The sequence below is a fragment of the Rattus rattus genome, chromosome X (assembly GCF_011064425.1).
Source record: "Rattus rattus isolate New Zealand chromosome X, Rrattus_CSIRO_v1, whole genome shotgun sequence".
Lineage (NCBI taxonomy): Eukaryota > Metazoa > Chordata > Mammalia > Rodentia > Muridae > Rattus > Rattus rattus.
This window is the reverse complement of record NC_046172.1, coordinates 54,627,417-54,699,505: the sequence shown is the minus strand read 5'-3', so window position 1 is coordinate 54,699,505 and position 72,089 is coordinate 54,627,417. Positions and strand designations below refer to the sequence as shown.

The 72,089-nt window shown below is 39.2% G+C and overlaps 3 pseudogenes; 1 reads left to right on the top strand and 2 right to left on the bottom strand.

The window, feature by feature from the left end:
• Positions 1 to 6,136: 6,136 nt before the first annotated feature.
• LOC116889249 lies at positions 6,137 to 7,568 on the bottom strand (annotated as a pseudogene).
• A 6,020-nt stretch (positions 7,569 to 13,588) lies between these two features.
• Positions 13,589 to 13,851, bottom strand: LOC116889347 (annotated as a pseudogene).
• A 23,399-nt stretch (positions 13,852 to 37,250) lies between these two features.
• On the top strand, positions 37,251 to 38,481 carry LOC116887912 (annotated as a pseudogene).
• Positions 38,482 to 72,089: the final 33,608 nt, after the last annotated feature.

Sequence of the window (72,089 nt, the reverse complement as noted above, 5' to 3'; positions counted from 1 at the left end):
GCTGTTTTCTCCAGGAGTTTGCAGAGCACATCCCATGGGAACAAACTTGTCTAGGGGAGCGAAAACATGTGACATTTTTATTTCCTAAGAACCACACCCCTCAATCTCAGAAGTTATCTGTCTTTGGGCAAGTGGGATTTACATGTTAACTGGTTTTTACAACATGGCTTGGAATGGCCTCTTAGTCATGGAGAGCCAGGTCAGATAAACTGGGGACAGGTACTGACTAAGTTAGGGTTTCTATTGCTGTGATGAACACCATGACCAAAGCAACTTGGTGGGGGACGGGGCGGGGGAGGGTGGTATTTGGATTACATTTCCACAACCTCCCCTATTGAAGGTAATCAGTATAGGAACTCAAACATGGCAGGAATCTGGAGGCAGGAGCCGATGCAGAGGCCATAGAGGGAGTGCTGCTTACTGGCTTGCTTTCTTACAGAATTCATTACTACCACCTACAAAGAGCTGGGCACTCACACATCAACTGCCAATTTAAAAATTACCCTACAGCAGTGGTTCTCAACCTGTGAATCCAACCCCTTTGGGGGTTGCATTTCAGATATCCTGCATACCAAATATTTGCATTAAGATTTATAACAATGAAGCCCTTGGTCCTGCTAAGACTGAACCCCCAGTGAAGGTGATTGTTGGGGGGAGGGCGGTAATGGGGGGAGGATGGGGAGGGGAACATCCATAAAGAAGGGGACGGGGAGGGGTTAGGGGGATGTTGGCCTGGAAACTGGGAAAGGGAATAACATTCGAAATGTAAATAAGAAATACTCAAGTTAATAAAAAAATAATAAAAAATATTTATAATAATAACAGTTATGAAACAAAAATTATAATAACGATTATAATAACATTATATTATAATAACAATCATAATAACAATTATGAAGTTGCAACAAATAACTTTGTGATGGGGGTTTACTACAACATGAGAAACTATATTAAAGGGTCACAGCATAAGGAAGTTTGAGCACCAGTGCCTCACAGGCTTGCCTACAGCTGGATTTTATGGAAACATTTTTCTCAATTGTGGCTTCCTCTGCTCTGTAACTCTGGACTGTGTCAAGTTGACATAAAATTAGCCAGCACAGGTACTCTCCAAAACCTCTTCCATCGGATACTCACAGTGGTGTTAGGTGAATGCTGAGGGAAGCATTGGGGCCCAGGAGCACGGCTATATTAATGTACATTCAAGATAGAGTCCATAGAGGTAGTTAAAACAGGAATGAATCTGATGGGTGTTTTAACAGGAGATAGTGAGTAATGGAGGTTCTAAGAGAGTTCATGTTTGGCAAGGTGCAACAAGTTGCACTGAGAAAAGGTCTCCCTTTACCAGGTTTAAATAGTTTTTAAGAGAAAAGCAATGGAGAAAGGGAGACAGATTATTTGAGTGTGAATGAAAACAAAACAAAAACTGAGGACATGACTGCACTTAGTATGGTGGAAGAGAAGGTTTACTGTAGATATGAGGGAGAAGACAGCTGGAGGCATCTGGAAGGGTCCACACTAAACACAGCCAGCAGACTGAACCAGGTCATGAATAAGGAGAAGTGAAGGAAGAAGAGAGAAGGTAGCAACAGGAACCAAGAACTAAGAGACCAAGAGTGCAAGTGGCACATGCTTTTAATCCTAGCAGAGGCAGGTAGATCTCTGAGTTTGAGGCTAGTTCTACAGAGAAAGTTCCTGGACAGCCAATACTAAACAGAGAAACCTTTGTCTTACATAAACAAAACAAATAAAACAAAAGGCAGGGTGTCAAGGAAGTGAAGCCTAACATTTCACCCCCACTTTCACCCCACCCACCCCCCACCCCACCCCCCACCCCCACCCCCCACCCCCGAGAGGGGAGGTTTAAATGTAACGGGCAGGATAAGAAGTGCTGAAGGGAGCCACAGGTTCCTAGAGTTGGTGGGAGAGAAGGGCAGCTTTGGCTTTGATGTGTTAATAGGTTCCTAAGTTAGCCAGTTGCCTGGGGTTTGAAAAGCTGCCAAGACTGAACCCCCAGTGAACCTGATTGTTGGGGGGGAGGGTGGTAATGGGGCGAGGATGGGGAGGGGAAGCCCATAGAGAAGGGGAGGGGGAGGGGTTAGGGGGATGTTGGCCGGGAATAACAATGGAAATGTAAATAAGAAATACTCAAGTTAATAAAGATTAAAAAAAGAAAAAGAAAAAGAAAAGCTGGTCTCTGTTTTACAGAGTCTGGCAACCTTACCAAGGAATCAAAGCATGAGGAATCTATTAATCAGAGCTGAGAAAAATCTCAATCCTTTCAAAATCGATATACAGGCTGCATGAAAATAATAGAAAACCTCAGAAGTATTTTGATCGATAAAAATAAGATAATTCTAAAATGTATTTAGAAAAGGAATGGGAAAATATCTAAAAATATTTCAAAAGGATAAAAAGGAGAAAAATGACTGATTTCAATACACATTAGGTAGTTACAATAAGCAAGACTATATGGCAGTGGAAAAATTCTAAACATAAAGATCAATGGAACAGAATAGAGAGATCAGACAGACACAAAATATGCTTGAGTGGTTTTTGACCAAAGTACAAAAACAATTAAATGACAGAACACTGATCTTTCAACAAATAATGCTGAAACCAGTAAATGTTCATTGGTAAACTTAGAATTTCATCTCTTTGGGCTGAAATTTAGACTACACTCAGAAGACTAGGGTCATCAATAAATGAGAGGCCTGCTACCATACCTTTCTTTGAGAAATGGTGAAGAAAATTAAAATGAATCAGCATGACATTTGCTGTTCTTGTTACTGTTTTAAGAGTCACTTCTGCAAACACAGTCAAGTGTATTAAGCAGAGAAAAAAAGAATTTAAAGACTGATAAGAGCCCTACTATTTTAGTCATCCTTAGCCAGTAATAATTACATGGGTTCATTTGTGTAAAAAAGCCAATATTTCCATAAATGTATGCAAATTTTTCTCAAAATGGACATTGGACCTAATAAGGAAATTACAAAACTGTTATATTAGGAAAGAAAATATACAGGGTATAAAGCTAGTCAAACAACTTTCAATTTGATTACCAAAGCATAAACAAGAAAACCTCATTAAATTTGATTTTTTTTTGTGAGAGATGAAACAATAACCTGTAGAATAGAAGAAAACATTTATATTCAACAAGAATTAAAATCTAGAAGGTACGAAGGACCCTTGAACTTCATGTGTAAAAAAATTTCAAGCAAAAATGAAAAAATAATATGAAAAGACATTTCACTGGTAGGGATACATAGATAATAACTAAGCACATAAAAAAAACCAATATTCTTATCCACCTAGAAAACGCAAATTAATACCACAATGGTATATTTCTACATATCCATCAGTAAAGCTAAAATAAAAACTTAAAGTGATACCAAGGACACAGAGAACTCATGCATTGCTGTTTTTCTCTCTTGAAAGCTTTTGCAGTTCCTTCCTGTAGTGGGAGAGCTAATAGTCCTCAGAGGACACCACATACTTCAGATACAGGACTTTGAGAAATTGATCTGCTTTTGATCTGAAAGGACTAGTTCTTATAATATGCAAAGGAACCATGCAAGCTGCCAAGGGAAAAGAACAATAAATAATCCTAGCCAGCTGTAAGGACCATCATGTTACAAAATTCTGAATGGTACAGTAGAGGCACTTTACCTTACAGCCATCTAATTGAACGTAAGACCTGCTTAATAGTAGGAAATGCATGCCTGGCACTGTAGACTTGTATGCATTGTATATTTGTAGTTGATAGGCCCCATGGAACCTACAGAACCTATTACTGCCTCTCTAAAGGAGCGTAGTTCTTACACATTTTCTAAATTCTTATCTTTATATCCATGGATAAGTGGCACTCTCATATTACCAAAGAAGCTTCTTTCATGCAGTAGATTGGAATTATCACAGAATTCCACAATTGGTCAAACGCAGAGACTACAGAGTCTTCGGCCCCATTGGATACATCAACAACAGAACTTCTGCACATAAGGCTCAGGGAACATTGGAGAAGATGGAGTGGAACGATTGTAAGGATAAGAGGAGGAGGACATCAGCTGTACGATATTGTCTTCTGGGGCTGGAGAGATGGCTCAGTGGTTAAGAGCACAGACTGCTCTTCTAGAGGTCCTGAGTTCAAATCCCAGCAACCACATGGTGGCTCACAACCATCTGTAATGGGATCTGATGCCCTCTTCCGGTGTGTGTGAAGACAGCTGCAGTGTACTTATATATAATAAATCTTTTTTTTTTAAAAAAAGGTATTGTCTTCTAAAATAGCAAAAGGGATGGGGCACAAAGTGGAGGGAAGGGAGCTGAGGAAGAGTGGATATGAGAGAGAAATTTTGGGAAGGAATAAGGGTGAATATGATCAAAAAACATTGTTCAATGTACTCAAAGAATTAAAATATTAATAAAAACTATTGATGCAAACAAAAGGGGAAATATTCTAATGATAGAGTTCCAATTTTGCCATTTTTTAAATTTAATTTTACACTCCAGATTTTATTCCCTTCCCCACTCCCCCGACTGTTCCAATTCCTATACGCACCCCCATCCCCTGTCTCCACAAGGATGTCCCAACCCCACCCACCCCACCAGACCTCTAAACTTCCTGGGGTCTCTTGAGGGTTAGGTGTATCTTCTCTGACTGAACCCAGACCCAGGAGTCCTCTACTGTATGCGTGTTGGAGGCCTCATCTCAGCTGGTGTATGCTGCCTGGTTGGTGATCCAGTGTCTGAGAGAGCTCAGGGGTCCAGGTTAATGGAGACTGCGGGTCCTCCTACAGGGTCGCCCTCCTCCTCAGCTTCCTCCAGCTTTTCCCTAATTCAACCACAGGGGTCAGCAGCTTCTGTCCATTGGTTGGGTGTAAATATCTGCATCTCTTTCAGCTGCTTGTTGGGTCTTTTGAGGGGCAGTCATGATAGGTCCCTTTTTGTGAATGTGCCATAGCTTCTGTTGGTATTCGGTCTAAGCTCCACCCCCACAGTTACTTGGCAATAGCCAGGTTGGCCTGACACTATATAAGGGACTGATTGGCCCCCTCTCTCCCTCTCCTCTCTCTCCCCCCCCTCCTCTCCTCCCCTCCCCCTCTTCCCCCCCTCCCCCCCCTCCCCTCCTCTCCCCTCCCCTCTCCTCCCCTCCCCTCCCCTCCCTCCCCTCCCCCCCCCTCCCCTCCTCTCCTCTCCTCTCCCCTCCCCTCCTCCCCCCCCCCCCCCCCCCCCCCCCCTCCCCTCCCCCCCCCCCCTCCCCCCCCCCCCCCCCCTCCCCTCCCCTCCCTCCCCCCTCCCCTCCCCTCCCCTCCCCTCCCCTCCCCTCTCCCCCCCTCCCCTCCTCTCCCCTCCTCTCCCCCTCTTTCTCCCCCTCCCCCTCCCTCCCTCCCCTCCCCTCTCCCTCTCTCCTCTCCTCTTCTCTCTTGCCCTCTCCCCCCTCTGTCCCTTCTCTCCCCATTACCCTCTCCACTTCCCTCCACATGCCTCTATTCCTCTCCTCTTTTGCTCTTCTTCTCTCATTAAACCTCTCCTTATGGAACCATGTTGACTTGGTGTGGTCTGTCTGGACGCAAGCCGAGATTTAAACCCCAACAGCTTCAGTAATGGTGTCAGACCTTGGGGTCTCCCTTGAGCTGGACCCCACTTTAGGTCTGTGGGAGAGCAACCCCGTCCCTCACTTGATGCCCTGTCTTTCTGCTGAAGGTGGGTTCAATAAGTTTCCTCTCCCCTCTGTAGAGTGTTTCATCTAGGGTTCCCCCTTTGAGTCCTGAGGGTCTCTCACCTCCCAGATCTCTGGTACATTCTAGAGCCTCCTCCCAACCTCCTTCCTCCCGAGGTTGCCTGTTTCCATTCTTTCTGCTGGCCCTCAGGGCTGCAGTCCTTTTCCCTGACCCAATACCAGATCTTGTTTCCCCTTTCCCCACACCCCCCATCCCCTCAATTTTGCCATTTTTAAGAACTTATACTGACTGTAAATCATTTTGATTTTTTATCTCACTCTTTCTTCCATTACATGATATGTTCCTTCTAAATTCTATTCTCTCTCTCTCTCTCTCTCTCTCTCTCTCTCTCTCTCTCTCTCTTCTCAAGAATATAATTAGAAAACTCTCAACAATTTTTTCCTTAATTTTATTCTGCTCTACAGACATAGCTCTCCTTTCACCTCCATTACACTTTCATAGAGTTTTAGCATGGGATGCACCTTCTCTTTGAGGAATCTGGTATGGCACTCCACAAGTGAAAGAAGAGGGATCCAACAAATGCTCTGACTGAGTGAATAGGGTTGAAGAAGGCACCTGCCTGAATGTGCTCTGTGAGGCTCCTTCTTGCTTAGCCATGGTAGCTGCTTGCTGGGAAAGCACTCTAATTTTCTTAAAAGAGTCCTGTCAGCTGCCCTCAGCTTTGGCCATAACCATGATGTTCTTTGTGGTCATGAAAGGCAGATCTTGCTGAATGCACCTTTCAGTTACTTACTTTGAGGTATTCATTAATCCTTCAGAAATGTTCTATATGGTATTTAGTATAGCAGCATATTCAGTGAGAAATGCTTCCTCCAAACAGATCTGTGGGTTGTGCTATTACACAGTGTGTGTTCGAACCGTGACACAGAAGCTAACTGTAGTGGGAGTAAGATAGAGGCCATCAGGTGAATAGTCAAGGTGTGGCAAAGTTCTGAGTACATGGGGTTCTGCTTGTATAACATTGCATTTGAGCAACTCTACTGTTTCACAAACAGCTTCTCCATCTCCTTCAGGCTCAGTAGGAGGCTTATGTCAATGCAAAACTTGTGCACTGATGCTGCTAAGAGAACCAACACAGATAGTACTTCTATGCTCACTTTCATGTATAGGTCTGTCCTGTGATGATGAACACACTCTTAAATCTTGCCCTTTCTGTCACCAACTTGTCCCGCTGCTCCACCTCCTGGTGATCTCCCTCAAATAAGTACTGAAAGTGGGCCTGAGTGCTAGTGGTGACTTTCATTCCCCTGGAGTGCAACTCATCACAGATACACTTCAAGTTCTGGAGATTCATACAGAGATCTTGAATCCAAAGGCAGCATTGTTTCCTAATAGTGGTCAGCTGAGCAGGCTGAAAATATGTGAAACCTATGGTGGGCAGATCAGTGCATTCCTCAGCAAAGTGTACAAGCCTCAAGATGACTCTTGCAAGCTTTGGCAAAAGCTGACCAAATTCATTTCTCAGAATAATCAGGCTGTATTGTCTCCAAAACAATAGGAGGTGGCGCCACGCTGAATAATGCCCACAACTTGCAGACAGCAGTGTCTGAACGTGGACAGGGAGCCATCCCATCTTGGAACGGTAGCATCCCTTCTTCAGTTGCCACCTACGAGTCGATATTGTTCAGGTTTGATGTCATCTCCCAGATTTATTTACCTGTGAAAGGTACATCAGTGTCTGCTAGACCTCCACCAGCCACAACCACAGTTGCCACCACATCTGGAATGTGTACCTGTTGCTGAACAAGAAGCATATCTTGAGGCTAGTGTAGCAGAGCCTGTTGGAGAATGGTAGCTTTCAGGACTGCCAGGGTTGCTGGCGGCAGCCATTTTGAACATTTGACCCAGTCACAGCTTACAATTCTGTTTCTTAATACTTCTTTCTCTTTTTGGTAAGACAAGCTGACCTCCTCAAAAACCACAATCCTCATTCTTCAGCCCCCCAAATTTTGGATTACAGGACATACCATGACCTCTTATAAATCCTTTGCTTATTTATCAGAGTGTGACTAGATAATCATGGCTATTACAGAATAGAATCTATATGATACAGTCACAGTGGAAAAATCACTATATGGATTCATCAGGAAAATTAAAAATAGAATACATTATAGTCTAATCATAACATTTCTGTGTATATACTTGAATGAATCTAAGTTGGTATAACACTGAGATGCTTGCTTATACGTGAATATGAAATAAGCCTATATGTACATCAATACAATAGACTGAAAAATATGGTATATACACTTAATGGTATTTTATTCAGCCATAAATAAGAATGAAATTGTCATTTGTCATAAAATAGATCATCATGTTAAGTGAAACGGGCCAGAATCAGTAAGATAATATGTTTTACATATTTTTATATGAGTGTGTGTATGTATAATATTAAAGTAGAAGGAAAACTATGTGGGAGTATAAAGGATGTTAAAGACAGAAAAGAACAAGGGGAATATGGCTATGAACAATAAAGACAACCAATTGTAGGTTTTTGCTCACATATGAATCTATATATATATATGAATACATGTATGTTTATGCATGAAAGTAGAAAGAGGACTATTTAGGGGATGCTTAGGTCATAATGAAACCCATTATTTTATCTACCTCATAAAGGATATTAATGAAAATAAAATGGAGGATTTATCTGTTTGTATTGAAGACTACCCAGAAGCCATATTTTCAACAGCAGCAAACAAGAAAACCAAGAAAATGGAGCCTTCTTGTTTTATTGTTGCTAAAATAAGTCATAGTAGAATCAGATGCAGTAACATTACCCACATGTTTACAGTGTGGCTGTTTCAACTCTAACCATAAAAGCCACAGTTATGGCAGAAAACTAAAGCATTCTCAGAAATGCCTTTTTGATTTTTTGCATTTAATGACAAGAACTGGTCTTATGGCTACCCTGAGCTTCAAAGGGAGCAAAGACACTCAGCAAGTTGTATCACTGCCTTGAATACAATCAAATGCTTGCTAGTAAGGAAAACTAAGAAGACAGATTCTATGTTAGAAGCTAAAAATGTCTGCCATGTCTCATCTTAGGCTACCACGTGTAATTTAGTATTTGGACAGTTTAATACAAGGCATTGAAAGCCTATCTCTTTGAAGATACACCAGGTATAACTTCAAGAAGTATTAAAGGATCTAGGTCAGTAGGTAGACTAACCTGCTTGCTAGTGTTCACTTCTTTGTGTAATCACATCCAATTGAATCTGGATTAGATTTAATAACTTGCTTCTACAAAGGTGGCGGAAAGAAATGGGAATGCATAACTAAGATTAGGTTACCAAAGATCACAACTTCCTTTTGCTACTAGAATCTCTCTGATCACTTTCAGGCTTAGATGAAATTCATTTCAATTTGGGTTTATTAGGCAAAGAACAGAGGACAAAGGACATCCTTTGCTGAACAACATGCAGAGATCTGTGGCAGCCTGTCCAAACAGTCTGTGAGTGCTTGAATCATGTTAACAACAATATGGACTTGGAAGCAGAATTCTGCAAAAATTGAGCCTCAAAATGTGTATAGCGTGACCAATACAAAAAGACAGGCAAATGTCTCTGCCTGAGAGAGTTAGAGTAACAGAGGACCTAAGCTGTATCTAGATTTCTGACCTAGATAAATTGTAAGATAACAATGTGAGCTGTTTGCAGTTGTTAGATTTCAAGGATAATTTGCTACGCACTAAAAATAACATTCCTGAAGTAAATGATGGACATGCTCAAACAATCGTGTAAACTTTTGGCAATTTGAACTGACAAGCTGCAATTTAGGTATTTTTGCATCTATGCTCCCTTCCTCCAACTCTAGAGGAAGAGTTTTCTAATATTCAGGTTAAAGCAGTCTAAAAATAAAACTCAATCCTTCACAGGTGAATGAACTCCCCATCTCTTGAGGCATTAAAGCAGAAACAATGTAAACATCTGTTAGATAGTTTTTTGTGGTAAAACTTCAGACATCGAATGACCAGATTAACTAGATCAGTTCTCTTCACTCATGAAATAACATTCGTATAATAGAATGGAAGTGAATAACAAGGATATTACGAACCAAAATGACCAGTTTATATAGGTTTTACCCAACCATTATTAGGTCACTGAGTATCTATAATTAATCTTTGGCACAACATTGAGCCTTGTTCCCCTATTTAGAATGCTCAACACGGAGTGGTTTAAAATTCTTTTTCATACTTAGATTTCTGGAAGCAATGGTTTTGGCAATATGATTGCTAGAGCAGCAATGTCAGCATAATCTAACACTGGTAAAATACAAACTCTCAACTCCATTCTATACATATTGTGTTAGAATCTCTGAAAGAATATGGAAATCTTTTGTTCCACCAAATAAAATTGAACCTAAATATTTACATTTGTATTTTATGCTTAGAATGTTGGAATGGTATGCACTCACTGACAAGTGGATATTAGCACAAAAGCTCGAATTACCCAAGATACAATCTACAGACCACATGAAGCTCAAGAAGAAGGACGACTAATGGGCAGATACTTCAGTCCTTCTTAAAAGGGGGAACAAAAGTATCCAGAGGAGAGGATACGGAGACAAAGTTTGGAGCAGAGACTGAAAGAATGGCCATTCCGTGCCTGTCCCACCTGGGGATCCAGTCCATATACATACAGCCACCAAACCTAGACAATATTGATGAAGCCAAAAAGTGCATGCTGACAGGAGCCTGATATAGCTGTCTTCTGAGAGGCTCTGCCAGAGCATGACAAATACAGAGGTGAATGCTCGCAGCCAACCATTGAACTGAGAATGGGGTTCCCATTGGAGGTGTTAGAGAAAGGATTGAAGGAGCTGAAGGGGCTTGCAACCCCATAAGAACAACAATACCAACCAACCAGAACTCCAAAGGACTAAACCACCATCCAAAGAGTACACATGGACAGACCCACGGCTCCAGCCGCATATATAGCAGAGGATGGCCTTGTTGGGCACCAATGGGAGGAGAAGCCCTTGGTCCTGGCAAGACTGGATCCCCCAATGTAGGGGAATGTCAGGGTGAGGAGGTGGGAAGGGGTGGGGGAACACCCTCATAGAAGAAGGGGAGGGATTATGGGGTAGGGTGTTTATGGAAGAGAAACCCAGAAAGGGGATAACATTTGAAATGTAAATAAAAAATATCCAATAATAAAACGAAAGAATGTAGGGAAAATAATTCTTTCTCTCTATAGTTTGGCTCCATAATCTATAAAAGTAACAGCTAAGAGCTCTCCAGGGTGAAATGAGATATTAATACAGTCTTCGTGGTACATAACACATAGTAGACAATCTTATCAATTCTATCAGTTCTATTCCTATCAATAAAAGTGAACTGAATATACAATAAAGAAATTACAGCTTTCAAGTTGGATAAAATTAAAGAGTAAATACTAGGACTTCACTTCATAAAGATTCTTGATGTATTACATTGTTTATGATTTTAATCTGTTTTTATGCTTGATAAAATAATGAATAAATGATGACTTAAACAGCATCTAATTGTGAATAATGGTTATATATTGCCAACTAGTGATTATATGCTTGAGTATCTACTTTATGAATAACTGTCAGTGAATTAGTATCTCCATATAGTTTCTCTCTGTCACATATGTCTGTGCTGCCTTCCCCTGCTATCAATTAACCTTTTAGTGGGAATGAAAATTCATTTTCATACTGTCCCAAAGGAGAAAATGCCAAGAATTCAGTTTTACATTCTAGAAAACACTAAAAATAGGACTCCAGATTATCTAGGGGTTTATCTCATTTCATTAAGACAGGGATGAGAAAAGTGAACCTGTGTTTAAAGGCATTATTTGAGAAAAAGGTGAATCACATGCACCCTTACAAGGAAGAACAATTTACAAAGGGATTTAATGTATGTATACTGAAGATTACAGAACAAGTCAGGTCAGTTTGACTCGTTTTAACAAGTTACTATATAAATTCAAGACATTTGAAAGTGTTGGAATGCAATAATTAATAAGACGCTGGCCTAATATCCAGTGAGTTTGAACTTCTGAATAAGATGGCAGACTCAGGACTGACCTCTTGTGAGCTGGTAAGGACAAACCAGATTAAGAAAAATAACACACACACACACACACACACACACACACACACACACACACACACACACACACTATATCCCAAAAGAGAGAAATAGCAAAATAGCTTCAGATCTCCATGGAAGAAGTGAAGAAGTATTGCAAATAAGGAAAAAAAGAGAAAGCTGCAGAGAAGTAAGGTGAACACAGGCATAGCTGAACAATTCGCTGACATAGGGAGGGGAAGCAGAAGGCACCTCCAAGAGATAAGCCAGAAAACAGATGGGTAGGTCTAGATCTGGATAAGCCCACAACCCTATCAATCCTCAAATTCAGCTGTGGGTTTTGATGGAGCAGTGGTCCAGAAGACAGGTCACCATTAGCTTGAGGTGCATCATTTTGCCACATGTCTGGTGGGAGAACCTAATTGTTCAAAATTGAGATACCTCAGAGGCCTGAAATCAGGAAATATCTGCAGGTGAAGAAGCCACAGCCCTTGAGTGAGCAGTGGCCCAGAGAGGAAGCCACAATTTGGCATGCCACAGTCTTCAGGTGAGTGATGTGTCAGAGATGTAGCTGTGCACAGCAAGAGCAACAAATGCAGATTAGCCAAAGGGTCTAGATGAGAGGTTGTATTCACCTAAGAAGTGTTAGGCAGAGGGAGCCCAGCTCTCCATTGGAGTTTGAAAGCTCTGAGCCTCAAGCCAATGGATGGATCAAATTCTGGAACTGTCTATCTTCTTTCACTGCTATAGAGCTCAAAGACTTTGAAGTTCCAGAAATGTACACGGCATGCGTGGCTGCCTCCCCCAACAAGGTAATTAATGCTCAGGATGTATTAAAAGTATGAAGACAGGTTCTCTGTCTGTACCCATATGATTGCTATGGTTCCTTACTATATGTTCAATATATCTGAGAGACATCATTCAGCTAAAACAGGAGTATCATCTATAAAGTCATGGAAGTTGGAGGAAGAACACAATGCAAATATTAAGTGTGGCCAGTAGAGGCCCCTGGTATACAAAGGAAAACAACTACAGTGAAAACAATTGACAGAAAAGAGATACTTGTCAAATGTAGACTGCAATGCAAGAGTCCGTAAATTCAATTCATCCAACCCTCACAAAGAGAATGGGCCATCTTCATTAGTTTTATAATATTTAAGTGTATAAGTGTTTTGCCTGTATGCATGTCTGTTCACCATGGGATCTTAGAGTAACAATGACTGTGAGGTGACATATGGGGGTTGTGAATTGAACCTGAGTCCTTGGAAAGCAAGGCCTGTGCTCTTAACTGTCAAATCATCTCTCCAGGCTCCACCTTCAATTCTGAAGAAACTGTTCCAATACATTATTTATTTAATGTTCTTGTAATTCCCGCTCCTTTACATGTTTAGCAGGATTTTTATTGCATTGTATTTTTTTTTATTTTGACAGTCACTGACTTTATTAATCTAAAAATCTTTATAAGGACAGTGACTGCCCTGCCCCCCAAGATGGAGCCAAATGGAATCCAACAGATCTTGAAATGAGGGAGAAGGGGGCCAAAAATCCATTCATGAGAACTGATGATTATTGCCATGGAACTGCAGGGGCCAATGAAGGGCAAGGCATGCAAAGGCGAGAATTTCAAAAAGGTTGAAATACTGAGGGGAGAAAACTCCCAAACACCCTGGAGTACATAGGAGGTGAGTGTGAATATTTTCCTTCATGGAGTATATAGGCAGGAGCCCTACTTGTCTGTAGACGCTGGAGACTAGATGCTTTGGCTAGGGACCTGAAAGGGCGTCCTCAGAGAACATTACAAGAAGGCATCACAGCATTGTTGAAGGCATCTAAAGCAGTCAAGGGACTGCTTAGCATTGGCACCACATGTGTCTTTTAGCCATTCTCAGTTGAGGTCTTCATCTTTCTTTAGCACCAGATACTGACCAAGGACTACATAGCATGTTGAAGTTCTTTTTGTTCAGCTTCTTGCCCAGGGCTTCACCAATCTTGACCAGGCTCTCCACTGACTCCCATCAGCTCTGCCATGAAGTATTAGTGCTTTGGGGAGGTTGTCATCTTGATAAGGCTTAACCAGCAGTTGTGGCTCTGGTTATACTCCCAGGGCTACTTAGTTTCTCCTACCCATGCCTCAAGCTGCTAGAATGTTCTTCGACTTCCTAATATTTTTTTTTTTTCTGAAACAAATACAGAGACACCCAACCAAACACTGGACGGAGCTCAGGGTCTTTTATGGAAGTGTTGAGGGAAGGATTGGGGGATTTAAAGGGAATAGGAACTCCACAGATTGACCAACAGATTCAACTAAACTGGACCCTTGGAGGCTTTCAGAGACTGAGTCACCAACCAAGGTGCATACATGGGCTGTACCTAGCTCTGGCATACACACACACACACACACACACACACACACACACACACATATATATATATATATGATGCGCAGTTCAGTCGCCGTGTGGGTCCTGACAACTGGAGCAGGGTTTGTCGCTAAAACTGTTGCCTGTCCGTGGGATCCATTCCCCAGCTGGGCTGCCTTGTCTGGCCTTAGTGGGAGAGAATGCACCTAATGCGGCAGAGAATTGATGTACCAGGGTGGGGGTGGGGATACTTAGGGAGGCACCCATCCTCTCAGAGAAGAAGAGAAGCAGGATGAAAGGAGGGATTGTGTGAAGGGGGGGCACTGGGGGAACAGCGATTGGGATGTAAAATGAATAAATAATTTAAATGTCATTTAAATTATTAAATGTTATTTTATTATTACATAATTCTTTCATTATTAAGGTATTTTTCTTACATTTATCTAATTGTCTTTTAGACATTTTGCACTATTTACAAACCTTTTTTTCCATTTTATCCTTTGATCCTAATGTCTCACTGTCTTCTCCTCTCTACTCTTATCTTTCCTTTTTGTTTATTTGTGTATATGTGTATATCCTCTATTCTTTCCCTTTTCCCATCTCCTTCTATTGTTATCTCATTCATTTACTCTTTCTACATCCTAAATAATTTTAACTTTACACAGTATCTTGCCATCTTCAGTTTTATGACCACTAGAGTCGAAAAAGTAAAAAACAAAACAAAACAAAACTAAAAACATAAAAATAAAAAGGATAAACTATGCTCCAGCATTGAAGAAAAATATCAACACAAAAATTGAGGTGCTTAATTTAAAAACTACAGAATTGAAAATCTTAAAGAATCCAATAAAATACAGAGTAATAAATGTCAATAGGAGAATAAAGAGATGAGAGAATAGCACTGATGGAGGACGAGCTGATGAAACATTCCATTCCAATATAAATATGGGAGATATATGAGATGACCACAATGCTCATGAACTGTGGGAGATGATTAAGAGATTAGAGATGCTGAAATAAGAGACTTAAACCTTTATCATCCTATGGTATTTGAAATCTTTCATCTACACATGTTGTCTACATTTTATTCTAAGGAATCTATTTGCAACAATCCTTGCAGACATTCTAAATTTTATTAAAAATTTTGGAGCAACAGAGAAAGCTCAGCATGAAACATATGATTTCTCATCATGTTCCTTCTGCTCCTGTGTCTTTTCCTAGTTCTCTTCTGCCTAGATTGCCCTATGATTACAAACATTATCCCTGTGAAATATGCAGAAAATTTTTTAACTCTTTCTTCTATCTTGTTTATTCCTAATGTCTCAAGGTATTCAGGCATGTGTAGACCTTACTCTTTTTAATGTTTTTAATTAATTATTTATTTACATCCCAAATGCCCCTCTCCTGATCCCCCCTTCCAGTGTTCTTCTCCCCTTCACCTCTGAGAGGGTGCTCCCTCCTACCCACCCCTTCCCTGGGGCATGAAGTTTCTATAAAATTAGGCACATCCTCTCCCACAGAGGCTAAACAAGACAGTCCTCTGCTACACATATGCCAGGGGCCTTGGACCAGCCCATGTATGCTGTTTGATTGGTAGCTTAATCACTGGGAGTGAACTCAGGGGTTCGGGTTAGTTGAGACTCTTGGTCTTCCTATGGGGTCACCATCCTCTTCAGCTCCTTCATTCCTTCCCCTAACTCTTCCTTTGGGTCCCCAACCTCAGCCCAATGGTTGGGTGTAACTCTCTCCTTCTGTCTCAGTCAGCTGCTGGTAGAGTCTCAGAGGACAGCCATGCCAGAATCCTGTCTGCAAGCACAGCATGCCATCAGTAATAGTATCAGGGTTTGGTGCCTGGCCATGGTATAAATCCCAAATTGGGCCATTCATTGGGCAGCCTTTATTTCAGTCTCTTTTCTATTTTTGACCCTGCATTTCTTTTAGATAGGAACAATTCTAGGTCAAAAATTTGGAAGATATGTGGGAGCCCCCATCCTTCTGCTGGGGGACCTGTTTATCTACTGGAGGTGATCTCTTCAGGTTCCATATCCCCACTGTTGGGCACTTTGACTAATGTCACCCCCCATGGAGTCGTGGGAGCCTCTCACATCCCAGATCTCTGGAACTTTCTAGAGGTTCCCCACCCTTTAACCCGGGCAGCTGCATATTTCCATTTATTCTCCTGGCCCTCTGGGCTTCTCTCCTGTCCCCCCGCCATGCCTGATCCTGCCCTTCTTTTCCAATCCCCTCCCTTCTCCCACCCAGGTCCACCCCTCCCTTTGCTTCCTATGATTATTTTGTTCCCCCATCTAAGTGGGATTGAAGCATCCTCACTTGGCCCTTCCTTCTTGTTAAACTTCTTAGAGTCTGTGGGTTGTATCATGGGTATTCTGTACTTTTTTGGCTAATATCCACTTACCAGTGAGTATATACCATGCATGTCCTTTTGGGTCTGGGTTACCTCCCTCAAGATGATATTTTCTAGTTCCATCCACTTACCTGCAAAATTCATGATAACCTCATTTTTAATAGCTGAATAGTACTCCATTATGTAAATGTATCACATTTTCTGTATCCATTCTTCAGTTGGAGGGACATCTGCGTTGTTTCCAGATTCTGGATGTTATGAATAAGGCTGCTATGAACATAGTGCAGCCCATGTCCTTGTGGTATGTTGAGACAGGTTCTTGCTATATTGCTCAGGCTGGATTTGAATTCACTGCATATCTCAGAGTGTCCCTGAATTCATGGTGTGTGGATATCTTTTTCAGCCTACTTTTCATGTTGGGTTCATTTATATAAAATGGTCATAACTTTGTTTCTTCTGTGTAAAGGTGAAATAATTATTTGGTGATACTGGGGTTTCCTTTTGGGGAACAGTTTTGGGAACTTGTCATAAGAAAGAAAAAGGGCACATGAAGAGCATGAAGAGACGCAAAGTTCAGGTCAAATGTGACCCCCATTAATTTGAATGACTGTATACAGGAAGGTGAGGATCTCTAACAGGTACATGAATCTAGGTAGAACTACTCTGAAATAGATCTTAGAAGAATGTCTGAGCCAACAGCAAAGTTCAGAGAGTATGCCAGGCAGGGTGATGCACACTGGTCATATAAGCATTCGGGAGGCAAAACAGGAAAGTAGCCTGGGCTATATATAAAATTTTGTGTGAAAACAACAACAAAGTTCAGAAAGCAAAACAAATAAAAAGAAGTCAAATGCAAAGTTGTTGGAAGAGTGAATAGGAGTCCATGAAAGCCATGCAGATGAAAAAATAAGTGGATAAGAGAATTGAAAGGAGAATGTATGTCGGGAAGCCAAGTGAATAAAGAATTCAGTCAACCCAAAATCGTCAGTACCATCATTAAAATCCTAGAAGAAAGCAGCTGAGAAGTGCCTGTTACAGAATTAAATTAGTAATTGGTGTTCTTAAAACACATATTTTTGCTAGAGAGTTGGGAAGCAAAATCCTTAAACAACATTTGAAAGGTGACTGGCAAGTGAAGGATTGGAGGCAGTGAATGTAGAGCTACATTTGTAATCCCTAGGTAAGGAGAAAGGTTGCCAGGGTAAGAGAGAACACTTCTAGGAGGCTAGAGCAATCTCCAGGATGAAGGTGAGTATTTCTTTTGGTTTTTTTTTTAAGATTTACTTTATTTATATGAGTGCACTGTAGCTATCTTCAGACACACCAGAAGAGGGCATCCAATCCCATTACAGATGGTTGTGATCCACCATGTAGTTTGCTGGGAATTGAACTCAGGACCTCTGGAAGAGCAGTCAGTGCTCTTAACCGTTGAGCCATCTCTCCAGCCCGAGTATTTCTTTCCACTAGAAATTACCGACTCCAGGGAAGCAAGGGACTCCTGAGACCCAATGGGATGGCATTAGCCAAAATATCCAACAGACGGGAGATAGAACCTGAAAAAATCACTTCCAGGAGATAGGCATGGCCCGCAGTAGAGGGGCTGGGCCATTCATCCATCTCAAAATCTTTAACCCAGAATTGCTTCTGCCTAAAGGAAATACAGGGACAAAGAGTGGAGGAGAGACTGAAGGAAAAGCCATCCAGCACCTGCTCCACCTTGGAATCCACACCATACCACCAACAGTCACCAAACACTGACACTATTGCTGATGCCAAGAAATGCTTGCAGAAAAGAGCCTAGTATGGCTGTCCTCTGAGAGGCTCCACCAGTATCTGTCTCTCTCACAGCCAACCATCAGACTCTGGGGACCACAAAGGAAGAGTTAGGGGGAGGACTAAAGGAGCTGAAGACGATTGCAACCTCATAGGAAAAACAACAATATCAACTAACCCCCCAGGGATTAAACCACCAACCAGAGAGTACACATGGAATGACCCGTGGCTCCAGCTACTTATGTAGTAGAGGATGGCCTTGTCTGGCATCAATGGGAGAGGAGGCCCTTGGTCCTGTGGACGTTTGTTGCCCCATAGTAGGGAGATGCCAGAGGAGTGAGGCAGGAGTGGGTGGGTGGGGGAGTACTCTCTTAGAGACAAAAGGGAGGGGGATGGGATGGAGGGTTGGAGGGGAAACAGGGTAGGGGGACAACATTTGAAATGTGAATAAATAAAATAATCAATTCATAAAAAAGAATTTATTTGTATTGAGCATGTTTATAAGCTTGGAGAATGGTTGGGCTGAAATAGAGAAGCGTGAAGTATTGTGAAAAAAAGGTGCATGGATTATTCACATTAGTGATTAACTCCAAGTCACCAATTATACATGTTTTTCACATTAAGGAAAGAAATAAAAGCACTTCTCTTGGAATTGTTTAACCAAGAGCAAGTCTAAATTAGAATTCTCTACTTCATGCTTCCTGTATTTTTTTGTCCACTGTTGTGTGTTGCATGCCTATGAATCTGTGCCTACCTGAAGGCTATATTGTGAATCTGTTCATCCCTGTGTCCCTGTCACTTTGTGTCTGTCTACATAAGGCAGCTCTGTGTTTATTTATGAACTGTATGTGTCACTGTGTGTGAGTGGTGTCTGTCTTAATGAACAGCATGGGTAGTATCACATGGAGAAAGAATGGGATATATTACCAAAATCTTGAATAGAATTTTACAAGTGATTAAGTCCCTGGATCTGACTGATTCCAACTAACCCAGACAACAATCATTTTTAAAATCAACCAATATCTATAAATTGTTGCTTTCAACTGTTATGGTAGATATAGGGCTTTGCTTTCAATCTGCATTTGCTGCTTTCAGTAAACAATACACAAACATCAATTACTCTGGGTCAGGAGAATAGAAGAGTACATAAATTAAGATTGCAGTTATACATTATCTTAGGTTGTAAATCTAGATTACATGGGCAATACAGGGCAAGTAAGGTCAGCTGTTACATTGTTCTCTTAAAGGCAGGCTAAACAGTTGAGTACACAGTAGACTAACACTCTTAAATCTTAAGTAACTTTAAGGAGTATAATTAACTTTGACTGTAAGGTCCCTCAAAATTTCCAGTCTATATAGTGTAAGCACAGTATATCACATCCCTACAGAAAGGAGAATGAATAAATGAAGAGTTTCGAGTGGCTGGGAGAGGCAACGATCAGGAATTTGGATGGGAGATGTAGCTATATATGTAGAAAACTAAAAGTGTAACATGGGAATGTCCAAACGATACAAAGAATTCTAAAAGTTAGACTCCAAAAAAACCAAATAACACAATTCAAAATGGGGTACAGTGCTAAACAGAGAATTCTCAATAGAGAAATATCAAATGACTGAGAAGCACTTAAAGAAATGTTCAACATCCTTAGTCATCAGGGAAATGCAAATCAAAACAACCCTGAGATTTCACCTCACACCAATCAGAAGGGCTAAGATCAAATTCTCAGGTGACAGCCCATGTTGTCTAGGATATGGAGAAGGAGGAACACTCCTACATTGTTGGTGGGATTGCAAGCTGGTACAATTACTCTGGAAATGAGCCTGGCAGTTCCTCAGAAAAGTGGAAATTGTTTTACCATAAGACCCAACTATACCACTCTTGGGCATACACCCAAAAGATGCTCCACCACACTACAAGGGCATGTGCATGACTATGTTTATAGCAGCCTTATTTGTAATAGCCAGAAGCTGGAAACAACACAGTTGTCCCTCAACAGAGGAATGGACACAGAAATTGTGGTTCATTTACACAATGGAATAACGTTCAGCTATTAAAAATGAGAACATGAATTTTGCAAATGGATGGAACTAGAAAATATCATCCCGAGTGAGATAAGCCAGACCCAAAATGACATGCATGGTATGTAGTCACTGATAAGTGGATATTAGCCCAAAAGTTCAGAATTCCCATAATATAACTCATAGTCTGTAGGAAGCTTAACGAGAAAGAAGGCTCAAGTGTGGATGCTTCAAAATAATTATGAGAGGTAGAGGGAGAGAGGTACCTGGGTGGAAGAGGTGAGAGGGAGGAGGGAAGGAGGGAAGATCAGGTATGGGGGGATACAGGAGAGAAGCCCAGAGGACCAAGAGAATGAATGGAAATATACAGCTGTCTGGGGAGAGGGTAGTGAAGGGAACCTCTAGAAAGTTCCAGAGACCTGAGATGTGAGAGGCTTTCAGGATTCAGTGGGGATGACATTAGCTGAAATGTCCAACTGGGGAGATGGAGCCTGAAGAGGCCAATTCCTGTAGATAGACATGACCTCCAGTTGAGGGATGGGGCCACCTACCCATCTTCAAAATTTTTGAACCAGAATTGTTCCTGTCTAAAGCAAATGCAGGACAAAAATGGAACAGAAACAGAAAGAAAGGTCACCCAATGACCCACCCTACTAAGATCCATCCCATGTGCACACACCAAACACTGACAATATTACTCCTGCCTCATACCATGTCCTGCTTGCAGACAGCAGCGTGGAATGACTGTCTTCTAAGAGGCTCTGCCAGCAGCTGACTGAGCCAGATGCAGATACTTACAGCCAAGCATTGGATTAAGGTCGGGGACCTTTAGGGAAAAGTTAGGAGCAGGACTGAAGGAGCCGGAGGGGATTTCAACCTCATAGGAAGAACAAGAGTGTCAACTAACCTAACTGGTTTCCCTCAGAATTCCCAGAGATTGAGCCACCGACCAAGGAACATACATGGCCTGGGGCACATGTGTAGCTCAGGGCTGCCTTGTCTGTCCTCAATGGGAGAGTGTGAGCTGCTTAACCCTGTGGAAACTTGTTGCCCCAGGGAAGAAGGATGCTGGTGGAGGTGAGGGGAGGATGGGTGGACATGTGGGGGAGTACCCTCTCAGAGAAAGGGCAGGAGAGATGGGGTGAAGACCTAGGGAAGGGAGGACCAAGAAAGGGAAGACATTTAGAATGTAAATAAATAAAATAATTCAATTAAAAATAAGAACAAAATAAGGAAAAAATTCCTGTTAGTTTCATTGTTTTTTAAAGCTAAAGAATAATATTTGATGGTGGGTTTGAAAGGAAGCTAATAAAGTCCCACATTTACAGTGAAGAATGGTTAAGGTTTAGAAAGATAGCTATGGAAAATTTCTTGAGCAGGGACTTCCAAGGAAAATGTTAAAGGATTAGAAAGTGACACTGTGGAAGGGGAAGCCCTTGGTCCTGCCAAGACTGAACCCCCAGTGAATGTGATTGTTGGGGGGGTGGTAATGGGGGGAGGATGGGGGGGGGAAGCCCATATGGAAGGGGGGGGGGAGGGGTTAGGGGATGTTGGCCCGGAAACCGGGAAGGGGAATAACAATCAAAATGTAAATAAGAAATATTGAAGTTAATGAAGATAAAAAAAATCTGAAAAAAAAGAAAGTGACACTGTAAAAGGAAACTAAATATTTGGGGACATAATTTTGGATCCAAAGGTCAAAGTGAGTTTCCTCTAAAGAGCTGAAATAAAACAATCAACAGATATGATGAACTATTGCAAACACAGGGCTTCAATGATTGTGATTCCAGGAATTTCCCCAATTTTGGAGACCCTTCACCTCATGGATCAGAATGAAGTCATGTACACAACTAGGATGACCCTGAATATCTGGTAAGATTTGCCTTTGATATCTTATTATTCTGGTCTTCTTCAAAAGCTCTGTTGAGTTAGCTATAACGAGAGTCCTCACAGTTTTGATGTTTTATCTTAGTCATTTTCCATCCACCCACCTCCATCTTGCTTCTTGGTTGTTTATCCTCATTTGGTCATGTCAGAATTGAGCCAATATCTCTGCCCTACTGTAATCTTCTACTGCAGTAGTCGTTCTTCAATAAATTTTCTTTTGTTGTTGAATTTTACCATTTTGAAATGAATAGCATGATTTTTTTCTTTAAAACTATAATTATCCCTCAGATAGAGATTTTTTTCCCAAAATCTTTAATATGGCACACAGACATTGCACAATCTGTTTCAAAACTAGCTTGTCTGTACTCAACTCTATTACACAATTATTCTGTTCTGATCATAATATAGAAAGAATATATTTATGTCAAAACCTCTCTGGTGGTTTGAGTGAGAATGTTCCTGTATGGTGATGTTGTTTGGGGACATTTAGGAGATGCAGTCTTTGTGGAGGAAATTTGTCACTGGAGGCGAGCATTGGGAAATTAAAAGACTCTTTGGCACTTACTGTTTCTCTGCTTCAGGATTGTGGTCTAACATGTGAACTCTTCGATTGCTCCTCCAGCAGCCACGCCTGCAGTTTGTTGTCATGCTTCCCCACCATCAAAGATTCTAAATCCCTGGAACTGAATGCCCAAAATAAACTCCCTTCCTCCCATAAATTGTCTTGGTGTTTTATCACACCAATAGAAAAGCAATTAAAGCCCTTTCCTACTTTTCACTGTCCACATCGTTTAGTTTCAGCTTCACATACATTTTAGTTTGCATGGAAGTATCTGTTTTGACAATCTCCTACTCATCTAGGACAACGTTACCTCTAGCATGAATTTATATGTTTATGAAGAATTTCTTCTTAGTCTATTTTGTATATCTACTGTGTCAACACAGGGTTTGTAAATGAAAGGGGGTTATTGATTTGCGATTATAAAGGTGAATAAAAGAGAAAGGTGATTGCTTAGCTTTGTAGACTCTCTCATTGATGGACATAATGGTCCTTTATACTTTCTCTAACTTTTAAATTGTGGATAAATGGCTTGGGGTATTACAAACTCCCATCTTTAGCATATTTACTCTTGAAATGTAAACACATATCTTCAAAGTTACTATAGGACATCATCTTAACTTTCAACCATTCAGGAATATGTGTGGTTTCATTCTGGAGATGTTTTACCATTCTTTTATAATAAGCCAATTAATTAAGCAAACATCTACCTCAAATCTCATCTTAAATTTGCAGTGCCTTGAAGGCCACCTATCCACATGTACTTGTATGTGTTTACTCAATATATCAGCCTTCTTTCTTTACAAATTTGTATAGACATGTCTGTTTGTTGATAGGAGTCACTTCTTTACCAATAAATGTAGAGGAAGTTATATCATGTGACCAAAGGAATAAAATTTAGTGCTTAAACACCACTGAAAATACAGTTTGTTTAATACTTATTGGCTATCTGGTTACCATAAAATTTCATTTTAAATTTGTAGTCCATTTGAAATTTATATTTTATTAACACTTTTAGAGCTTTGCAAAGTTTTTACATGGCATAGGTTTTTAAATAGTATCTAAAATGTGTCTTTCATTGGATTATCACTCAGCAGAGTATATTCTGTAAATATGCACATATCATTTATACATTGTATGTGTTCAGAATTAATTACATGTTTTTGACTTTATCATTACAGAAAAGTTAAGCTTGATTTTAATAAGATCAATAGCCAGAAGAAATGACACAAAATGTTTTATGTATAATCACTGTTTACATGTCAGTTTTTAGTATTAGTATTTTAACACTAATGACTGGTTTGGGAATGATCACTGGATGTTCCTTAGTTGGTGGGTTCACACAGATTTCTTTTCCAGATGAAAATAGAAAATGTATGTAGGCATTTTATACATTTCAATCTGAGAAAGTGCAAAACCTGTGTACAGTTGGGTGACTAATGGCTGAAATCAGAATGAGATCAGACTAATTTTGGAGGACTTTATTAAGCTAGAATGTTCAATTAGGGAGCCTGTCCTTTGTCTTGTACACAATGATGAATCATTGACAAATAGCTCTATTTTATTGAGTGCTTACTCTGTGCTACAGTAGGTCATGTATGTTAAGTGCTTTACATACTTTCTCTCTTCATCCCAACAAGTATTCAGAGTACCGTGTTTCTCATTTATAGTTGGAGAAACAGATTTAGAGAGGTTAGAAAATGAACAGAAATACAAACTTGGCTGTAATTCCATTCTCTTGACCAGAGGCAAGTGAGAGTTGAGAGTTTTATAAAGATCACTCTGGTAAAGTATGAGAAAAGACTGCAGGAAAACAAATCGAAAACCATCCATACATAGTTCACATGCCTATCCTGTAGTGGATCTCATCCTAAGTCTCCAGGCCTCTCCACTTCAGAACATCTTAGACCTCTCCTCACGATTCTTTTTACCCTGACATTAGGGCCTGCCTAGGAAATGGGATTTTGTTCACTTTTTCTGGGTCGCAAACCAACTGGTCGGAGATCAGACCGCGGCTCCAGTGGTCCCTGGCGGGGGTGGGGCGCATGCGCGCGGTTGCTAAGAAACGGCGATCCAGGCACCGCGGTGGTAACTGCGCCGGGGCTGTGTGTGTGTAGGCAGCAGCGCCAGAGGAAGAAGGAGCACGAGGATGCAGCTGCGACCGCGGCCCCAAGAGGGAGCAGCCACTGTTCTGTGGTCGCGGGGCCGAAGAAATTGGAATTAAGCCTGGGGGGTCCTGTTGCTGAGAGGACCGGGACAGACGGTCCTGGCAGAAGCTCAGGCCTAGTATCCCGGGAGAGTTCAGTCTGCTGGGCGAAGGCCTGCCGCCTTTGCTTCCTCCTGGCTCTCCAAGTCGATGGTGGTGAAGTTGGTGGCCGCCAGGGGCACAAGCACCAAGCTGGTGCTCTTGCACCCAGCGCCTTTCTGGCCCTGCTTGAACAGCTGCGACGCCGCCTCCTCTCGTCCGCGGATCCCACCCTCAGCGGCGGGGGAGGGGGAAAGTTTTCCCCTTTGCAGGGGCTGTGTGGTGCGAGGCGACAACAAGACCTTAGGAGAGTCCGGGTGAGTAGTGGCACCGCAGTCTCCTGGTGCTCAAGCTGTTTTTCGGTCTCCGGGTCTCTGGGGCCCCAGCAGGCCAATGAAGCTCTGCGCTCTCATTCAGAAGCTTCTGACACCCTTCCTGCATCTGCTCGCCGGTAATTTCTTCCAGTTAGTTTTCCTTCTGCAAGCCATCACTTTGTGATCTCAACCGTGGCTTCCAGAAACAGTGTCAGTGATTAAGGCCTGGGGTTGCTTCTTAGGTGCTGATGATTCTAAGTACAGTCATTCACCTTAGTCCTTGATCTGGAAACAGATTCTCCTAGTGCCTTGTTCACATATTTCTCCTCGTTCTAACTGTGGCTCTGACTCTTGGTCTCAGGAGACAGCCCGACCTGACCTCAGGCTTGTCTAGAGCCCATCCTCCGCATTGCTGTTGCTTCATGACTAAAGAATTGACCAGATAGCTTGAGTGGTGCCTTACTTTGCAGTATTCTTTATACTTATGTGCAGGGTTTCTGCAAACCATATGCCTAGCCCCTGATTCTTACTTAGCATGTAAAACCAGGCAGTTACTAGTTATGTTAAATAATAGTGATAATAAGACAAAACTAGTGACATGTCCTATTTGACAATCAAAGTACCACCAAACTTGAGGAGTGGACAAAGTAAAATATTGACAACAGGGGAAACTATTTTACAAAGTATGCTTCATCAGGAATGACTCACGTCTTCATTTAAAAATGTGTTGATGAAACTTAAGATGCTCTTAATAAAAATAAGGATGGTTGTGATCTATTTGTTCTTCAAATAGGGTATAGTTGAAAATAGTCAACTTCTCCCCCCCGAAAAAAAATTTGGCACGAGACACCCGAAGTGAGACTTTGGATACCATGATGAGATAAGGTTCTAAAGTTGCAAGGTGTTTTTGACAATTATTTTGAGGTGTGAGACTGTTTCGTTAAAAGGAGATGACTGTGAAAATTTACAATTCCCAGTTGACCCTTTTCAAAAGTGAACTCAATTCGAATTGATGTATAATTTTAATTGCAAGGCACTCCTGTGGGCTGACAACAAAAGATGGGTTCTTTTATTTCACTCTCTTCCATCCTGACAGTTTTAAGCCATTTCAGGTCTCTTATCTAAAAAGAAGTGGTGAAAAAGAAGCACAATGGTGGGAAAGCTAAATTTAGTTTTCGGTAAGCCCTTTTAAGCTAAAGAACTTTAAAAAGTATATAGATGCTGTGTGCAATTAGGGAACTTTGGCTAGTGAATTTGTTAACACTGCCAGTTCCTGATAGTTTTAGGAAAAATGCCTCATATTGCTTGCTTTTGTGTTTGAGATGTTCTTGTGTTTAAAGTACAATACCAAGGGGAAAATAGCTTTGTATCTCAGTGTGAATTACCTGTTGTGCACTGGCAAACAGGTATGCTTCAAGAGCCTCGATTTCAAACTTAGAGATGGTTTGTTTGGAAAGGGTCTTGATGAATTCTACTCTTAATTATTTGAAATACTCTGAAATCTAAAGGAAAAGAATTCGACAGTAATGAATATGGCCAAGTAGGTACCACATATCCCAGAGCACTCACACAGACTGCAATAATCGTATGAGAAAATGCTATTTTATTTGCAAGTGCTGTTAAGGAACTTGTTCATTGAATTCTGGAATAAAATTTGTTTTTTGCTTGTTTTTATTTATTTTATTTTCGGAGATTTTTAATAAGCTTTCATTTTCTAGATTTTACTCAGTGACCATCACTGTGGTGGGCAAGGAGAAGAGTAGATTACAAACAGGTTCCAGGCTTTGTTGGTGTTGCTCAAGGCAGAATATTTATCTAGAATGCTCTAGAAGCATAAAACCCTGGATCTGATTGTCAATAACCAGTATTAGAAAAATTTTAAAAAGCCAACTGAAACAGTTCTGAGGAATTCAGTTGGGAGAGAAGTATACAGATAGGCTATATTAATCAGAACATAAAAAAGTACAGAATAAAAGCTAAGAAAAATTAAGAGTACAGGGGGATTACTGCAGTCCAGGGATTCCCTGAGAAGGCTTCATAGAAAAGTCACACTTTTTCTTGAAATTATGGGCTTGGTTGGAAAGAGGAGACATTTATCACAAATCTATTAGATTAACTAAAGGAGAAAAGGATTATTTATAGCAGTTAACTTTCTTGATAGGAACAAACTTTTCTATGTAATATTATAATTTAATAGCAAATTAAATACTAATAACTTTATAATGTACATGTTATAGAAGTTAGTTTTAAAATAATCATTTTATCCTGGGGCACATAAGAATGTTTTCTAAGAACATACAAATAATGAATTAAGTTCCCATAAATGTATATTTTTTACTGAATAGTAAATCATAGCTATAGTCAAAGTGTTTTATACAAACTAGTACTATAAACACAATCTTATATTGTTAATATTCTCCAAAGGTTCTTTCCTGATACATTCTATGAGCAACATGAATTTTGATTGATTAACTGATATAACGTGGTTTATCATATACTACTGTGTACAATAAAGGAAAGAGCTGCATTAGAGTCTTGAAATTAATACTGGTTAAAGTTCTAATATGTTCATGTGTATGTTAATATTTAGCAAGTAACATATGTTTAAACTTCAATTATAAATCTTTGTAAAACGCATTTTAGTGCATTCCAAATTTTTTTGCTATGTTAAAAATTGGTTAACATATTAATGGTCTCTAGGTTTCGGTCAGCCATTTGTCAATTAATATTTTCATTGCAGAAAAATAACAGACCACACTGCTATTAGAGAATGTCACTGATTTACTATGATTTCTTTTACAAATTCTATTGCATTTGTAAAAATGCGATATGAATTCAGTATAAACTGTATTTTCTTTATTAAAATACTATTTATTTTATCTTTTGTCTTTTATGTTTTAGTCAGACCATCACCATTACTATATCCTATCATAATAGACCACACATACTTAAAACCAAGTAAAGGGTATAATTCCATCTTTATTCATTAGACAGCCATTTTGGACAACACATACTTAGTGATGGAACCTGAGTAACATTTATCAAATGCGATAGGTAAAGTTTTCACTTTGTATTATAAAACAAATAGGCCAGATAGCTACTGCTACATAAATGAGGTAAAATGGAACATTTCAAGTTCTTTAAACTGTTTTCTTACAGAGACCTTCTCCAATGGCAGATCTTGGACAACCTGGGCAGTCATCTGGAAACAATTCTTCACAAAATTCATAAACTTGCCTTCTACTTTAGAAAGAGAACCACCTTTTCCTATACATGCTTGCAAACTTACTTTAATGTTTACTGTAGAACTAAGCCCCTTTGGTATTTTAGGAAGAATTTTCTCTTCCTCCTCCCTGTCTCCCTCATCTACCTCTCCCTCCGCCTCTTTATCTTGGTGTTGATAGTTTTAAGTCTTTTCCATGCTGATTTGAATTTTCTGAATTTTAAATGGTTGCATCTTTTGGGGGAAGTGTTTTGAGACAGCGTCTGTGCAACCCTGACTGTCCTGGAACTCACTCTGTAGAGCAGGCTGGCCTGGAACTTGGAGATCCACATGCCTCTGCCTCTCAAGTGCTGGGCTTCAAGACTTGCACCCCCAATGACAGGCTACTTGTAGAATCTTGTACAGTTTTCTTCTCAGGAACTTTGACTTTCCTCTTTGTACTAGTTGGGTTGTCAACTTGACACAATCCAGAATTTTTTTAAAGAGGGAACCTCAATTGAGAAAATGTCCCCACTAGATGAGCCTATGAAGAGGCCTGTGGTGCATTTTCCTGATTGAAGATTGATATGGGAGGGGCCAGCCCATTGTGGGTGGTACCATCCCTGGACTGGTAGCTCTGAGTGCTATAAGAAAGCAGGCTGACCAAGACATGTGGAGCAAGTCAGTAGGCAGCATTCCTTTATAACTTCTCTGCATCAGTTCCTGCCTCCAAGTTCTGCCTATGTATCTTCCTCAACTTCACTGCACGATAGACTACAGGCTGTTAGATGAAAGATACCCTTCTTTCAAAACTTGTTTTTGGTCATGGTGTTTTGTCACGGTACTAGAAAATCTAACTAAGACACTCATCATTGTCGTCTCATTTATCACCAACTTTCTTTATTCCTCCTGTGGAATCTTTCTACCCTACCGGGGGCAAGTCACTTTCCAGTTATACTTAAGAATTTTCCATACTCTTCATCTTCATCTTCTGACTCTGCATCCTCTTCTACAGTTGCTGTGTGTGTTGTGCACTAGTATGCACCGGTTCTGACCCATTCTTCAACATGAAGAGCAAGGTAGTGTGATTTCAAAGTCCCTAAGGGAAACTGTCAGTTTTAAAGACATTTTTTTATTGGATTTTTTTATTTACATTTCAAATGTTATTCCCTTTCCCGGTTTCCCGTCCATAAGCCCTCATCTCACCCCCTCCCCTTCTTCTATAAGGGTATTCCAAAGTTGATACTGTTACTCTGATGTGACTGCCTTCATAATATACAGTTCTGTATTCTCTAGCAATGCTGGACAGGTGCAATAATCTGTAGATGTCAGTCATCTATGTGATCTTGAGAAAAAACAATACTCTGCATTGAACTCTGTTGCTACATTGTGATGTTAGTAGGTTATGTGCGTTCAGTTTTTATTCATGAGTTTTTAACTTTTGATTGAGTTATTGGGGTGTACTAAAATAAAGTTGAGGATCATCTGTATCATAAAAAAGTTGTATGTCCCCCCAACATAAACTCATATTTTAGGACTACAAAGAATGTGCACATTTATTCCAAGAAGCAAAATATCCAAACTTCAAATTTGTGAGACCTCTGTAGTTTTCATCTGTTATCTTGCTGCCCACAGAAGTCTTACTTACTAAATATGTTACTAACAAACAATAATTCACTGTTTCTAGGCTCAGCAAATAATTGCTGTTTCATAAAATTACCATTTCATTGTTATTGACGGTTGGGGTTTGGGCAGAGTGTTTCCAGTTTTTCATTCTCTTATTCAAAGATTTGAAGTACACTGATTGCAACGTAGCAGGGGATGTATCTATTCAAAGCGAAGTCAAGTGACAGCAGGTCAGATGAGTGAGTGGAAAGGAACTCTAGAGTTCTGATTATGGTTTGATGTGTCCTTTTGTATGCAGATTTAACATGATACTACTCTAAAAAGTATAATTTTCATTATATCAGTGGACTGAAATTTTTCTACTTGAGCATCTCTAACATTTTGTGATGGGAGCTTATTGGAATCATGACTTTTAACCAAAAATTTTATTTGGATTAAATTGTCCTAGAACATAAACTTTTTCACTAAGCAAAAGATGATGAAAGCCATTTCAGTATGGGGAAGCAAAGCAAAGAGTGGAATTCATTCTTCAAGTATTTTAGCAAAAAATACTTTCACATATAAATTGCAAATTGATCTTTATAAGGAACTGTTACACAAAGTTCTCATTATCTTAATCTTGTATCTTATATTATGACCTGTATTAGTGATCATTGAACTGTTGTCATCCAAAACGTAGCGATTCATATGAATTTCCTAGTTACAAGTGCATCACCGAAGTTAATTTTATTATGTGATAGAATTTTGTAACTTTGTAAAACGCCCTAAATATTATTCAAAACATGAAACTGAATTTCACAGATTAATAATGAAAACATGAACATTTTAATAGTAATCTTTGTTAAAAACTACTATATAGAAGTGTTAGTGTCTTTATATCCTTTTATAACCCTGAATTATTGAACTAATAATTAAACTCACTTAATTACTGAAGATATTATTTGTATTCACTTCTGAGCTGAGCAAATTTTATTTAAAAAATGCATATATATATATATACACACACATATACAATATAGACTATATTAGTTATTTAGAATAGGTTCCTGATAGTCTGAAAAGCTATGTGTATGTAAAATAAACTACTTTCACAACTAAGTAGCTTGACTGAAAGTTGTGTGGAGAAACATTATTAGCTATGCATGATTCAAAAAAATACTATGTCTAACTCAAGAGACTGAATCCCTAGGTTGGTCATTTATTTATTTGTTTTCCAAGACAGGTTTTCTCTGTGTAATAGCCCTGGCTGTCTTTGAACTCACTTTGTAGACCAGGCTGGCTTTGAACTCAGAAATTCACCTGCCTCTGCTTCTTGAATGCTGAGATTAAAGGCATAGGCTACCACCACCTGAATAATTATGTTTTTATTTTAAAAGCAAAATATTTTCTTTGTTGAATAAAGAAAATTGTAGAAGTTCAAAACTTCTGAAATGACATATTCCTTCTTTCATCCACATCAATTCAAAGTTCATTATAAACTTCAGATGCTCATATAGTTACACTTCAGAATTTGAAATATTTTATAATAAAAGGATACTGTTTTCTGTTTTCCATTCTGCCTATTGTCACTATTTTACATTATATATTTTCTTAAGAATTTTTCCACTCTATGGCATTTCTTGATATCCACCTGAAACTAATTTAATACATATTAAATATGTGTAACTTAATATGCAGTAATATAATACAAATATTTTACACATACATCCCCCACACACACACACACAGAGAGAGAGAGAGAGAGAGAGAGAGAGAGAGAGAGAGAGAGAGAGAGAGAGACTTTTTAAAAATACTGGTCTTCACATGGCTTTTTCAAACATCCTTAGTGTTCTTTATGTCTTTGCCTACCCCTCTTTTGCCCTATATTCCAATACCCCTCTTCACTTTAACACTCACTTTATTCCACTTTCTCAAACTGGAAACTAGTTCATATATGAACTCTGATAGAAGATATGTAATTCACCAGACCATATATAATTACATATTTAGAATTTTGTTTGTTTCTTTTGTGTTTCTTTTTGTTTGAGACAAAGTCTTATGTCTACTAAGCTACTAGATAAGGATGACCTTGAACTCTAGACCCTTCAGCCTACAGTTTCCAAGGGCAGAGGCAGGTGTGCACTATCATACCTGGCTGCATGCATTGTATAGCAATATATTTAATGGTTGTTGCTGAGTTTATTAGACCAATGTCTGCTTATAGACATTTAAGGCTAAGATTATTATATTATCTTATTTCAATTTACATGATTTTAAAGTATTGTGCTATTTTTGCTGCCAATTAGTCTGAATATCTGAGATTCCATAGAAAAATAAAAATTGAGGCATAAAAATAGGTATTAGGTTTTATACTTCAGTTTTTCTTGATTTGCAATAATTTTCTGGAGAAAAAGTCTAAAGTGGTTGAAAATTTGAATTTTTCTTTTTTTTTGAACTAGTGTGTCTTATGATTTCTTTATACTTGGAGCAATCAGAACTGGATTAATCTTTAGGGATATTATTTTAATGTATAGATAAAAATGATTTTTAGTTAATACATCAGTAGGTAATATGTGAAGATTTCTAAAGCCCTTAAAGACATCTATAAGAAATTTAAATATCTCTTCTCCTATCTTGTTTATTGATTTATTTAGCAAATCTTTATATAACAAATTGCAAAGTTAATTTAATTTCAATAATTTTTGGAATTATATATTTTAACATTAATGTGTTCCAATTGCAAGACAAAATTTGCACTCACAGAAATTCACTTGCCTCTGCCTCCCAAATGCTGAGATTTCATTAATTTGCCCTCTACTAATCAAGAATTTGTTAAGGTTTGGGTAGATGTAGCGGTCACACTGTATTTTTTTCTAGATTCACTGTCCTATGTTAGTTATGGATTATGCTAGACAGAAAAAATAGCCATAGCCGTATTAGAGGTTAGGAAAATTTGAAGTTCCTTGCTGGTATCAGAAACTTGATATTGAATTCAAGTAAGTGATAAGAATTAAAGTAGGGACACTTGGGTTCAATGTACTTTAAAACATTTTCTGAGTATTCTATCACTGATTAGGATACTATACTGGGAACGGGATTAGAACAGTAGTTAAATTTGAGATTCCCTTATTAGAAATGCTTGGGGCAAAAGTGTTTCAGATTTTGGAATTTTTCAGAAATTGGAATATTTGTATACAATTATGAGTCAATTATCTCTATTCTGAAGATCAGAAATCTGATGTTATCATATATCTAAGATCAAGCATTACTGTCATGATATGAAACTATTTGAATTTTGAAGCATTTCAGGTTTTTAACTTTCAAGTTGGTGTTAATCAATGGTGAAAGAAAATCTAAAGCTATATTTATTGGAAATAGTTTCATATATAGAAAGTGCAGTGGAAATACAACTGGAATGTAAACTCTTATACATTTGTAAACACATACATTTTCATTGATACATCAGAAGGAGAAAATAAAATATCCATTAAACATTGCAACCTATAATCTTAATATACCAATGGTAGTGTCAAACATCTGAAAATAACAAAATTCTAGGACTTTCTTCCTCAGTTCTGAAGTAACAAATTGAAGGAATCAATCAAGTATGGTGGTATATACTTGTAATCTTTACACTCAGAAAGTTGAGGCAAGTTCAAGGCAATCTTGCCCTATATAATAAATTATAGGCTAGCCTGGGCTACAAAGTAAGCCCTACCTCAAAAGATAAACATATGTATACTAGTAGTGATTTCTTCTACTTGTGTTATCATGCAATAAGAGCTAAAACTCGACATTTCTGATGTTCTTGGATTACATACCACTGACAAGAAAGGTAAGTTATACACTAGTTAACTTTGACAAGTTAGGGTAAACACAGCACAGCTAGGTGCATATATGATAATAGTAGTTGAGGGATTATCATTTATCAATGATACCTTTTCAAGAGGGGATAAGAGCTAATTCTTTATTTTTCTGACTTCTATAGTAATACTTTGTTACTCAGTGTTCTTATTTTACAAGTTTTAGATCTTATGTCTAACAGTAGGACAAACAACAACATGGGCTAATTTCTATTAAATAGAATGTTAGCTCATTTTTTTTCTTTTTCTTTTTTTTTTTTCAGAGCTGGGTACTGAACCCAGGGTCTTGCGCTTGCTAGGCAAGTGCTCTACCACTGAGCTAAATCCCCAATCCCGTTAGCTCATTTTTTAATAATTATAAATCTTTCTGTTTCACTTAAGCTTTGCCATTCCTGTGACATGTTTGATGAAACTTTGCCTTATGGTTACTTGTGGAAGAGAGGCTGGAAATGTTTTACAGAGCTAACAATCCAATGCACAGTAGGAACTCTATTTAATTCTTAGTAGTCTTCATCATCAGACAGGAGTAGAAAACTAGAAAAAATATTTGGAAGATAAATTTGTGTTTAAATTGAATATGGGGGCTGGTTAGATGGCTCAGTGGTTAAGTGCACCAGCTACCCTTCCAGAGGACCCAGGTTCAATTCCCAGCACCCACATGGTAGCCCTCAAGCATGTATAACTCCAGTTCCAGGGGATCTGATGCCCTCTTATGATCTCTTCAGATACCAGGCAAACGTGCAGTACACAGAAAAATATAAACAATCATACACATAAAATAAAATAAAATAAAATAAAAGGAATTTTAAAAATTCCTTTTAAATGTTATTTTATTTTTTATTTTTTTTTTATTTATTTTTTCTTTTTTTCCGGAGCTGGGGACCGAACCCAGGGCCTTGAGCTTGCTAGGCAAGCGCTCTACCACTGAGCTAAATCCCCAACCCCTATTTTTTATTTTTTACATTGTTTTCTTTTTTATTGGATATTTTATATATTTACATTTCAAATGTTATCCCATTTCCCAGTTTACCCCCTTCTCTCCCCCTGCTTTTATATGCTCCCATTCCCACCTCACTGCCCTGGCATTCCCCTATACTGGGGAATCGAGCCTTCACAAGAGCAAGGGCTTCTCCTCCTTTTGATGCCAGACAATGCCATCCTTTGCTACATATGCGGCTGGAGCCATGGGTTGCTCCATGTGTACTCTTTGGTTGGTGGTTTAGTCCCTGGGAGCTCTCGGGGAGGGGGGTGTGGTTAGTTGATTGATAATGTTGTTCTTCCTATGGGGTTGCAAATCCCTTCAGCTCCTTCAGTCCTTTCTCTAAGTCCTCCAGTGGGAACCCCGTTCTCAGTCCAATGGTTGGCTGTAAACATCCTCATCTGTATTTGTCCGTTTATGGCAGAGCCTCTCAGGTGACATCCATATCAGGCTGTCAGCAAGCACTTCTTGACATCAGCAAAAGTGTCTGGGTTTGGTGTCTACAGATTGGATGGATCCCCAGGTGGGGAAGCCTCTGAATGACCTTTTCTTCAGTTTCTTTCTCCCTGTATTTAATTTAGACAGGAGCAATTCTGGGTTAAAATTTTGAGAAGGGTGGGTGGTCCCATCCCCAAATTGGAGGGCTTGCCTAACCTCTGGATATGGTCTCTACAGGTTCTCCCTACCCTTTGTTGAGCTTTTCAGCTAATCTCATTCCTGTTGGTCCTGGGAGCCTCTTGCTTTCCTGGCATCTGGGATTGCTGGTGTTATCCCCAGTTCTCCGTATCCCACTGCTACATACCTCTGTTCAAATTACTGACCCTCTGTATATTATCCCTGTCTCCTCTCATAGCTGATCCTGCCCCTCTTTATCCTCTTCCTTTCCTCTCTTCCTCCCAAGTCCCTCAGATAGGTATTTTGTTCCCCTTTCTAAGAAGGACTGAAGTATCCACATTTTGGTCTTCCTTCTTGAGTCTGTGAATTGTATCTGGGGTATTCCCAGCTCTTGAGCTAATATCCACTTATCAGTGAGTGCATACCATGTGTGTTCTTTTGTGACTGGGTTACCTCACTCAGGATGCTATTTTCTAGTTCCATTCATTTGCCTATGAATTTCCTGAAGTAATTGTTTTTAATAGCTCCATTGTGTAAATGTACCACATTTTCTATATCCCCTTCTCTGTTGAAGGACATCTGGGTTCTTTTCAGCTTCTGGTTATTATAAATAAGGCTGCTATGAATATAGTGGAGCCTGTGTTCTTGTTGTATGTTGGAGCATCATTTTGATATATGCCCAGGAGTGATATAGCTGGGTCCTCAGGTAGTGCAATGTCCAAATTTCTGAGGAACCTTCAGACTGATTTCCAGAGTGGTTGTATCAGCTTGCAATCCCACCATCAGTGGAGGAGTGTTCCTCTTTTTCCACATCCTTGCCGGCATCTGCTGTCACCTGAGATTTTAATCTTATCCCTTCTGACTGGTGTGAGGTGGAATCTAAGAGTTGTTTTGATTTGCATTTCTGTGGAGACTAAGGATGTTTCTTTAGGTGCTTTATGGCCATTTGATATTCCTTGGTTGAAAATTCTTTGTTTCGTTCTGTACCCCATTTTTAAATAAGGTTATTTGATTCTTTGGAGTCTAACTTCTTGAGTTCTTTGTATACATTGGATATTAGCCCTCTATAGGATATAGGATTGGTAAGATCTTTCCCCCATCTGTTGGTTGCTGTTTTGTCCTAATTACAGTGTCCTTTGCCTTACAGAAGCTTTTCAATTCTATGAGGTCCCATCTATCAATTCTTTTTTTTAAAAAGATTTATTTATTGTATATGAGTACCTCTAGCTGTCTTCAGACACACAGAAGAGGTCATCAGATTCCTTTACAGATGGTTGTGAGCCACCATGTGGTTGCTGGGAATTGAACTCAGGACCTCAGGAAGAGCAGTAGGTGCTCTTAACCACTGAGCGATCTCTCCAGCCCCATATGTCGATTCTTGATCTTAGAGTATAAGCCATTGGTGTTTTCTTTAGGAAATTTCCCCCTGTGCCCATGTGTTTGTGGCTCTTCCCCACTTTTTCTTGTTTGAGTGTATCTGGTTTTATGTGGAGGTCCTTGATCCACTTGGACTTGAGGTTTGTACAGGACAATGAGAATGAATCAATTTGCACTCTTTTACACACTTACCACCAGTCGAACCAGCACCATTTGTTGAAAATGCTGTGATTTATACTTGAGTATAAGTACATCTTATCTTAGTAGACCTAGAGAATTAGTTAACTAAAGAATATGGAATCGGCACAGAACCATTCTGCAGCTGTGACGGCTGTTTGTGTCCCCTGTGAGCTGGTCACCAGCTGCTCCGCCACCTTCACCGGGGACTGGCTGGTGCAACATATCCTTGGAACAGAAGATGCTGTTGTGGAAGGGGCTTCCAGCGATGCTGTGAGGTTTTACCCCTGGACCATCAATAACAAGTACTATTCCGCAGAGGTCAACCTGTGTGTGGTGCCAGGCAAGTGAGTGGTCACTGCCAAGATCTCAGAGTCAGTCCAGGCATTTGTTTTTTACTTTGACAGCACATAGAAATCACCATCTCCTCATGGATTCCTCTGGCAGAAACATGGCTGCCTGAGGTGATGATCCTGGTCTGTGATAGAGTGTATGGAGATGGAATAAACCGGCAACAGGCTCATCATCAAACGTGGTGCATCAAACGTGGCTTTGAGCTGGTGGAGCTCAACCCAGAGGAGCTGCCCAAGGAGGACGATGACTTCCCTGAATCTACAGGCATAAAGTGGATTGTACAAGCATAGAATGCCAATGTCTGATCTAATGTCGTGATGAAGAATGACAGGAGCCAGGACTTCAGCCTTCTCAACTCACTGGCTGGAGCAAGCCACAGAGTTGGATCAGCAGAGAATTGTCACTGTGAGCAGCCAACAGCTGAGAGGACAGAGTCCCTCCTGGAGCATCGCATGGTGCGTGTGGCTCAGCAGGTACACAGGTTGGCAGCACTGTCAATCCCATGTTAGACCTGGGTATTCGAGAATTAGCCAGTCTGCGGTGGGAACTGGAGAACTTTGAGAGACTCTTTTCAAAGTTAAAAGAAATGAAAGACAAGGCTGCAACACTTCCTCACGAAAGCAAAGAAAGTTGCATGCAGAAAAGGTTGCCAAAGCCTTCTGGATGGCAATAGGGGAAGACCGAGATGAGATTGAGGACCTTTCTTATGATGAGCACTAAGATCTGCCTGCTAGGTTTGACTAACACCGATGCCAGCCCTGTGCATTCCAAGTGCTTCCCTTCTCAACCGGGTTCTCTTCTGCCAAGACTGCCATTGGCACACTGGCCACCTGACTGGTTTTTGGGGTTCCCTTACCTGAGCATAGGTGCTGGGGAGAAATCTTTGCTCCTGCCACATAAGTGACAGAAGAGTGAGATGACAGTGTGGAATCCCTTCAGATCTATATTCTTCATCTTAAGAAACAGGGTAAAACGAGTCTCGAAGATCTGTAATACAGGAGAGCCAAGTGTCAGAAAGCACACTGATCTCAGGTGATCCCAGCACCTGAGGGGCTGAGGCTGGCCTGGGCTCCATAGAAAGGCCTGCCTGCTTCTGCACTGGATTACCAGTGTCCACACTGGCTGGCAGGTTGGGAGCTTGTACTATGTAAGTACTGTCACTGGTGCTGGCCGAGAGCACAGCTCTGACATAAGGTGGATGTGGACAAGAAGCGGGGCAGCTGTAGATCTAGTATGTGCCCAGGGGTTAGGGGACAGGTGGCTCATGGGTTTGTCTCTTACCAAGTCCTTATGGACAATTTTAAGTTCAGTGTGTGAGTTCCTGCCACAAAGAAGTAAATGTCAGGTGTATATGTATAAGAAACAGAGGCAAAGGTTTCCTCCTCTGGGGAGCATAAACTACCCCTCTCCCCAGCTGCTGGGCAAGGGCCCTCAGGGCAGTCATGTGTGGACCAGAGGAGCAGCAGTGTTGGTTCCAGCACTGCTGACACTGGCAACAGTGCTCTTTAACCGAGTGCTCTCCCTGGCTGCTTGAGGTTTCAGAGCAAGTGCCCCTTCTTTCTGCTTGGGAGCCAGAGATCACTGTCAAAGCACCAGAACCAAGCAGTGGGGGATAGGCGAGCCTTCCAACAACCAGGTCCTGAGCAACCACCATGGGTTACTTCCTGGGCTGTTGGCTCCTCTACACTCCAGGACCCAGTCCCAAGGAAACCCTGCCCTTCCTCCTGCGTTGTGTTTGAGTGGGTGAACCCCAGGGGAGCACAAAGCAAAGTTTTACAGGAAGAGAGCAAAGTACAGCAAACAGGTTAAAGGTCCGTATTCTGTCATCACAGATAGCTCTGTGAGGCAGGCGTGAGTCTCCTTCGTGCTCGTCAGTTTCTAAGCAGGTGCAGCCATGTTAAATGGTATTCATTGTGGGCTGAGAGCCGATCCTGCCCTAGTGTCATCCATGAGTTAGGCCATGATCAGAAACAAGGTGGACCTCCTTAGGTACCACGGACAGGGCCTGAAACATGCTTAGCCAGGTCAGAACCACACAGGGTGAGACATGATCCTGGTGCTGGTCGGATTCTAGAACAATGGGTGCTGGTTTGCCCCTGTGCTCCCACCCCACACTCTGATCTTGCAGTCTTTGAGCTTGGGTTTACCACTACCCTTTGAGGGGCACTAATACTTTAAGGTGAGTGCATTAGCCACTGGCTAAGAAGGAAAATAAGGGAAGTTGATCGTGGGTTGCCAGAAAGGTAAAATATGTTTTTCTTTAAATGTGAAAGATTTTAGAAAATATATTAGGTCACATGGTTAGGAAACAAATAGACTAGAAAAGGCTGTGGACTAAACAAAATCAGGTAATTAAAAGATGATTTATTTATAAAAAAAAGAATATGGAATTGATAATGAATTTTCTCATTAAGGAATAAATTAAGCAGATGATGAAGATATTGTCAGAATGCTTTATATAAAATATTGGAGCTTTATGTTGTGAATAATTTGTTTATCCTCCTGTAATTAAAGTGTTTTATAAAGTCAGGTGTAGTTGTATGTTTGTAATCCCAGATACTCAGTAGACTGAGCAAGGAAATACTGTTCAATACTACAATACTACAAGTTTGATACCAGCCTTGGTAAAAGAGGTAGAACTCATCTAAATAAAAATACCTGGTTTTAAATGAAACTCAAGACGGATGATCAAAGTGTGAATGCTTCACTCCTTCTTTAAAAGGGGAACAAGAATACCCTGGGCAGGGAAGAGAGAGGCAAAGATTAAAACAGAGACTGAAGGAACACCCATTCAGAGCCTGCCCCACATGTGGCCCATACATATACAGCCACCCAATTAGACAAGATGGATGAAGCAAAGAAGTGCAGGCCGACAGGAGGCGGATGTAGGTCTCTCCTGAGAGACACAGCCAGAATACAGCAAATACAGAGGCGAATGCCAGCAGCAAACCACTGAATTGAGAATAGGAACCCCGTTGAAGGAATCAGAGAAAGAACTGAAGAGCTTGAAGGGGCTCCGAGACCTATATGTACAACAATGCCAAAAACCAGAGCTTCCAGGACTAAGCCACACCTAAAGACTATACATGGATGGACCTTGGACTCTGACCCCTCATAGGTAGCAATGAATATCCTAGTAAGAGCACCAGTGGAAGGGGAAGCCCTGGGTCCCATAAGACTGAACCCCAGTGAACTAGACTGTTGGGGGAGGGCGGCAAAAAAGAAGGAGGGGGGAAGGGATGTTTGCCCGGAAACCGAAAGGGAATAACACTCGAAATGTATATAAGAAATACTCAAGTTAATAAAAAAACTGGTTTTGGTAATTAATAAAGATGGACTTAAACCAGCGTAAGCAAAATGAAATGTATGTATTTGTGTATATGTTTTTTTTTAAGAATGTGAAAGATTCTGAAGGAAACAAAGAAAAGAAAGTGTGGCGTAGGCATATGTGGAACTTAAACTAGGAAGAAAAGTAATCTCTAAGGAAATTTGTTTGAGATCATATACACACAAGTTACAGTATATGTAATGACCAGGTTATATTTATGAATATTCATATAAGTATTAACAAAGAAAAAGAGGCCAGTAGTTTGAGGGAGAGGAAAGGAGTTGCATAGGAGGGGTTAGAGAGAAGAAAGGGAAGGGGCAAATTATGTATTTATATTATCATTTCAAAAATTAAAAAAAATACTAAAAAGACACTTGTCTCTCTCAATTTATCAGACTATTGGTACAACAAACCCCAAATAAATAGGAATTTCCTAAGGAAATTCTCATGCTGAGAGAAGAAAAAGACTGAAAACTTGTCTCCTGCAAAGAGATTTCATAGAGTTCTAAAAACTGATCAGAATATGATGAAATTGAATTCCAGATAATGATTGGTCAACAGTGGGTAGAATCACACCTTGACCAGTACTGTTTAGATATTTATATCCTTGGCCCTCTATTTAAACTTTAATTCCATGTCAGGACCCTGAAGACAAACTTGATCCTTCTTCCTAGTGTGGCCATGTTGAGTAAATCTCCTTTATCTGATTTCCACTATCATTTTTATTGGTTTATTGAGAATAAGTGGCCTGACTGAGTTGGCACATAGGTTGTGACCCCCTAAGTTTGATCACATGTACATAAAATTTATGAACATTAAATACTGTATTGCTATATTTTCAATGAAAAATCACAGGAACTTGAAAAATATGAAGAAGCAGCTATATTGATGATAAATGCCTGAGTGTAGCTTCTCTGACATTTCTAGATGATACTTCACAGCCAACTTCCTGTACTATATTCCTCTGGTTCTTATAAATTTTCTACCTTCTCTCTTGCTATAATTCCTGAACCTTAGGCCATGAATTTGAAAGAGGGCGACAGGGTGATGTGTGGGAAGAGTTGGAGGAAGGAAAGGGAGGGGGGAAACAGTGTAATTATATTTTAATTTCAGAAAAATTTTAAAAAAATTAGAGAAGACTTGTTTAAACTTCAAATAGCCTCTTTCAGTGTTATCTTGTACAAACATGCAATATCATCAACTTTGATGTTGATCTTATCTAAATTTCCCATTTCTATAAGCAATTGTTGGTGGTTCTATGTATTTTCCACATGTGTAGCTTACTCTAATCAGAACAATAGTTATTTTCTGTTTGTTCTTTTGTCTTTTTATAAAAATCATGTTAAAAGCATGAAATGATAACACTTGATTTCTCTGGTGACTAGGAAAGTTGGGAACTTTTCATATACCCAGTAACTCTTTGTTCTTGGAAGAATTGTCCATGTCACTTATCTGTACTATAGTGGGTTTGTTTTTCTATTCATTTCAATGAGTTTTTATTTTGAATACACCTCTCTTATATGCAATATAGGTTTTACATTTTTCTCCCCGTCTGTAGAATGCCTCCTAATTATATTGATAGATTTGTGCCTCCCCTTCCCCCACCGCAAAACAGGGTCTCTACACAGCCCTGGCTTTCCTGAAATTCACTCTTTAGATCAGGCTTGAAGTCAGAGAGATTCGCTTGTCTCTCTTTCCCAAGTGCTGGGATTAAAGGTGTGCACCACCACACCAGAAATGTTGATAGATTGGCTACATAGAAGCCTTTTACTTGAATAGAGTCCACATGTTTACCTTTTACTTTTGTGCTTTTGGTATCATAGCCAAAATTTATTGCCAAGAAAAATGTAAAGTTTTGCTCCTGTATTTCATTTATAGGAAATTTTACAGTATCGGGTCTTAAATTTAGGTCTTTAATCTATTTAATCTATGTTAATAGATTTAGAGTTTAGTTTTATGTATGATGAGGGTTGAGTGTACAATTTAGTTCTTCTGTGTATATACCCATGTCTTTAGAACCAAATGTTGAAGATACTATCTCTATTTTGCAGCTTTGGCCTTGCTATGAGAGATAATTTGACTACCTGGGTGTCCTTTTATTCCTAGATTCACTATTGTTCTCCAAATTACTGTGTGAGTCTGCCTTTATATGTCAGTTTCACATTGTTTTATTTGTATCTATTTTTGATATATTCTGAGAGCAGGGAGTGTGAGGTCTCTAGTTTCATTATACTTTTCTCAGTATTGTTTCAGCAATTAGGTATTGGTAGATGTGCTATATAAATTTTTGAATTCTTCTTTCTTTTTTTTGTAGAAAAATGTTGATTTTCAAATGAAAATTTCACCAAAGCTGTATATTGCTTTAGGTAACAGGAAATTTTAACACTATTAAGTCTTTCAGTTTTGTAATACACTATGTCTTTTAATCCGTTTCTTCATTAATTGATCTCATCTGTGCTTTGTTGTTTTCAGTGTACAAATCTCTTATCTCTTTTGTTGCTGTTTCTACATATTCTAAAATTTTGAAGCTATTGAAAGCAATTATATTGATTCTCATTTTAGATTGCTTATTTCTAGTGTATGAAAACACAGTTTTTGCATGTTTGCTAAGTACCCTGCTATTTTGCTAAATCCATTTGTTAGTTTTTAGACTATCATGAAGTTTTCAGGAATTTCTATATATAAGATCACTTCACCTGTAAACAGATTTTTACTCTCCCCTTTCTAATTTACATATCATTAATACTTTTTCTTGCCTGATATCTTTGGATAACATTTTAATGCTATATTAAGTAGATGTGTTAATAATGAGCATTCTTGCTTTCAGCTTATTTTAAATGAAAACCTTTAACTTTTCATTGTGGAATATATTAGCTATGACCTCTTCATATGTGGCCTTTTATTTTGTTGATGTATTTGCTTTCTGTTCCTACTTTGCTGAATGTTTTTATAAGGAAAGCTTTGAATTTTGGCAAATGAGTTTTCAGTAATATTGAGATGGTCATTTGGATTTTATTTTATTTGTTCCTGATGTGGCATATCATATTAACTATTTCGCATATTCACTTACTGTAGGGACAAATTTAATCTCATCATGTTATAACCACTTTAATATGAAGGTCAGCTTGGCTTACTAGTTTTTATTGAGAATTCCTGCCTCTAACTCTGTTGGATGGCTTTGGACTACTAATCCAGTCTCTTTACCAGTCATAAATTTGTATAGACTTTTATATTTTTTGCATTGTTCTGTGTTGTTATGTTGAGAATTTCTAGATATTTATTCATATTTTATGCCAACCAACTTGTTGACATATAATTGTTTAAGTTTCTTATAATCCTGTTATTTCTATGGCATAAGTAGTGATAGATTTTTACCAAATATATGCTTTTTAGAGTATAATTAGATCATTCCACCTTCCTTTTCCTTCCTGTAGCCTTTCTCATATGCAACCCATGCTCTTTCTCAAATTCATGGCAACATTTTTAAAACTTTTGTTACATGTAAGTGTGTATATTCCTAAATATATGAATAGAGCCTGCTCAGTCCATATATTGTTGCTTATATGTATATGCTTTCAGAGCTGACCATTGGGTACTGGATAACCAATTGGTGTGTTCAGGGGATGAATGATTTTCCACTCTCAGCATTACTTAGTCACTTGTAGTTCTTTGTTTAAGGTTAATACCTCCTGAGCTTTGTCCCTTTCATATAAGCATGTCAATTGGTGTCATCCTTGTTCAGGTCATGTTTAGGAAGCCATGTTCTTGCTTCTGAGTTTCTTATAATACACAGCCTTGTAGCAAGCTTCCTATTCTTCTGTCTTTTAAAATCTCTTTGCCCTCCTCTTCTGCAATGATCCCTGAGCGTTAGGTGCAGAGGTTGTGTTATAGGTGTATCAGTTGGTACTGAGCCCTACAATTCTGCATTTTGATTGGTTATGGTTTTTCGTAATAGTCTCCACCTGTTGCAAAGGGAAGGGTCCTTGATGAGATGTGAGAATGACAATTTTCTGTGGGTATGAGGACAAATATTTAGAATGTAGCTAGATTTACACTGTGAAGTGTAAAGTGGCACATGTGAGTTTTCTTCCAATATCAGTGACTTCACTAGCCGTTATAGTTGGCTATGTTTCAAATACCTGGCAGGATTTACCTCTTGTTGAATGAGCCTTAAGCCCAATTCAAAACTGTTGGCTATCACCAAGGTATGCATGTCACTATTGTATCCTTAGAGTTAATACCGTACTTATTATTGTTGTGATTAATAGGCACATCATACCTGGCTACTTCCCTCCTTTGGAAACTTGCATGAACCTTTCTTGTACCACAAATGCTAACCTTGGGGAGGAGGCTTTCAGGTTCCAGCTCAGGGGCTATTTCAGCTCTGTGTCTGAAGTACAAGGTGTCTTCAGCACTAGGCATTTGCCTTCCACCTCTTGAAGAGCAGCCAAGGGCAATACCAACAGCCTATAATGTTTTGGGAGTCTCTTGGCCATCTCTGACCAACAACTCAAAAGAGGGCTTCTCATGCCCAGGTGTGGCTCTTGTAGGAAGCATTATCTGTCAGATGGGAAAATTTTCATTTCAATACACACACACACACACACACACACACACACACACACACACACACAGACTGTGTTATAGGTTTACTTAGGTAATTACTGTTATTTTATTCCCTTCTTCAGTACTTATCTCCCCCCACAATGAAAGCCCTTCCATTTTTCCAAGTTCTCCCTTAAAGATCACTTGTACCCTGGTATTTTCCTTTCTGTTGCTCCGCCGTGCTCTGCAGTGAACCGTCCATTTTACATTTTTGCTTTCTGAAGTTACTCCAGGTTGTGTACACATACATCTGAAGACTTGGAGCTAGTAACTGCAATGGGAGTGAACATCTGACATGTGCCTTTTTAATTCTAGATTACCTCACTCTTTACCAGGAAACTTTATGATTGTTTTTCTTTACAGATGAATAGTATTCTATACTGTTTATGGTCTGCATTGTCATTATGTGTTAGTCAAATGAAGGACATTTAAGTTGTTCCACTTAGCTTTTGTGACTGGAGCACTAGTGAACATGGCTGAGCACGTTCCATGGAAGTAGGCTGTCCATTCTTTTGGCTATATGCCGAAGTGACACAGCTGAGTCATATGGTACATTTTTTGGTAACTGTTGAGGATTCTCCATGTTCATCTCCAGAGTGCCTGCATCAGTTTGCAATTCCACTATAAGGTGACTGATGGCTCGCTTTCTCCAGCTCCTTTTCAGTATTTCTTGTTAATCCTTCAAGAACCCACCTCTTTCTTTTGACGATGTTGTCTAGTCTTTATTTTACTTCCTTCTTGCTGCTTTCAGTTCTTCTTTTATCCAGTTCCTCGAGGCTTTAAAGTTTGATTGTTAAGGAAACTCTTTTGTTTTAAAACTAATTAGCTATTTATTACTACAAACTTCCTTCTTGGTTCTCATTTTCCTGAAAAACCTAATTTTGGCATGATGTATTTTGCTTTCCCCAAGATATTTTTTTGGTTGACTTATTCTTTGACCTTTTGTTTGTTCAAAAGCATGTTGTGCAGTTCTATACTCCCATCACTCAGGAAGCTGGAAGAAAAATTGCTTTGAGTATGATGTTAGCTTGGGTTATAGAATTAAACCCTGGACGAAACAAAACAAAAGCAAAACAAAACACATTGTACAATTGTATAAAATATATTGTATAATGTATTTTGAATTTCCTAATTTTTCTTCAGCAGCTGATTTCTAATGTTATTGTGTTACTGTTGGAAGCTTGATGTGATAGAACATACCTGTAAATCTCTGCAGTTTGGAGAATCACGCACAAACTTGAGGCAAGCCTGAGCTATGCAATGAGTATGAAGCCAGCATAAGACACATAACAAGATTTTGTCTCAAAACAAAACAAACAAATGAACAACAAAAACTCTCTGAAGTATTATAACTTGATATGATTTCATTCTCTTTGCATTTTCTTCTTGCTTGTTATCTAGAGGTTGTTCTAAGTATATTTGAGAAGAAGGTGTATTATGATGTTGGGTGACATATTGCATACATATTTATTAGACTCAATTAGTTTATGCTATTATTCGGGGGCTCTATCTGTGTTTGTTTTTGAGGAGAATAAATATCTTACTACTGGGGGTATATGTATACATCTTTTAGTTTCAGCTAGTTCAAAGTGCTGTTCAAACCCTCTGTTCCCTTTTTAATTTACTATTAGTTTATATGTTCCCTTTCTGATATAGTGTATTTTTCCATTAATTCTTTCATTTGGTTTATATATTTTATACTCCATTCTCAGGTGCTTATATATTTATCATTATTATTTATTCCTTTAGAACTGACCTAGTTTTTATTAGAATGTTCTTTTCTCTTCTGACATTTTTGGCCTTAATGACTATTTTATATGAAGTGTAACCACTCCTATTCATCTTTGATAACTATTCAGTGAGTATATTTTAATTAACACATTGTTAAACCTTATTTTGTCATTGATTATCTGTTCAGTCAGTCACTATATACATTTTGATTAAGGATCTTATTCCATTTTCATTTAATGAAATTATTGAAAAGGTAAGACTATCACTATTTTGTTGTTTTCTTCCATCTTATAGACAGTCCCTTGCTATTTTCTTTCATACTTCATTCTCATTTTTTGGCAGAGATATTTTGATTTCTTTTTCATTTTCTTTGGTGTGCCTTTCAATATATACATATATATGCATATATATACATATACATATACATATACATATATATATACAACACACACAATTTTTTGGTTAGTATAGGGCTTACATAGAACGTCTTGTAATTATAGAAGTATATTTTAAGATTGCATTAACTTACTTTCAGATGCATACAAATTCTCTATACTTTGATTTCTCATAATTTATATTACATCATTGGTAACACAAGTTACATAATTTACATTATGTTTGTAATGATATATTTTTTAAGATTTATTTATTTGATATATATGAGCACACTGGAGCTGTCTTCAGACACACCAGAAGAGGGCATCAGATCTCATTACAGATGGTTGTGAGCCACCATGCAGTTGCTGGGACTTGAACTCAGGACCCTTGGAAAGCAGCCAGTGCTCTTAACTGCTGAGGCATCTCTCTAGCCTGACATATTTTATAGTTATAATTATTTTATACTTTTGTTTAAGGCATTCTAGAATGAAAAAATGAATTAAAAGTGATTGATATATCACCTTTTCAGCATTAAAATATCATTCCAATTTTGCTTTGCTTTTCTGTTGCTTTCAGTTATCACTTTGTTTCCAATGAAGACATCTTTTAACATTAATTTTTTGTAATGTATGTCTAACTGTGCTAGCCTTCCTTTATTTTGTGAAGAATAAAAGGATCTCTTTTTTGGAGGCTGGTTTTTCTGGATATTATATCCTTGGTTAACAATTTCCTTTCTTTTAACCCTTTGAAGTTTTCATTTCATCAACTGAAAAGTTACTCCTGATAATCAAATGGGACTCCCTTATACATGATTAGACATCTCTCTCTTTCTTTGATTTTATTCCCCCTCTCTTTTATTGAAATGGATTTTTCTCATATAGTATATCTTGATTATATTTCCCTTCTCTCTAAGTTTCTCAGTTGCCCCTACCTTTCCTCCCATCTGGATCCAGATCCATTCCCTTTTTGTATCTCACTAGACAAGGAAAGACTTTTAAGAGATAAAAACAAAACATAAAAAATAAACTATAATAAGATAAAACAAAAACTATCACATCGAAATTGGACAAGGTAAACAACAAAAGAAAAGAACCTCAAGAAAACATACATGAATCGACGACATGCTCATTCACACACTCGGGATTCCCATAAAAACATTGTCTTAGGGTTTTACTGCTGTGAACAGACACCATGACCAAGGCAACTCTTACAAGAACAACATTTATTTGGGGCTGACTTATAGGTTCAGAGGCTCAGTTCTTTATCATCAAGGTGGGAGCATGGTAGCATTCAGGCAGGCATGATGCAGGAGGAGCTGAGAGATCTACACCTTCATCTGAAGGCTGCTAGGAGAAGACTGGATTCCAGGCAGCTAGGACCATGGCTGCAGTGATACACCTACTCCAACAAGGCCACACTTAACTCCAATAAGGCAACACCTCCAATAGTGCCGCACCTTGGGCCAAACATACTCAAATCACCATAGTCAGGTATTGGCTATGTCTAGTAGAGTGGGCCTTAAGTCAAACCAGACATTGATTGGTTACTCCCATAGCTACCATTGTCCTAGCATATTTTGCAGGCAGGACAGCATTATAGATCTAAGGTTTTATAGGTGGGTTGGTATTTATGTTTCTCTTTGGTAACCTTCAGAGTACCTCAGCACACCAAAGACACTAGAATGTAGGAATGCAGATTCTATGTAGGCCCTAGCTCAACCTTTCCATGTTCAACGAGTTGTATAGGTGTTGTCTTCAGCACTTGATCAATTTTTAGAGATAATTTTCTTGGCAACAGCCTGGGTTTTTGGGGGATTTCCATGGGACCTCTTTGGCCAACAACTCAAGTGGATGTAACCCAGTCCAGTACTGGGAGCTTGGGGCTGGATGGCTAATTAGAGCTCTGTCTCCTTCGTCATTTGGAGACTGCGTTAAGATCTTCATATGTTTTAGGAAGTTTCCACACCACTCCTCAAAAGCCCCTCAATTCTAGCTTTATCTCACGGCATTCCTCCCTCAATCCTGTTTCCCATCCCCCTCCCACCTGATCCCACCCCAAGCCCTAGTCCACCCATAATATCTATTCTACATCTTCCTCCTAGGGAGATCCATGTGTTTTCCCTAGTCCCCTACTCTAAAGTCTCCTTAATCTCTCTAGGTCTATGGATTATAGTTTGGTTAACATTTATTTAATGGCCTATAGCCACATATAAGCTGATGCATACCATATTTATGTTTCTGGGCCTAGGTTACCTCACTCAGGATGACTTTTTTCTAGTTACATCAATTTGCTGGAAAATTTCATGATGTGGTGGTGGTGGTGGTGGTGGTGGTGGTGGTGGTGGTGGTGGTGGTGGTGGTGGTGGTGGTGTAGTATGTGTGTAGTATGGGTCATATGTTTTTGTTTCATTTCATACCTCCCTGTTTGAGAAGGTATTTTCTTCTATACATTTTTACTGATTGACTTTTTTACTGGTGGGAAGAAGACTTTCACAAGTTTTCCAGAGGTTAGAGATTATAAAGGCTTCTGGGGGGCTCTTAGACTTTTGGATTGGGTATGTGGAAGATTTGCTAATTTTCCCCTGATTTTTACAATGTCTTGCTCCCTCTGGTGTCTCTTTGTGGTATTGTACTTTTGAAACTGCTGGGTTTTTTTTTTTTTACAGTAAATTTTAATTAATTTTTTTACTTATTCACTTTACATCCCACTCAGTGCCCCATCCATGTCAATCTCTCCCACAATCTTCACCCCATTCCCTCCCCCCTTTTCCCCTGAGTGGGCAGGGTCCCCCTGTTTTTCTCCCCTACCCTGGCACATCAAGTCTCAGAGAAGCTAGGCCCCTCATCTACTGCTGAGGCCAGATAAGGCAGCCCAGATAGAAGAACATATCCCATAAACAGGTTTTTGGGATAGATCCTGTTCCAGTTGTTAGGGACCCACATGAAAACCAAGCTGTATATCTGCTACATATCAATAGGGAGGCCTAGGTCCAGGTCTAGGTCCAGCCCATGTATGCTCTTTGGCTAGTGGTTCAGACTCTGAGAACCCCAAGAGTCCAGGATGGTTGACTCTGCTGGTCTTCCTGTGGTGTTCCTATCCCCTCAGGGGTCCTAAGTCCCTCTCCCAACTTTTCCATAAGAGTCTCCAAGTTCCATCCACTGTTTGGCTGTGGGTGTCTGCATCTATCTGAGTCCTCAGAGGACAGCCATGCTAGACTTCTGTCTGCAAGTATAGTGTATTATTAATAGTGTCAGGGATTGGTGTTTAATTAATGGGATGGGTCTCAAGTAGGACCAGTTATTGGTTGACCATTTCCTCAGTCTCTGCTCCATCCCCCATCCCTGCATTTCTTATAGACTGAATAAATTTTGAGTCAAAAGTTTTGTGAATGGGTTGGTGTCCTTATTACTCTACTGTGGTTCCTTTCTGGCTACAGGAGGTGGCTTCTTCAGGTTCCATATTCTCAATGCTGTGAGTCACAGCTAAGGTCATCCCCACTGATTCTTGGGTGCCTCCCTTATCCAAGGTCTCTGTCATGTCCTGGTGATGCCCCCCTACCTCCTCCCCCTGTCCAGTTGCAGATTTCCATTCATTCTCATGGCCATCTGGCCATCTCTCTTATCCCTCCTCTCATTAGATCCTGAACTCACCCCCTCCACTATTCCCATCCCCATCCCCTCTCCCTCCCAGTTCCCTCCCTCTATCTCCCTCCTGTGACTATTTTATTCCCTCTTTTAAGTGAGATTCAAGCATCCTCACTTGGGCCTTCCTTCTTGTTTAGCTTCTTTGGGTCTGTGGAATGTATCATGGTATCTGGATTTTATGGCTAATATCAACTTATTAGTAAGTACATACCATGAATGTCCTTTTAGCTCTGGGTGACCTCACTCAGGATGATATTCTCAAGCCCCATCCATTTGCCTCCAAAATTCATGATATCTTTGTTTTTAATAGCTGAATAATATTCCATTGTGTAGACATTTTCTTTACCCATTCTTCAATTGAGGGGCATCTAGTTTGTTTCCAGTTTCTAGCTATTACGAATAAAGCTGCTATGATTCTCAGACTTTTGGGTTGGGTATGTGGGTTCCTCATCCAATTATTTACTCATTTCTCACCTGCTTTTTACAATGATTTGCTCTCTCTGGTGTCTCTCTGTGGTATTGCACTTTTGATGCTGCTGGGGTTTTTAAAACTTTTTTTTTAATTTAATTTTTTCTTATTCATTTTACATCCTGCCCCCTCCCGGTTACCTCCTCCCATGATTCTTCACCCTCCTTCCTCCCCTCTCCCCTCTCCCCCTCCCTTTTCCTCTGAGTGAGTGGGGCTCCCTGGCTATCACTCTGACCCTTGCACTTCAAGTCTCTGCAAGGTGCTTTCTCTCCTACTGAGGCCAGACAAGGCAGCTCAGCTAGAAGAACATATCCCATGGACAGTGCTCTATGTCTTAATCTCAAATTATACTCGTATATATATTCATATTTATTCCTGGAAATGGATATTGAAAATATTCTACATATATACACAATGTATACACTATTCAATTGCACAGAAAAATGAAGCCAGTATTTCTATCTACACACACATGTATACATACATATATATGCATAGATAGATAGATAGATAGATAGATAGATAGATAGATAGATAGAAAGATAGAAAGATAGAAAGATAGAAAGATAGAAAGATAGAAAGATAGAAAGATAGAACGATAGAAAGATAGATAGAGGGTGGGGAATTATGCTATTAAGCTGTCAGTGTTCCCCACTAGAACCATAGACTAACCACAACAACAAATATCTCTGGTACTAGGCATGAGAAAGCTCCTTTTGCATAGTTGGGCAGGGTAGACTAATTGACTCCCAAAACTATATAAACCATTTATATTGCCTTTGGTTGATTCTTGATGCATTGCTGAACTTAGGACACAGGGCTTGGATGGTTTGAGCTGGTTCTAACCTGAAAGCTTCCTTCTTGTATTGTATCTTCCATGGTACCAGAAAATACTATACAAACCACCAACTGAGGGGAAGAAATTAATACTTACCCTGCTGCAATATGTATGAATCACGACAATGGCCAGCATGCCAGGATATCCATAACATATGGCACACATGTTGGTGGTAACAAACAGCTGTCTAGTTGGATTCAAGGCTCATCCATCAGGAGGGAAATCTTACTTTGTACTGGAAATCTATCTTCTCAGGGATAGTGAAGCCATGGACCTTAGAAAAGAATCTACTACACCACCTTGCTAGAGCAGCATTCCTTAGTACATTATTGATTGTATCCTTATACCACATATAAGTACAACTACCACCCTCATCAAGAAGCTTTTCAGCAAATGGAAACCTTTGCAGAAGATAACTGGTCACAATGAGGATATCATTGGATTGTGGGCAGCCTAGCCCTATTAGGTCACCTACATCTCTGCTCCTGCTTTTATGGCTCAGGGAACTTCAATGAAGAGGGGCAGAAAAAACTCTAAGAACCAGACTATCTTTTCTTATTTCTAGAAAAAAAGTCTTTTCTAGAAATGACTGCTTAAACAAGCAGAATAATGACAGTGTTGGTAGACACATACTAAAGTGTTATCCCTGAAACCATACACACACAGAAAACAAAACTGGGACATAGCATGTTGTATTTATATATTTGTGCATATATACATATGAATGTATGTGACAATAATAATCAAAGAAAAAGACTGTCACTGTGAGAGTAGAGGTCCTGAGAAGTGTTAGAGGAGAATACCTGGGAGGAGCTGATGGGAGGAACAGGAAGGAGGAAAGTGATATAATTCTATTTTAATTAACAATGTATTGAAACAATGTGAGTTTACTGGTGAAACAGAAATCATTACTATGGGAAGTAGCCTAAAAAATAAAATTTGAACAGTCACCCTGCTCTGTTCTTCCCTTCCCCTTAAAATAGAAGTTACTAAGTTGTATTAAACTCTGTTCTACTAGATTTCAAATGGAGCAGCAGCAAGTCATAGAAATCCATTTTATTCTCAGTTGCCTTTGAGCATTCTGGTTCTTAGAGTGTTCTTAGAGTGGTATTCTTAGAGTGGTGGTATTTGAGCCTCTACCTTGGGTAGCTCTCTGAAAAGACAGCATTGAGACATATGTTCCAACTCTTTTCCTTTCCAAGGAGAATTTTAGAGTTGGAAAGTTTTTTCTCTGTTGTTCTATACTTTGCGGGGGTGGTAGGTTGGGGGTTTAGCCTAAATATTTGTTATTTTCAATAGCCCCTCCACCTGGCACCCTTTAATACCAGTGCTTAGACTCAGGGAAGGTGTAACTTAGTTCCACATACACAGACCCACCCCCATCCCTGTAAGTCCATATGTTCAACATATGTTTAGTCTTTTATTTTTTCCCTCTCCAGGAAGAAGCCAACAATTGAGTTTTCTTCTGATTATACTGTGCTGAGCTGGACAGAGAAATCATGGCGAGTAAGTACAACAGCCTTTCACCTTGACTTTAGTAGGGCTGCATTTACGCTTGCCTGAGATGCAGGAACCTATTAGCTGGTTTCTGGATTTCTCTTGGAGGAAATCAGTCTATGTGTTATTGTGGAATTTTGCCTCCCCATTGTTGAATGGAAGGTCTCACATTTTCTTTTCTACCAGCTTCTTTTTTTTAATAAAAAAAAACATTTATTTGGCTTACATATCTGATGAAAGCAAAGACAGGAACTCAGAAAAGTATCCTGGAGGCAGGAACTGAAGTAGAGGCCACGAAGCAACACAGTTTCCTGGCTTGATCATCACAGCTTTCTTTCTTTCTCAGTTTTGATTTCTTATGCTCTCCAGGATCACCTGCCCCGGGGGTGATACCATTCATGGTGCACTAGGCTCACCCACATCAATCATTAATCAGGGAAATGCCTCCAAAAGATTTTCCCTCAGGCCCATCTGATAGAAGTGGTTCCTCAGTTGAGATTCCCTCTTCCCAGATGATTTTGGCTTGTGTAAAGTTTTAAAAAAAGAAAGAGCGCAGAGTCCATATTATAGAATATGTTGTTGCAGCAATCCATTCTATTGCTGAATAATGTTCCTTTGTGTAGCAATAGCATATTTTCTCCTTTCATCTACTTACTGGTCTCTGCCTCTTGGTTGTAAATAGTGCAGCTACGGACACTGATATTTTCAACTGAACATATACCTCAATTATTTGGAGTTTATACTTAAGGGTGAAATTTCTGGGCCATATAGTGATTTTATGACTCACTATTTTTTTCTTCTGTATCTGCTTTTTTATTGGATATTTTTATTTACATTTCAAATGTTACTTCCCTTACCTGATTTCCTGTTCATAAGCCCCCATCCCATCCCCCACTTCCCTCTTCTATGAGGGTATTTCCATTCCCCAACCACCCTCCCTTCCTGCCTCCCTGCACCGACATTCCCCTACTATGGGGGCTCCAGTCTTGGCAGGACCAAGGACTTCTCCTCCCGTCGGTGCCCAACAAGGCCATCCTCTGCTACATATGCAGCTGGAGCCATGGGTCTGTCCATGTGTACTCTTTGGGTGGTGGTTTAGTCTCTTGGGGGTCTGGTTGGTTGGTATTGTTCCTTCCTATGGGGTTGCAAACCCCTTCAGCTGCTCTAATTCCTCCAACAGGGACCCCGTTCTCAGTTCAATGGTTGGCAGCGAACATTCACGTCTATCTTTGTCATGCTCAGGCTGAAACTCTCAGTAGACAGCTATATCAGTCTCCTGTTATGCACTTCTTGGATTCATCAATATTGTCTACGTTTGGTAGCTGTATATATATATATATGGGCTGGATCCCCAGGTAGGGCAGGCTCTGAATAGCCTTTCCTTCAGTCTGCTCCAAACTCCTGCTATGAATATTTTTGTTCCCCCTTCTAAGAAGGAGTGAAGCATCCACATTTTGGGCGTCCTTCTTCTTGAGCTTCATGTGGTCTGTGGATTTTGTCTTGTGTAATCTGAGCTTTTGGGCTAATATTCACTTATCGTGAGTGCATACCCGTGTGTGTGTGTGTGTGTGTGTGTGTGTGTGTGTGTGTGCGTGTTGATTGGGATACCTCACTCAGGATGATATTTTTAGTTCTATCCCTTTGCCTTTGAATTTCATGTGGTCATTGTTTTTGATATCTGAGTAATATTCCATTGTGTAGATGTACCACATTTTCTGTATCCATTCCTCTGTTGAAGGGCATCTGAGTTCTTTGCAGCTTCTGGTTATTATAAATAAGGCTGCTATGAACTTAGTGGAGCATGTGTCATTGTTATATGTTGGAGCATCATTTCAGTATATGCCCAGGGGTGGTATAGCTGGGTCCTCAGGTAGTACAATGTCCAATATTCTGAGGAACCTCCAGACTGATTTCCAGAGGGGTTGTACCAGCTTGCAATCCCACCAGCAATGGAAGAGTAATGTTCCTCTTTTTCCAAATCCTCACCAGCATCTATTCTCGTCTGTGGTTTTGATCTTGGCCATTCTGACTGGTGTGAGGTAGAATCTCAGGGTTGTTTTGATTTGCATTTCCCTGATGACTAAGGATGTTAAACATTTCTTTAGGAACTTCTCAGCCATTTGATATTCCTCAGCTGAGATTTCTCTGTTTAGCTCTATACCCCATTTTTTTTGCCATTTACTGTTTTTTTTTATCTTTATTAACTTGAGTATTTCTTATTTACATTTTGATTATCATTCCCTTCCCGGTTTCTGGGCCAACATCCCCCAAACCCTCCCCTCCCCTTCTGTATGGGCTTCCCTCCCCATCCTCCCCATTACCACCCTCCCATAACAATCACATTCACTGGGGTTCAGTCTTGCTTGGGACCAAGGGCTTCCCCTTCCACTGTCTGTACCCCATTTTTAATAGAGTTATTTGGCTCTCTGGAGTCTAACTTCTGGAGTTCTTTGTATATATTGGATGTTAGCCCTCTATTGAATGTAGAATTGATAAAGATCTTTTCCCAATTTGTTGGTTGCCATTTTGTCCTAATGACAGTTTCCTTTGTATTGCAGAAGCGGTAAAATTTCATGAGGTCTCATTTGTCAATTCTTGATCTTAGAGCATAGCCATTGGTGTTCTGTTCAGGAAATTTTCCCCAGGATCCATTTATTCCAGACTCTTACTCACTATTTTTTCTATTAGTTCGAGTGTATCTGGTTTGATGTGGAGGTCTTTGATCCACTTGGACTTAAGCTTTGTACAAGGTGATAAGAATGGATCGATTTGTATTCAACTACATGCTGACCTCCAGTTGAACCAGCACCATTTGTTAAAAATGCTGTCTTTCTTCTATTGGATGATTTTAGCTCCTTTGTCAATGATCAAGTGACCGTAGGTGTGTGGCTTCATTTCTGGGTCTTTAATTGTATTCCACTGGTCTATCTGTCTGTCTCTGTACCAATACCATGCAGTTTTTTTTATCACTATTGCTCTGTAATACTGCTTGAGTTCAGGGATAGTGGTTCCCCCAAAAGTCCTTTTGTTGTTGAGTATGGTTTTCGGTATCTTGAGTTTTTTGTTATTTCAAATGGATTTTCAAAATGCTCTTTCTAACTCTATGAAGAATTGAGTTGGAATTTTGATGGGATTACACTGAATCTGTAGATTTCTTTTGGCAAAATGGACATTTTTATTATATTACTCTTGCCAGTCATGAGCATGAGAGGTCTTTTCATCTTCTGAGGTCTTCTTCAGTTTCTTTCTTCAGAGACTTGAACTTCTTCTCACACAGGTGTTTCACTTGCTTGATTAGAGTCAAACCAAGGTATTTTATGTTATTTGGGACTACTGTAAAGGGTGTCACTTCACTAATTTCTTTCTCGGCCTGTTTATTCTTTGAATAGAGGAATATTTCTTTCCTGCTTTTTCTAGGATATAGTTTCCCTCCTTGTGTTGGACTTTCCCATTTATTATCCTTTGTTGGGCTGGATTTGTAGAAAGATATTGTGTAAATTTGGTTTTGTCATGGAATATCTTGATTACTCCATTTATGTTAATTGAGTTTGCAGGATACAGTAACCTGGGCTGGCATTTGTGTTCTCTTAGGGTCTGTATGACATCTGTTCAGGATCTTCTGGCTTTCATATTCTCTGGTGAGAAATCTGGTGTGATTCTGAAAGGTCTGTCTTTACATGTTACTTGACTTTTTTCACTTACTGCTTTTAATATTCTTTCTTTATTTTGTGCGTATGGTGTTTTGACTATTATGTGACAGGAGGAATTTCTCTTCTGGTCCAATCTATTTGGAGTTCTGCAGTTTCTTGTATGTTTATGGGCATCTCTTTCTTCAGGTTATGGAAGTTTTCTTCTATGATTTTGTTGAAGATATTTACTGGCCCTTTAAGTTGGGAGTCTTCACTCTCTTCTATACCTATTATCCTTAGGTTTGATCTTCTCATTGAGTCCTGGATTTCCTGGATGTTTTGGGTCAGGAGCTCTTCGCATTTTACATTATCATTGACTGTTGTATCAGTGGTTTCTATGGTACCTTCTGCCTCTTCTATGTCTTGTATTCTATTGGTGATGCTTGCATCTATGACTCCTGATCTCTTCCCTAGTTTTTCTATCTCCAGGATTATCTCCCTTTGTGATTCCTCTATTGTTTCTATTTCCATTTTTATGTTTCTTTAAGGGTGTTATTTATATCCTTCTTAAACTCCTCTATCATCATCATGAGATGTGATTTTTTAAATGCAAGTATTGCTTTTTCCGTGTGTTTTGATATCCAATATTTGCTTTGGTGGGAGAACTGGGCTCTGATGATGCCAAGTAGTCTTGGTTTCTGTTGTTTAGGTTCCTGTGCTTGCCTCTGGCTATCAAGTTTTCTCTGGTGTTAGCTTTGTCTTGCTGTCTGTGAAAGTGGCTGTAAGCCTGTGTATCAGCACTCCTGTAGACCTGTTTTCTTTCAGTCAGATCTGGGAACAGAGAGCTTTAGGACTGAATCAGCTCAAGGTACAAGGCAGAAAGTGAAAGGGTCCTGTCCCAGACTGCTCCTGAGGTCTCCAGGAAGGTCACTTGGAGGAGAGGAGTTGGTCTTTCCTCCGCTCTCAGGTGTGTCAGTGCTCCTGGTGACTGGCTTACAGCTCTGGGCACAAGCAAAAACCTGAAGGGTCCTGCCCCTGACTGATCCTAGGTTTCTGTTCCCAGAGATGACAGAGGGTACTAGGTGGGGTCCTCTAGGGCCAGGAATGTGTGCAGAAGCAGAGGTCTCCCCTGTGCTCTCAGGATTGTCTGCACTTCTGAGAGTCCAGCTGTCTTCCCACAGGATTTGTGTACAGAGAGCTGTGGTACTGGTTCAACTCCTGGGCACAGGCAGAAACCAGAAGGGTACTTTCCCTCACTGCTCCTAGGTTCCTGTGTCCAGAGGGCATTAGGCAGGTTTCTCCTGGGCCGGGAATGTGAATATAAATGGAGGTCTCCACTGAGCTCTCAGGATTGTCTACACTTCTAAGAGTCCAGCTCCTCTCCTATGGGATTTGAGTGCCTGCCAGCTGCTTCTTATAAGCAGACTCCATTCTATTGTTTTCTTTTCATCTTCTTTTTTTCTTCTAGAGATCTAGATCTGTGGCAACACAGAGAAATTTTTGATCATTTGTTCTGTTCCACAGATGCCTAAGAGTATGGTTTTCTCCTATCTTTTTCTTGTTAAGACCAAGTAAATTATACCTAAATTCTGCCTTCAACTTTGATAACTCTGTTGTTTTATCTGCACTCTCATATTGAGTGTAGATAGCTATTCAAAAGACATTAGGTATTGTGTTTTATTAGTCATACAGTTTGCATTTCGGTTTTAAATGGAAACTGATTCTTATTTCTTTGCTGATAGTTTTCAGTATTTTTGCATTTGTTCCAAGATTTTTTTAATTGCTTGTTCAAGAACGTTATGTGGCTTTTTTCAATAAACAGATTTTTATTTTAATTAAAATATATTTAATTTCCCCTATTCCCTTTCTCTCTTCAGTAACTCTCATATCCCCTCATTTACATCCTTGAAATTATTTTTGTATTTTTGGTCAATTAATTAGCTTTTCTCACTGAGCTTAGGGCTTCCATAGCTCTTGACACAAGAAGTAATTTTTCATTGCATCTTAGACATTTTGGCTACCATTTATGAAACTCTTAATCTTATTTAAGTTATTGGTTTTATCAGGAAATCATTCTTTTAGTTACTAGTACATGGAACACTTCATTTTTTTATTTAAGTTTTTAGATGGTATGCTTTGATTATATTCTTTCCCATCATCTAAGTCCTCCAAGATCCTCCAAACTTTCCTTTCCACCAAACTTCATACTCTTTCTTTCTTTCACACCCTTTCACTCTTTCTTTCACACCCTTTCACACTCTTTCTTTCACACCCTTTCTCAAAACAACAATAACAAAAATAAAGCCTAAAATGAATTAAAAACAAACACAACCCCAATAAGACAAAATAACAAAGCAAAACAAAAAGCACATACAAAAATCATGGAGTCTGTCTTGTGATGGCCAAGTATGTCTGTGACCTAGGCTATGTTGTCAATTGTATGACACACCCCATTGAAGAAAACTGATTTTCCCTTTCCCAGCAGGTATCAATTGCAAATAGCTTCTTGGTTAGTGGTGCGATTATCTGGCTTGAATTTGTTCTGTTTTATTTTATTTTATTTCTGTGTGATGTCACAGTCTCTGTGAGTTTTGTGTATCAGGATGATGCTGTTTTCTTAATGTCACCCACCACCTCTGACACTTAAAATAGTTCCACCTCTTCTCCCACATAGATCCGAGCCTTGAGGGGAGGGGTTTGATAAAGACATCCCACTTAAGCCTTAGTGCTTGAAAGTCTCCTACTGTCTACATTTGCCCAGCTGTGGGTCTCTGTTAATTAAAACCTATTACAAGAAGCTTCTCTTATGGGGGTTGACTGAGGAACTGTAGTATAGCAATGTCATTAGTATTCTTTTTATTGCTACAGTCCTTTAGCAGAATAATAGTAGTAGGTTTCCTCCAAGGCCTGTGACCTGTCTAGTCTGAGGTTCTTGGTCACGCTGTCAGTGTGAGGTATAGGTTCTGTTTCATGGAGTGGGCCTTAAATCCAATTTACAAATGTAGCTGGTCCTTTCCCAGCCCCAAGCTTTGAGCCAGTATTGCATTCATAAGTTTTGCAGGCAAGTCTCTGTTATTGATTACAGGATTTGTAGCTACATGAAATTGATCCTTACTTTTCTCCTCTGATAATATGCAAAGTACCTTCCAGAACCACAAATGCTAGCAAGTGGGGGTGGAGCTTCAAGTTGGGAGCTAGCTTGATTTTTTTTTTTCTTTTCTTGTTCCATGACATAAGTTGTGTATTCAGTATTATGGCTTTCTGACAGATGTCTTGATTTTTACACTAAGTTTTGAAATCTCATAAAAGATATCTTTCCTTCATTATAGATACCCTTCCTACCTATATTCTTTGAACCCTGTCACACAAATGATGCTCTATAAATTCATTTTGACCGTGGAGGCCACTGACTTCATAAAATGCTACCATAGCTACGCCTTTGCTTTATGCCCCCTGAATTGTTTGAGAAATTTAATGAGCTAATTTCATTTATCTAGTTTTGGATGTTTGCCAAGGAAAAGACTTCCAGGGTAGCTGAATGTATATGGAATGGATAATTATGAAGATTTTCATATTATATATATATGAATGAAAGGATATAAAGGATATGAACATATAATTAGGAATTTTACTAGTGTTTCTAATCTAGAGAGTTACTAAAGGTGACATAGAATGTGTGAACATAAGATTTGGGGGCCTATGAGTTGGTCAAGTCAGTAAAGGCACCATCAGTAACTCACCAAGCATGATGACCCGAATTTGATCTCTGAAACTCTCGTGGTAAAAGGAAGGAGAAGGCAACTCTCACAAGTTATCCTCTCATCTCCACAACATGGCATGTATGTATGTTTATACACATGTAGTTAAAACAAATAAGTGCAAACTAATAAATGCATAAACTTTCAAAAATCTTTAATTGTAATGAAAATAAACGTCTACGGGACAGGATAGCTGACATAATGTGAAAGGAAAGATCATAATGAATCAACAAGATGATCAGGGAACTGGAAGAACAGAAAACTTCTATTTTTGTCAGCATAAAACCAGAAATGCTTTAGAAACAACAAGCAAAAGTGGTCTTAGCTCAGGCATTTTAAAATATGCATTGAAACTCATTGATTAAGTTATGAAATCAAGCTCATGAGTTCTAATCAATAGTATTTCAAAAGTGGATGACACATTAAAAATACCACAGTTGGGGTTGGGGATTTAGCTCAGTGGTAGAGTGCTTGCCTAGGAAGCGCAAGGCCCTGGGTTCGATCCCCAGCTCCGGAAAGAAAAAAAAAAGAAAAAAAATACCACAGTTTATTGGACACAGTGAAGATATGTAATTATGGAATACTTTTGCACTTAGCAATGATGTAAAACATGTACACTATATGAGTCATGGCCTTGTTTTCTTAGTTTCTTCCATCCTCACCGGCTCTTACAGTCTCTTTGCCTCCTCTTCCTCAGAGTTCCTTGAGCCCTGATGGGAGGGATTTGATGAAACCTTCCATTTAGGACTGAGAGTTTCAAGGTTGTTCAGTCTGGAACATTGCCCAGTTGTGGGTCTCTGTATTTGTTTCCATCTGCTGTAGAAGGCAACTTCTCTGATGAAGGCTGAGCAAAACACTAATCTATGAGTATAGCAGAATGTTAGTAGTAGTCATTTTATTGCTGTGTTCCTTTAGCAGGGTACTAGTATTTGGTTTTACCCTGGATCCCTGGCCTAGCCAGTGGGTTCTTGGACACCTGTACAGTTGGATTCCATCTCATGGAGTGGTCTTTAAATCTAAACATATAGTTGTTGATTACTCTCACAAGCTTGTGCCACTATTGTATCACCATATCTTGCAGGCAGATCACCATTGTAGGACAAATGGGCAGAGTACCATGAACACATCACTAGGAGAGAAGGCTCTAGGTAGGCACCAGCTTGTCTTTAACGATAGAACCTTACCACCAGTTTGTGAGAAACAATCAATAGCCTTGGTAATATCCTGAGTGTTATATTTTGGGGGTAGGGCGGAGTTCCATGGAGTACATTTGGTTAACAAACACAATTAGATAAAACCTATTCGCAGCACTGGAAGTTCATTTGGTGGTAAGAGATCTGGCTTTGTTTTCCCCATTTATTTGGTGATTTTATTTAGGCTTCTTTCATATATGTACATATTTTTTAAAAGCTGAAATAGAGAATTGGAGGGAAAAGGGGTCAAGAAAGGGAATACAGGAAGGGACAGCTAAAACTAAGGGCTATTTGAGTGGTCCATATTGTGATGGTTACTTTGTCAACTTGATATGACTTAGAATCACATGGAAAGAGAATCTCATAAAGGGATTTTCTAGATCAGGTTTCTCTGTGACCAGGTCTGGGGAAACTGTATTGATTACATGAATTGATGTGGGAAGACTTAGTCTAGTGTGGATGGCACTATTCCCTATGTAAGGATTCCTGCACAGTGTAAGAATATTGAGAAGGGAAAGCACAAGTAGGCATACATGTATTTTTTTTCTCTCTGCTCTCCAGTGTGAATGTGATATGACTAGCTGCTTTAAGTTTCTGCCACCTTGCCTCTACTATGATAGGTTTGATAGGTTATATCTTGAAATTTATATCTTGGAATTTGGGAGTAACGATTTTTTTTCCAGAGTACTTTTTGATAGCAACCAAAATGAAACTAGGTCAGGTTTGCTCCCCTTTTCTGTATTTTTTTTTCTTTTCTATTTTTCTTGTTTTTTTTTTTTTGTTTCTTGTTTTTATTTTTAGGATGTGTCATGGCATCAGATGCATGTTAGTAGCATGCAGTTTCACAAAGCAAATTATATAGAAAATGCCTTTCTAATGAAGAAAAGGATAGTTAGCAGGTATTTTGGTTAATCAAGTTGTACCTAGCCAGTTTGGAATGGTCCTGTAAAGTACAGTTCTAACATCAGCCTTTGACAACTATGCAGAGAGACCTGCTTTGCTCCCCATGCCTGTTTAGTCTACCTCAAGAGTGGTGTGTAGTCTTAGATATCCTTCTAGATTTTAGAACATTTAAAAGGGTACCAGTTCATCCATTTTCTGATCAATTTTCACTGATGGGAGATTTACACTCATAGAGCAGATTCGTATTGATGTAGTGATGCCTTCAAATGGTATAATTTGCAACCAATATTCTTGGTCTAGTTTTGAATAATGATACAGAATACATACCTCTTCTGCTTGATAATAATTTACTAACTTAAGGATATTCTTTTTCACCTCCTGAATGTATCATCTGTTCCTTAATTTCTATAAAGATACCATAGTGGCTGTTACGTTGCCTATATTTGAATTTGACCTGGCAGTGTACTGGAATCTGTGATTCTGAATGGGTTACTTAATTTATACCTTACTTCTTCTGGAAAATGTTGATAATTAAAAATATTGATAATTAACACATAATCTTTTCATCATAGAGTTAAAAGAAATAAATGAGCTAATATATGTAGTCTATTTAGAATAGTGTCTAGCATATCTACTGTCAGGATCAGTGAGACATGCAGCCCTACAATGTCAGCTAAAGCAGCCTGAGAAGTGCTTTTTAGAAAACTTTATGTAGCTCAAATTCTTGATATATACTACAGAAAAGAAATTCATATAATATTAGTTATATGATATGATTTCAGAACTGACCACTTGGTGTTAGATAACTAATTGTAGGACTTTTCCCTAGGGAAAAATATTTTTCTGGCTCTCAGCATTTCTTATTTGCTATGGTTCTTTGTCTAGTACTGAATCAAGCGCGACTTTCCTCTTCCATGTTATCATGTCAGTTGCTGTTACTCTTATCCAGGTATTGTTTAAGCAGCCTTACTGTTGCAGTATTATAGGTGTGGCTTCCTTCATGTTTTTAGAAGATGCAATCTCACATTAGGCACCCTGTTCCAAGTAACATTAAGGCTGAAGAGATTGTATTTACATGTGTAGGAATATATTCACATATACTCCTGGTATGTATGTGCATGTGTAACAACAATTAAAGAAAAAGACCAGAGGCCATGTATTTGAGATAGAGAACAAGTAGTAGGGGTATAGGAGGATTTGGAAGGAGGAAAGGGAAAGGTAAAATTATATAGTTATATTTTAATTTTAAAAATATGAGAAAATTATATACACAAATTTAAAAAGGATTTTGGAAGAGTCAGTATGAAGCAAAATTGGAGTAAAGAAAGGCTTTCAACAGGTATAAACATTAAGAAAGGGAAAACTCATGTAAAAGAATAGTAATAGTGTCTGTCTAGAGTAAGCAAGAGAGAGACTTACTTTTAAGTGTCTTTTAAAAATTAATATATTTATTTATATCAAACGCTGCACCCCCCCAGGTTCCTCCCTTACAGAAACCCTCCTCCATCCCCACTCTCTTCTCCTCTGAGAAGATGGGCCCCCTGGTATGCCCCCTGGATACCCTGGAGCATCAGTCTCTGCCAGGGTAGGTGCATTCTTTCCCACTGAGGCCATACAAGGGCAGCCCTGTTGGGGAACAGATACTACAGTCAGGTTACAGCTTTAGGGACAGCCTCCACTCCAGTTGTTGGGGAACCCACATGGAGACTGAGCTGTACATCTGGTATATATCTGCCTGTGGCCTCCTTCAAGCCCATGTGTATTCTTTGGTTGGTGGCTTGGTCTCTGAGAGGTCATACAGGTACTGCTTAGTTGACTCTGTTGATCTTCCTATGGGGTTCCCATCCCCATAGGGGCCTTCAATCATTTCCCCCAATTCATATTATATAAGAGTCTCTGACCTCTTTCCGATATTTGGCTGTGGGTTTCTGCATCTGTTTCAGTCAGCTGCTGGGTAGAGTCAGGTATATTAGGCTCCTGTCTGCAAGTATATCATTAATAATGTCAGGGATTGGTGTTTGCCCACGTGATAAGTTTCAAGTTGGGCCAGTCATTAGTTGGCCATTCCTTCAGTCTCTGCTCCTTCTTTGTCCCTGCATTTCTTTTAGACAGTACAAATTTTGGATTGAAAGTTTTGTGGATGGGTTGGTATCCTTATCCCTCCAATGGGGTTCCTGCCTGGCTACAGGAGATGGATGGTTTCTATGTCCCCACTGTTAGGCATCTTGGCCAAGGTCACCCACATTTACCCCTGGGAGCCTCCCACATCTCATGTCTGGGACTTCCTAAAGATTCCTCCCAACATCCCAACTCCTAGCAACTGCGGGTTTCCATCTACTATCCTGGCCCTCTGGGTCTCTGTAACATCTGATCCTGCCACCCCCATTCTCTCCTCCTCCCCTCTGCCAAGAATTTCCTTCCCTCACTCTACCTCCTATGAGTATTTTGTTACCCCTTTAAGTGTGATTCAAGCACCCTTTCTTGGATGGTCCTTCTTGTTTAACTTCTTTGGGTTTGTGGGGTGTTTCATGTATTCTGTACTTTATGGCTGATATCCACTTATCAGTGAGTACATACCATGCATGTCCTTTGGGATCTGGGTTACTTCACTAAGAAAGAGATATTCTAATTACATCCATTTGCCTGCAAAATTCATGTTGTCTTTGTTTGTAATAGCTGCATAGTATTCCATTGTGTAGATGCACCACATTTTCTTTATCCTTTGAGGGGCATTTAGGTTGTTTCAGGTTTCTGGTTATTACAAATAAAGCTGCTATGAACATAGTACAACATCTTTTGGGTATACCGTCAAGAGTAGTATACCTAGGTCTTCAGATAGAACTATTTCCAATATTCTGAGAAACTGCCAGACTGATTTTCAGAGTGGTTGTACCAGCATGCAATCCCACCAGCAATGGAGGAGTGTTCCCCTTTCTCTGTATCCTCATCAGCATGCACTGTTGCTTGAGTTTTTTATCTTCGTCATTCTGATTGGTGCAAAGTGGAATCTCAGGGTTATTTTGATTTGCTTTTCCATGATGGCTAAGGACATTGAGCATTTCTTTAAGTGCTTCTTGCCCATTTGAGATTCCTCTGTTGAGAATTATGTTTAGCCCTGTACCCCATTTTAATTATGTCTAACTTCTTGAGTTCTTTATATATTTTGGATATTAGTCCTCTGTTGGATGTAGGGTTAGTAACTATCTTTTCCTAACCTATAGGCTGCCTTTTTGTCCTATTGACAGTGTCTTTTGTCTTACAGAAGCTTTTGAATTTCATGAGGTCCCATTTATCAATTGTTGATCTTAGAGCCTGATCCATTTCAAGAAGTTGTTTCCTGTATCAGTGCATTCAAGAATATTCCCCAGTTTCTCTTCTATGAGACTTAGTGTGTCTGTTTTTATGTTGATGTCTTTTATCCACTTAGACTTGAGTTTTGTGCGGGGGGTGGTTATAAATATGGATCTATTTGCATTCTTCTACATGCAGACATCCAGTTAGACCAGCACCATTTGTTAAAGATGTTTTCTTTTTTTCTCATTGTATGGCTTGGGCTTCTTTATCAAAAATCAAGTGTACATAGGTGTGGGATTTTTTCTGGGTCTTTGATTCAATTCCATTGATCAATGTTACTGTTTTACTACCAATACCATGTAGTTTTTATCACTATTGCTCTATACTACAACTTGAGGTCAAGGGGGGTGTTTCCTCCAGAAGTTCTTTTATTTTTTGGCTATCCTGGGAATTTTGTTTTTCCATATGAAGTTGAGAATTGCTGTTTCAAGGTCTATAAAAAATTGTGTTGGAACTTTGATGAGTATTGCATTGAATCTGTAGATTGCTTTTGGTAAGATGGCCATTTTACTGTGATAATCTTACTGATCCATGAGCATTGGAGGTCTTTCCATCTTCTAATATCTTTTCAATTTCATTCCTCTGGGGCTTGAAATCCTTGTCATATAGGTCTTTCAGTTACTTGGTTAGAGTTATACCAAGATATTTTAAATTATTTGTGGCTATTGTGAAAAGTATTGTCTTCATAATTTCTTTCTTTTCTCATTTATCATTTATATAAAGGAAGGTTACTGATTTCTTTGAATTAATTTTTTATCCAGCAATTTTGCTGAAGGTTTTTATTTGCTGTAGGAGTTCTCTGGTAGAATTTTTAGGGTTGCTTATGATGATATTATCATATCATCTGCAAAATGTGATACTTTGACTTCTTCATTTCTAATTTGTATCCCCTTGATATCTTTTAGTTTTCTTATTGCTCTAGCTAGAACCTCAAGTACTATATTGAATAGATTGGGAGAGAGTGGGCATCCTGGTGTCCCTGATTTTAGTGGGATTATTTCTAGTTTCTCTCCATTTAATTTGATATTGACTATTGGCTTGCTGTATATTGCTTTTACTCTGTTTAGACATGGGCCTTGAATCCCTGATCTCTCCAAGACTTTTAACACGAATGAGTATTGGATTCTGTCAGATGCTTTTTCAGCATCTAATGAGATGATCATGTGATTTTTTTCCTTTGAGTTTGTTTATATAGTAGATTACAATGATAGATTTTCATATTTTGAACCATCCTTACATCCCTGGAATGAAGCCTACTTGATCATGATAAATTATATTTTGGATGTGTTCCTGGATTTGGTCTGTGAGAATTTTATTGAGTATTTTTGTGTCAATGTTCATAAGTGAAATTAGTCTGAAGTTCCCTTTCTTTTTTGAGTCTTTGTGTGGTTTAGGTATTAGGGTGATTGTGGCCTCCTTATGTTTCTATTTTGTGGAATAGTTTGAAAATCTGGTAAGACTCTGAGAGAGTTTTAATGACTGCTTCTATTTCCCTAGGGGTTATAGGACTGTTTATATAGTTTATCTGATATTGATTTAACTTTGGTAAGTGGCATCTATCTTGAAAATCATCTATTTCATTTAGATTTTCCAGTTTTGTGGAGTATAGGCTTTTAAAGTATGACCTAATGACTTTTTTAGTTTCCTTAGTTCCTGTTGTTATGTTTCCTTTTTCATTCCTGATTTTGTTAATTTGGATACTGTCTTTTTGCTTTTTAGTGTCTTAGGAAATAGCCATGTATATGATTTTGATGACTGTTAAATTACATTATTTAAAATGTTTTAAAGTTAATTTTTAGAATACTTTTCCCTACTCTCTGTTGAAACTAGACTTATTAAAAGGTTTTAAATTTATCAAGTTTTCATCCCTAGAATCTACAAATATTATAATGTAAAGAGGACTCTGATTATGTTGTTCAGTTAAGGATTGTGAGGTATGATAATGACCATGGATTATTTTGGTGGTCCCTAATGTCACCACGAATGCCATGAGGGAGACAGATAAAACTGAGCCACAAAAGAAGATAATGTAACTGTTACTGAAAATTTTAGAGTAAAAGCTTGACCCTTACAGCCCCAACAAGCAAGACTCAGTCTTCATTCCATTCATCCATTTAAACAAGACAAGGATTGGGAAAAGTAGAGAAAGGAGGTTTAGTTGATGTGGTTCTATTGGGAACAAATAAAGGAGTCCAGTGAACCTCAAGCCAATCTTCAGGGTATTGAAATGAGGTTTTACTTAGGTGTAAAAATTATAAGACAATTGTGGTAAAAATGTGGCCCTTTCCATTACTGACCTTTGTTTGACTGGTGTCTTGCAATGTAGTTTAATAAGTTGTCAGAATTTCATTTTCTCTCTTCTTGGAAGTCAAGTGACTTCTTTTGTTGTCACCAAAGCTTCCCTTTTCCTAGCAAGGACTTATTGAGGAAATTTTAGTTCACCGAAGTCCTTTGTTTCAGTAGCCTGATACCCAAAATGAGGAGCAAAAGTGTCTCTCCTTAGAGTATCTTCTCTCCTACTGGCTAAATGATGGCTAAATGATTAAACTGCTTAAATGATGATGTAAACATTACACTGATGGCTTTGAAAGTGAATAAGAGGCCACAAGCTAAGAAATGCATCTTCAAACCTTGAAACTGTGGAGCAAATATGACCCTGCTGTACTTTGATTTCCTAAGTGAAATTGATTTTTAGCTTCTAACTTCCCTAAAAGTAAGAGAATGTTTGTTATTTTAAGCCACCAATTCTGTGGTAACTTATTTTAGAAGCCACTGGAAAATAATATGTAACAGATTGTTACTGGAGTTAAGATCAGAGCATGTGTCTAACAAGTCAAGTTCAAAGATCTGTCCTTGATGGGCCACTTAACAAAGCCAAATTAACAATGGGGAGAGGGGGAAGGTGAGGGAGAAGAGGGAAAAGAGAGGGAGAGAGTGAGGGAGAGGGAGAGGAAGAGGGAGAGGAAGAAAGATATGCTGTGGGCCATATTGAGAAAGGGGACAAAGGTCTACTGATTCCTTCAAGTCTGTCTTCAGGGTCTCAACATGAGATTAAATAGAAGGCAAGATAAATGTATAACTTAATAGTTCCACCAAGGTGTGGCTCTCCTGACCACCACTGTCTCAGCTCCAATATCCTACTAGGTCAGTTTCTCCTGCAATGCCATCTGACTAGTTTTAAATCTTTCATAGAGATAAATTTGTCTTCTGTTGGTTTTTTCTCTTCTTGGCATGAGAATCCTAAAGAAACTGTAAATTCTTAGGTCTATTGTTCCAATAATTGGATGGTCAAAGGGAGGGCCAGGAGTCTTTCTTTAGAAGATAGTCATTTCTGCCTGGCCGGCAGGAACATAATTATCTTCATCTTGCTAACTTTAGCCATTATTATACCCTGTCAAAATTATAGAGAAAAAACAGAATAACATTGATTTAGGAAATGTAAAATGCAGTTGTGTCTTTGTTTACATTCTATTACTGTGATAAAGACCATGACTGAAAATAACTTGGGGAGAAAGAACCATTTTGCCTTACAGTTTACATTTCATCATTTAAAGAAGTCAGGGCAGAAATCTGGAGACAGGAACTAAAGCAGAGTCCATGGAGGAATACTTCTTACTGGCTTGATTTTCATGGATTACCCAGCCTGCTTTTCCATAAAAGCCAGAGGTGCCATCACCTACTATGGGTTGGGGCCTCCCCTATCAGTCACTAGTCAATAAAATGCTGCCTCCCTACAGACTTGCATGTGAGCCAATCTAGTGGAGGCATTTTTCTCAGTTCAAGTTTCCTCTTTCCAGATGTCCTTGGCTTATGTCAAGGGAACAAAAAACTTAACTACTTACAAGTTCAGAGGCCATGTAAATCAAATTTCAGCAGGTAGAACCTTAAAATGAGACTGCAAATATAATTATTCTGAACGTGTATCAACTTTGGAAAAACTGCTCATTTTTGCTGTGCAATAGATTTATGTGAAGTATAGATTATTTCTTCCCAGAAAATACCTGAAGTTTGAAATTACACCTTATGTATGGAAAGTTACTGAGATGCTCCCATTTAACTGTTGCTAACAAGCAAAGAAACTCACCCTAAGTATTGTCACTTTGTTTTTAGATTCCATTTAATTATAGGAGGAAACTAAGGTCAACGTCTCAGGCCCTGGGGGAGCTGGCGATGTCCAAATAGCCGAACAGCATCTGTTATTCATCTTCTGTTCCATAACATAATGACTGTTCCTAAACACGGCTCCCATTATTCATCCTTTGTTCCCCAAAACATAATGACTGTTCCTAACTACAAAAGAACAAATGGATTTGACTAGATGGACTCTAAAATCTACATTCTGTATCAGTTGACATATATCAACCACATAAGGAAAGCCCTTATCCCTAAATCCTGATTGGTGGGGAAATGTAACTTTAACTTGGCACAGCTGTTTGGGGTTTTCAGGTTTAAATATTCTGTAATATTCTGGCTCATGGTTCCAGCTTTAGCTCTTTTTTGCAGGCCTGATCAATCAGTAGTGGCTTGATTAAAATAAAATTTTGTCATCTGAATTGACCTGGTGTTTGAATTGTTTTGGATCCAAATGAACCCCATAACATTACAGTTTGCTGGTGTTTGTGTTGTTTTGGAAGGTTGAGGAACCTTTAGGAGGCATGAAATTGCTGGAAGTGGGTTCCTGGGGATTGAACTTGAGGTTTTATGGCCTGATCACATTTCTTATCTGCTTTTCTGCTTTTGACTTCAGATGCAACGTGACCAGATGTCTCATAATCCTGCTGCCATATATTCACTGCCATGATGGAATGTATCCATTCAAACTGTAAGCAAAGACGAACACTCTCTTATAAGATATTTTTGTTACAGAGATGAGAAAAGTAACCAATATATACGTCAAGGTCGCTTTCCTTCCTCCCTCCCTCCTTCCCTCTCTCCTTCCCTCCCTTCCTTCCCAGACTGGCCTGAAATTTATGACTTAGTTTAAGATGGCCTTAAACTTGACTCTTTTTGCTGGAATTACAGTCATATGAATGCTGTTTATTGTATGTGGTCCTGATGAGGAAGACTTTCTAGTATTCCTCTGGAGCTGATCTTTTAAAATATATGTTCTTGGTACTGGAGAGATGGCTCAGTGGTTAAGAGCTATAGCTGCTTTTCCTAGAGGTCCTGAGTTCAATTCCCAGCAACAACATGGTGGCTCACAACCATATAATAGGATCTGATGCCCTTTTCTGTCATGCAGGCATATATGCAAATAGAGCATAAATAAATAAAT